At 34.2% G+C, this 56559-nt stretch overlaps 3 protein-coding genes across 4 annotated transcripts; 2 read left to right on the top strand and 1 right to left on the bottom strand.

Moving 5' to 3' along the window:
• Positions 1-16291: 16291 nt before the first annotated feature.
• LOC113003992 (probable cytochrome P450 6a17) lies at positions 16292-37120 on the bottom strand. 2 transcript variants are annotated; one of them, XM_039454967.1, is made up of 8 exons: positions 36345-37120; positions 33804-34173; positions 33275-33612; positions 32597-32824; positions 32057-32308; positions 17485-17706; positions 16945-17196; positions 16292-16580 (listed from the first exon to the last, which is right to left on the bottom strand). In XM_039454967.1, the coding sequence occupies exons 1-8, from the start codon at positions 36508-36510 to the stop codon at positions 16414-16416; spliced, it is 1995 nt and encodes a 664-aa protein (XP_039310901.1). In that variant the 5' UTR covers positions 36511-37120; the 3' UTR covers positions 16292-16413. The 2 variants fall into 2 exon arrangements, with proteins under 2 accessions (XP_039310901.1, XP_039310900.1); XM_039454966.1 differs by having other exon boundaries at positions 32597-32827; positions 36345-37119.
• LOC120358961 lies at positions 28523-29899 on the top strand. The gene is made up of 2 exons (XM_039454968.1): positions 28523-29449; positions 29823-29899. Exon 1 carries the CDS (start codon positions 28551-28553, stop codon positions 29445-29447), a length of 897 nt encoding a protein of 298 aa, XP_039310902.1. The 5' UTR covers positions 28523-28550; the 3' UTR covers positions 29448-29449; positions 29823-29899.
• Positions 37121-48195: 11075 nt separating the features above from the next.
• On the top strand, positions 48196-49611 carry LOC105205561 (cytochrome P450 6k1). Its single transcript, XM_026139195.2, is given in 5 exon segments — positions 48196-48724; positions 48832-48989; positions 48991-49093; positions 49096-49197; positions 49394-49611. Coding segments are annotated over 5 exon segments (1065 nt in total). The 5' UTR covers positions 48196-48204; the 3' UTR covers positions 49576-49611.
• The last annotated feature ends 6948 nt before the right edge of the window (positions 49612-56559 follow it).

Below are 56559 nucleotides of genomic sequence, written 5' to 3'. Positions count from 1 at the left end.
TATAATGAATTTTATTAAATTTTAAATACGCGGAAAAATGGCTGGAAAATGTTTATGCCAGTACATTATTTCAGCATTCCGCCGAGGACGTGTAATTTTAGCTCGTACAATAAAAGCTTTTTAATATTTCAAGTTTTTGCATGAAAAATACATAAAGCACGCAATCAATATCGCGAACCCCGTCGATATTGGAATAATGTTAGCGAGAACGGAATATTCAGCGAAAACAGATTACCGTTCAAACAGGAAAATGCAAGGGCTTCATAGTCGCGCTAGTATGATCATGAAATTCAATTATTCGCAATTGGCGCCTTCGCGGGTCATCGAGCATGACAATTACTGCCGCGGTCGGACCTTTAAATTTCCAGCTTTAGGGCACCGAAAAATGTTTGTGATACGCGCTCGACAATTGAAAGCGCGCGCGCGGGATTTGAAACCAATTTACTGTGTGTTCCCGGCGTGCAATATTTACCCGGACCTTTCATCAACTTTTTCCGCCCGCTTATAGTTACGAGCAACGTTATTAGGACCAGTTTTACCGCGATTCTATTCGATTTTGGCGTTACGCTGGTCTGTTACGCTGCATCCGTCTCCTTGCTCCAAGGCTCTATTTTGCGAAATGTAAAGCGACAAAGTGAATTAAAAGCGTCACGTCGATATATATTTCTCGAAGTAACAAAGCTAGAAAATAAAATGATAGCGATGTAAGTATCGAATACCTTCAAAATGCAAGAAATTTTTAATATTATTAATAGATGGATGCAAGGTGTTCCTCGCCGGCCGGTGACGTTACGATTAAACCGGAAGAAAATTGCGGGCGAGACATTATTCGAGTGTCGAATGGGTTGCCCCAGCATCATCGAGTTACGAGACAGAGGCTCGTCGTTGCGGAATCGCGCGCGCCGTATTGCACCGCTCCTCGCTCATTTTCCTTCGGTCGTGTACCTAACGGGAGCACTTAAGCCGTTCATATTTCTCTTTAACGTCCGCGACATAAAGCTCGGGTAACGAGGAAATTTCGACGGGAACGCGGCGCGCCGCCGCCCCGGGTGCTGTTCAAGGTGCAGTAACGAGAAGCGGTTAAAAATACGATTCTTTGTCCGCGAGCCTCCGGAAAGCGGCGCGTGCGCTTTTAGCTGGGAAGTACGTAGAAGAGGCCGCGGGGAATTTCGTGTTCATTCCAAAATTGGAACTGGGGGAGCCCCGCCGCCGTGCTCCAGCAGGGGCAAAACTTGTCGCTCTTGGAATGCGCCCGATGAAGCGAAATTTGCGAGGTTGTTTCCAAAGCGGCGCGTTCATTGTTTTAGAATGAAAAAAAAAAGAGGCCAGGGAATATAGTCCATTATTATAATTTTTAGTGAATAAAAACATGTTTACGCGTAAAATCGTGGAAAGTGGAAAAAGTATTACGGACCACGAGAGAATCATTTTCGCTTTGCAAATTTGCATTATTATTCCACTGTACAGACAAAACATTGATATCAAATTAAAATTAGTATATTCTATTTAACAATATTGTTTCATACACATATAAGCAAGAAATTACATTCTGCTAATATATTTATTAATTGTTAAATATTTAATCGCTTTTTCGATAAATTATTAATAAAATAAATATGTTAATGGATCCTTCTATTTTTAATTACTTTAATTCGTAAATTCAATGTTTTCAAAGACGATACCATTAAAAAGACCACGCACAGATGCGCTTTAGACGACTAGCTTTCTAAATCACACCTTTCACAGCATTTCGCAGAAAAGCTTATAAATTAATTTGTTATTATTAATAGGTTTAACATGTAATAACAGGTGATTGAAACATCTAACTACAATTTCAAATCTATTTATATCTACAACACTAAACACAAAATAAAATAAAAAATAGCTTACGCGGTACGCATTTCGCAATTCTCCCCTATAATTTAATTTTCTTTAAAGAATTTAATAATCTCAAATTTCAGCAAAATATTACATTTTTATTTCAACAATAGCCATCTAAAGAGCACAATATATTTTGATAAGAATTCTATTATAAAATTGAAATTCTTGCTTTAAAGATATTGTTATTTTATTCGATGTATCTTTCTATCTACTCCACCGAAATTATTATTAAATAATGAGAATACATTGTTTTTACAAAACTATAGAAAATGTCTTCATGTAAGCAAGTCACGTTTGTTCAATGTTATGTAATTTCATTTCAGTATTTCAACATTTCGAAAATAAACACATTTTCATAACAAGAATGTTCCTCTTGTTTGCATATTAATCATTGTATTATTGTTAAATCGCTGAGAAAAGTTAATTTAAATCGACACCGATATTTACATTGACAAAATATTATCGACGACAACGGCAATTTCCGCGCTTTACTGTCGTTACGGTGACAGTGATATTGACGAAGTTTGCACCCACTATGCCTAGACGCCGTCGCACTTTCGGCGTCACTGTCTGCTGTACTGCCCGCTTTTAGGCTCTCTCGGCGCATAACGCAATTTGGAAATGAAAGCAATTAGTGCGAAAACAGCCTCGTATAGAGGTGTATTCCCTTCGTGCCAGACAAAGAGAGAGAGGCCATCTCCGTCCGGTGGGTGGATAAATCGATTATTGTCCCGATAACAACGACGAGACAGGTGCAGCAGCCTGTCGAGCCGCGCCTGTTACGCGACGATCGCTTACGCGACGAAAGTTTGCAAAGTAGACTGCATAATTAACTTCGACAATTTTCTAAGTGCGTCCTCCTTTATCGACTAACAACGAATGCTCCTGATTATGTTTCACGTCAAATTGGTTTTACGTAAGAAACAACGCACAAAGTTCATCGCTTAAAAAAGATTTTGATGATGAAATTCTTTACGCACGAGATACAGTTATTTTATCACTTTTAAGAGAGGCGATATACATCTGCCTGTTTTAATTGCTTAAACAATTTGATGTAAATTCACAAAGACTCTTTCAGGGCATCGAAACATTACGTTCGATACGTTGGAGCTTCAATTTTAAATTAGCAAAAGCGATTGCTCAAAACAAACACGCGCGGAATGAACCGCGCATTAACGGTGGGTCGTGAGCACAGCGACGTGATTTACGAGCTTTAATCCGAGATGAAACGGGGGTTTCTAGCTGCTGCTCATTTAGCGGACGATTTGAGAGAGTAAATCATCGTTGCCTCGGGAGGAGGAAATTGATTTTTCCCCGGGCTGCGTTAATAAGCGGTTTGCATTCGTGCGCGACACATGCCGTTAGGCAGCGGCAAAAAGATTCCACCCCGCCGTTTCGACGGAGGTCGTTTACGCGGTAACGACTCCGCCTTAAGCGCGTCGGATCCACGGTCCCCCTTTTTGCCGCCGTCAAAAACCCGTAGCCCGGGTATCTTTTGATCCTGCGACGTGTACGCCCGGTACCCTTTCGTTCGGCGCGGTCATCCCCCATAAATTTCGGTATTACACCGTTGCCGCTCCGGGGGGTAGTAGGGGGGAGAGAAAGGGGTACGCCCTCGCGTAGAAATGGCACAAATATTTACCGTCGATCCTGCCGCGACTGTAATTCTGAAATACGGGTCGCTCGCGCTACTTCCGGCGAACCGATCGACGAACGATCAGTAGCGGACGCGCGTGGTCTCGACGAACGGAAAACGTACGACTTTTTCCGCGACGAGATCGGATAAGACGCGTTGTTACGTCGCGTGCGTGCGAAAATTGCGGAGATGGTTATCTAAATTAACCTTCGTTCGCATCCGGTTCTCGATCGGAGATCTTAGCGGTTCTTTTCATTTCCGCGACAATGAAAAGCGATCGGAAGGAACCGACGGTATGTGAGAGCGCTCTCTATTTAATAAAATGTATACTTCGTAGCAAGTGTTATTTTTCGGTTTTATTGTCATGCTAATGTTAATAAAAATAGTATGTGTAATTAAATTGACAATTTTGTTTTATTCGTCGAACTTTGGTTTCATCTAGCAAAAAGGAGTGAAACCGGTTAATTTTTCGAATAAACGAGCATATTATTCTGGTCAGTGATAACAATGCTTTCCACGTGGACGGCTCTAATCTAAATGGCCTTCCCCCCTTCCCCCACAGAAGCACCTTTCTGATAATTAGAGTCAATACGGTCTCGCTGCTTTTATCTGCCCACGGTTATATTTCTGTACTGTCTCTTAATCGGAGCTCGCTCTCATGAACCCTTCTCCCTGTTTTTCTTCTTCCGTCGCGCGTTTGCCTCGCGTACCGAAGTATCCTATCTCAACGGCGATAATTGCACGATTTATCGCTGTCATAAATTGCATCCGAGCCAAAGATAGTAAGCCGCGACTGCCGTTTACCTATGTATCGCGTATTATATTTCGAAGTAACATTTCAAAAGTTATTTAAAACTTTTGAGATAAAAAAAGTGTTATTTTCAACGCAGGGTTTAATTTTATTAATGTTTACGCACAAGTTTTTATTAAGCAAAAATTATTATTGCAATAATTGTGAGTGATGTATATTATAGGCTGTTTTCCAAAATTCACTGTCCCTGAAAATTTATGATATACGTAAATTATAGATTTTTAATACTGGCTGTGTACATCGTAACGCAGCCTTAGTAAGAGAAAGTCATTTGTATTTCTGATTGTTTAAAATAAACTTAATCTCTTTAATAAAGAAAATTGTCATAGAATCTATTTTCTTACATATTTTTTAACTATTATTAATTATTGAATATTTAACTATCAAAAAAGATTGCAGGAAATTCGTGACGAATACTGGGAGAAACCACGTAAAATAGAACGCTATCGCCGTACACAAGTTTGTCCCAGCAAGATAGCTCGGCATGTACAATATTTTCGCGACGTGAAACTGGCGGAAGCTTCGGAGTTTCAGAGAAGGTCCAGGATATCTCTAGTATATAATATCGTGTATATGATATATCTTCTGGCACCCGGAGCGGCGCCTTGTCGCAGAGCAGCGGCGACGTTGTATTTACCCGGCTGCAAGAAAGCCAGTCGAGGCGGGTAATTGCCACCCTTGTCGCCGTAATATCGTTATTTTTATTAAGTTTTTCTACGAAGAATGAGAAGGAGAGAGAAAGAGAAGCGACTTATACAGCTGGCCGACCGAAGCGCAACGTCTGTTCCCGAGGGAAGGAAACGATAAACTGTCCCGATGCGGGGGACAAAAAAGAAGCGGGGCCCTCCGCAGGGCGGCTGCCGAGGAAAAGGAGTCCGAACTTAGCGCATAACGAGCCCCATCTCCATCAGAACTTCGGCAGTCGGCCGTTGTGTTTCTTGATGAAGTTGTCCAGGACGCAGCGTGCGAATCTCCCACGCGATTTACGACCGGCCAGATAATAATCGAGACGCGCGCCGTTCGCCTAAGTTGTTTTCTTTCGTTGCTTTATATTGCGAAATGGTAATCATCTCGCGCACAATAGTTGCGTGGAACGTCTATAAATTCTTCCGTTAAAAGGATTCCGTAATATCAATTAGTTATAAACGAAAGTGGTCATGTTAAAATCAATAACACATATTGTGAATTACCTGAGTTAAATAAGTATTATTTGTTTTATATAAATATGTCGTAAGTTCATTACAAACATCAAATTTATTCAAAATATATTTTAAATCTTATATGGAAAAAACGATTTTGCTGAAATGTCTAAAAGTTTAACTAGACACGAGTCTGAAAATAATTTTGCTGCAGCCTCAAAATAATTATGTAGGACGCTCAAACTAGTTGCTAGAATGTCAAAACTTTTTGCAACATTGTTCACTATTCTTGATCGTCCTACATAATTATTTTGACGATCTAACAAAATTACTTTTAGATCTCTGTAAGGTAAAATGATCCGAGGTAAAAAAAACGAAATTAAAGTAAAAAGAATTAAATTACCTTAATTATAATCTTTTTTCCCTTCTTTTCTAATCAGATTTCCGCGTTCTTTCCGCATTTCTTTTCTCTCGCGCCCTCAGCAAATTTACCTGTGTATCGCTGAGAGAGCTTGTGTGTTTTAAGCAATGCATAATTAACTTATTGTAATGCTCCACAGATTTATTAAGCTGTTTTAAAAACATGGAACACAAACGCGCTTCTTTATGAATACGAACGTATGCTTCGTCTTTGAACTTACGTGTAATCTATTCGTGCAGCGCGAGCTGTTTATTTTGTAGACAATGGAGTCCTTTGTCTGGGTGAAAAGTAACTGAAATGGAGAGCCTGGTTGCGAAGCATAACGGATAAGTTAGAGCGCAGAAACAGGATGCGATAAAAAAAAAGAGAGAGAAGCGAAGCTAAACGAGCAAATCCATTATTATGAGCACGCCGCGCGGATTTGAAATGCTCACCGCCGTTTGCCACGATCGTTCTCGCAGTTACTTACAAATTATCCGGCGTTCATCGCGGGTTACCGCAACTTTCAGATTACCCCTGCGTTTTTACAAGATAAACAGCCGCGTAAATCCACAGAAGTTCCGCGCTTGTTTGGTGAATTTTTGCATTCTCCGCGTCGGTTTAAGCGTCCTAAATCAGCCTCCCTTAATCGCAACTGATATCGCTCGCGACTCCGACCGCGCCGCGCCGCGTCGCTGGAAGAACAACCTCCGCCTTCTCGGTAATTAGGCGTACTTCGTAGCGTCTTTATGTAATTAAAACAAAACTTTACGGAAATTAGCCGCGAGAGCGGGGGAAGAGAAAGGGGAGATAACCTCGATTTGTGAGGAGCCTTCTTTCCTCAGTAGTTCGGAAGCCAAACACGGACGGGCCGTGACTCTCCTCGGACGTACTGCGAACCTGCAGCGGCGGCAGCCGTATTAATTAAGGGAAAACTTTTTTAATTCGACCGTCGTATTTATAAAAAAAAACGAGCGGGTCGCCGAGACGACAAGGCGCGCGCACCCCCATCCGCCCATGAATAATAAATAGAGAGCCAGCCGAACTTTGTCATAAATGTTATACACAGACGTGCTGAATATTTACTCGTTTCAGGGGACAAAAGGGAAAGCACGGGGCCACCGCCCGCCCCGTTTGGCGCGGTGATTTATCTCGCGCGAGTACAGAGAAAGAGAGACGGGGATGCGTCGCGACCCCGACCCTGTCCTCGAATAAGCGATTCTCGACGGCGTCGCGTCGCCAAGGCCGACGCTTCTACAGGTGTGGCCATTAATTTCGAGAAATTGCAAAAGGTCCAAGACAAATCATACCGTGACGCGAGTGGTCCGGCGAGTTTATCAGGATCTTATTGCGAGCTTCTATATTAAACGTCTAGAGAATTGGATCTGTGAAGTTGGCACGACATTCTGTTAATATAAAAGAGTACATAGAGTTCTAGTGGCTCTAGTAGTCTCTTCATAGCTCCGAAGTTCCTTATAAAAATAACGAAGAGTTCTGCACTTTTTACCCCACCGTCCCCTCCAAAAAATAAAAAAAAATATTAACAAAATGTAATTAAATATTTATTTAGTACAAGAACCACTTAATTTAATTTAAGTATCATTTATTTTTATTCAGTAAATATGTGTGTTGTAAGTAAATATTTTATTGCGACTATTTAAATAAATATTTATTAAAATTTTTTTAGTAATTTTTTCTCATAGTACACTTTCTTTGTGTGAAAATATTTAAAAGGGAGCGACACTTGCTTACATACTCCATAGGGATGCTCAACTTTTTTACATATGTGAGCTACTTTTTTTGGAAGAGTAACTTTGCGATCTATCTATGTATAAGGTGTAAGAGAAAAAGAACAAAATTTTATATATATATATATAGTATGATTTAACCGTTTATTAAACATATTAATAGGGATAAGTGTTAAAATTATGAACAAATTAATAAGAAAAAAATTAATATAAAAATTATAAATTTTATAATAGAATTCAAAATAAAATAAAAATCAAAACCTGAATGTATAATAAAATTTAAGAAAAGTACAAAATAATGTAAATATTAATGAGATCTTTTACATTGCGTTGACTTAGCAATTTTTTTAAAAATTAGAATTATAAGAGGATAATCTTAAACATTGATCAAGTTCATTAATTAAAGAATTTCTAATTTTTTATTTTATAATATTCATATCTGAAATATATGCTGATTCTGTCAAATATGACCAAAGCAAAACATTTTATGTACTGTATTTGTTAAAATTGGATATTTATCTTTGGTGTACTTCCAAATGCATTCTTTTGATTTCACAATCAGATATAAATCATTTTAAATTTGAATTATTTTCATTTCTAGATTTGCCTGATTCACGTCAAATATTGTCAAGATCTTATTTGAAATTTCTAAAGAAGAAAGAAAGATCTACCATGTAGATCTAAAAAATGTTGCAATCGACCGGTAGATCGCGATTGACTGGTTGGGCATCCCTGCTCTATATTATTTGTGTAATAGTTTATAAACGGCAAGTTTCGATTTAACATCGTTTTAAAGATATTGTCCTAGTAGTTCGTTGGATAACATAGAAAGTTGTGATCAAGAGGGCCTGTTTTCGACACGCGAGATGCTTGGCTTTCTCAAAAAGCCGTTAACCTCCCGTATGATCCAGCCGGTGAATTAATCAGAGAGACGACGACGCGACGATGTCTCTCAAAAAGCTTACGAGCCGGCCTGTATAATGAAATAGTCCCGGCGCACAATGGGCCGGGTTCGTTCCGGATCCGCTTCATTGTCTCACGGCGGATTCATTAGGCAATCTTCCCGCGGATGACGACGCAGCGGAATTGTCAGTCTAGCATCATGCTTTTGAGGCTAAAGAGGCGTGCTCGTAGTCTACGCGCCCGCGGCGAGAGATTCCAGTTTCTAATTGCGGAAAATTCGTCGAGAATACATTTCCGGTCTTGTACTGATTTGCAAGCGCATTTCGCAGATGTAAATTTACTATGCGCGCCCCAAATTTCATTTCCCACATTATTCTCAAAAAAAAAAATTAATAAATTAAAGTAAATTTGCAAAATTTGATACGTGAAATGTATGGTTAAATTAAGCATTATTTCATATCAAAGTACACAGTATTCAAGAAATGTTAATAATAAGAACAGTATTTGTCAATGGAAAATTTTTAATTTTTCGTGCCCCTCTTTTAAAATTAATTCGTTAAGAATACGCAAATTTCGAGTTAGATCAATCTTTTGCGGACGGAGACTGGCAGAAATTACCGAGAAAAAAAGGAAAAGCAAAGTCTGTTATCCCTCGAGTGCACTCGCTTCCAATAACGATGTCTCTTTCCCGTAGCGATAGAGGCTTCAATAGGGGGAGTGGAGGAAATATTTAAAAAGGGCATGGTCTGCATATTCATGATGTCGCTGCGCCACGCCTAAAGACATATTGGCTACGAACGAAAGCTTAATTATCCACGTCGCAGGAATCAATTTGGGGAGGGGGAAACGAGTGATTGTAATCTCCGTCTTCGTTAAATGAGGAAAGTCGTTGTTCGTTAACGCAGTCGCCCGAGTCCTAACCGAACGAAGAAAGAATTTTGCCGCGGTAACAAAGCTTCGTCGTTAACTGCTGCAACATTTAAAAATAACGTCACCTATTAATAAATATTAACGAGAAAAAAGTAATTAATATTTATTGATAGGCGCAAGTATTGGACATAATATGACAAATTTTATTCTTATTTTTATAATTTTACATTTTCTTAATTTGTATTTCTGATTAAATAAGAATTATAACTGCGATAAAACATGAAAATGTTTTTTTTCCTCTAAAAAATTTATTTGTATCATTAATACATATTATTATATTTTAATACTTTGTAAATGTCCTGCGTAGGATAGCATATCATTAATACCTACTATTGAATTTAATAATTGTGTAACTATTTAATAATATTACAAAGATTCTATTTTCTTATTTATTAAGTTGTTCGTAAAATTCAAATAAAGACTCTGCAATTATCGATAAAATAAAATAGGCATGCGGCCGAGATTAAGGACGGTATTCATAGTCGATTCTTATTTCAAGATCGTCTTAAGTAACGTCTTAAGATGCTAATACGGCTCTCTGATTGGTTGATAGCATCTTAAGGTAATACTTAAGATAATTATCTTAAGATAAGAATCGACTATGAATACCGGCCTAAGAAACAGCGCACACTTAAAACAAATGTAACGACTTAAGATTTAATTTTTAAATCTCGGGGTTCATAAATTATTCAAAAGTTATGAGCATTAAACAGTACGTTCAAACTCGTTACGAATGAATTTACGACTGTAAACGTGTCTCTATCTGCCTCAACTACGATCTGCCATTGCTTTCACGTGATCGTCACGATGAAAGGAGCATCTCGAACCGAGAAAGGAAAGCGCTCGTAAAACGAAATCAATTCGAGGAGGGAAGTCTCATCGGCGTTAGTGTAGAGGCAGTTATCAAGTGAGTTTCGCCATTTGCGAAATAAGATTCCTGAGATACATTGGCGTCTTAATGAAACTCCTGAGTTTAAAATTTCCGTCATTTATAAAATAACGCTTTTTTGCGCGTCGTAATTAGTACTAATATTTTTTTCCGTGTAACCGATAAACGTCTTCCATCTCAATCAAGAGATTAAATAAAAGAGCGTTGCGATTTATTTTTAGTAATCAAGAAACAATCTTTTATCTATAAACATAAGTACTGAAACTCAACTTTCTTTCAAGATTTTTATGTATAGAAAAAAGGAGATATCGAAAACTATCGACTGTTTTGTTGCTTCTGATACTAAAACGTTCAAAAATAAGGTCGTGATAAATTGACTCGTGATTCGGGAGAGGAAAAAAAACGATTATAATATTACAAACTGTCCTTATCATTGTCCCGCGACCGCGCGTCCAACTTCGGTGTCGCGTAAAATTGAATTCAGAAGCGGGTTCTGTCGTGGGGCGAAGGTCGGAAGTTGATTTTCCGAGTTAACCGCCGAGAGTGACAGGACGTCGGAAACCGAATCCGTCAGATGCAAGGAATCTTTCGGGCGTACCGCCCTACCGGCGCCACGAGCGAATCGGGAAATGACAAAGGGAGACACGAAAAGAAACTATGTCAGATAATCAGGGTGAGAGACGGCGATCTCGGAGAGAGAGAGCATGCTGGTACCAATTTGTTCCGCGATTTGTCATCTCTACAGAAGGTATAAAAAATTGATTTAATCGAAGGCGAATCATGTATTCCGGTCGCAAAAATTTAACGTTGCGCATCAATGAAAAGTGCCGCGTCGTCGCAAATTAGATTTAAATGATTCTTGAATGTGAGACACGTAATCAAAAGGTCAGTGCACGGAGTTCGTCATTTAAATTTCGTCGACGTTCGTTCCCTTGCTAGCGAGGAATAACGAAGGTCGGAGAAACTACACGCACACTAGCTCTTCTCTTCATCGATGAGACGAAAGGGGAGACATTAGAAGAAGCCGTTCTTTCCCGAAGGGATTCAGGGATTCTCCGGCGATTCGTCGATGGATGCGCGTCGGTCGAATTCAAATCATCCATCGTCGAGCAAATGACGGCGTAAACAAGGCGCGAGTCTCCTAATGCGAGCGTGACGAGCATCCGCGAGCGCGAGCGGCATTGGCAGACCCTCGACCTCTCGCGTGAGGGTTCGAAGGGTCTTCGTTTTGATGATAAACGAGGTCGAGAGTTAGGAGCGAGCGTGAGAAGATTTGCGACAGTGCAAGTAGACGGCTCTCTCGTGCTGTCTGAAAGCTCTTCGGGGCTTATCCCTCCTCTCCTAGACTATCCTGTAAGATGCATCTCTTCCTGCAAGAAAAGGCAGAAAAGATTTTCCCCGCATATGTCATAGCTATAATTTCATCTGACGTCTTAAGGGATGGCCGGGCGCATTCTCCAAATCTACCGGAGAGCATTCGTGATCCTTTCGCGTTTCTCTCGATCGCGACAGAAATTTCAGATTGAAAATTATCCGTTATCGATCATTGGCCGCGACCGAGATACGCCCGATAAGGAACGTCCGTATGGAAACAAATTCTTTGGGACAGGAGGATTGCGAGAGAGTCTTCTCCATCAATAGCCCAAAAGGAACGACGAGAAGTTCGTCCGCGCTTTATCAAAACGTCACTGATGTAAAGTTAGCGCCCAATTTTATAAAAAACAAAAATGCTTAATACATATCGATTGTACTTCGTTTGTATCCGTTTGTACCTCTTTCGTTTTCGTTTGTACCTCAAGTACCGCCAATCTGTTGGGCGCTGGCCATTTTTTTCACCCCCTTATAACTTTTTACCTCTTGAGGTACAAACAAAAACGCAAGTGGTATAAATTACAAACAAAGTACATTCGATATGTATTAAGCATTTTTGTTTTTTATAAAGTTGAGCGCTAACTTCACACCGGTCAACACGTCGTCGATCTTCTCGTCTGGATCGATACCGTTTTATCCGCTACGTTCCTTTCCGTCTCCCTTCCGTCCTTTAAATGCACGCTTACATTTCCCGTGTCCCGCCTTTCTTTCTTCATTCCTGTTTATGCAGGCTACGACACGCACGCGAATTCAATTCCGTTTTGGAACCGAGCGATACGACCCACTCGTGTCGAAAGTGAAGTCGCTCCTTCCTTAGACTTCCTACATTTTCTTCTCTTCTTTATTTCATTTATCAGAAAATATACGAGAGCCCCCTTCTTCTTCTACGTTATGGTTTCAATATCTTTTCGTTTTAAAGGAGCAAGTAGTAATTTTATATAACGTAAGCTGACGGTCCCAATTATGAGTCAGCATAACTAAATGTACGTGTTCAATGTATGTTATCGTATGTTTAATGTACTAAATATGATTTACTAAAAGTATTAATTTCACAGAATTGTTAAAAAAGTGTTTAAAGAGATTATTAATACAAACTTTTTGCTTTTATTCTTTTAAATATCAACAATTTTTGAGAAAGCAATTTTATGTTATAATAATCACAAGAACATTAAAAAATGTAAAAATTATTGCGAAGATTGTATATAAAAAATATATTTTAACAGATATATTCCAAAAAAATGTAAATAAAAACATTTTCTGTAATTTTATTAACACGTGTATGGTTATAAAAACATATAATAGAGCTATTACTTGTACTTAATTTTCAAAGTAATTACATAAGATGATGTTAGGTATCATCTAACATCGCAAAAAATAAGTAGAAGAAATTTTGAAATAATATCTGGATTCTATTTTCTTTTTTTATGTAAAATCTGGATTCTCTATATTCCAAGATTTATGAATAAATAAGATCAATTTATTTACGAGCCAGATCATATCGGATCAGATTCGATCAGCTTCAAACAAGAGGCGCCTTCCGACACGGGGATATAACATCCGGGCTCTTTGTTCGCGCGCAACTTCCGAGCGACTGCCTGTACGCCGCGTTACGAGGAGAGAACACTTGGGGCGCTCCTTTCCCTCCTTGGATTAATTTATGACCCCGTAAAAGAGGAGGAGATTGTCTTTGCTCGTGCTCTCCGTGGTTTGGCAGCGACGTTTTTACGATTCGCGCCCATTGTCTGCCCTCGCGGAATGAACGCTGCCAATTTTCGTCCGCACCTGAAAGCACGCTCGAGGGAAGAAGACAATCTCCGCCTTCTTTATCCTTTTCTTTCGTAGAACGCGCTCGATCGCGCGGAATGGTGCACTCACGGAAAAATTGCATCGTTAAAAGATACCTAAGCGCGTATTTTTCTCTTTATCTTGCACCATCGTTCGGCACGCGTCAATTACATCTAACGATAAGTATAATCTCGATCTTACAATCAGTGTGTACCAAATTATTGATATATACATACTTTTCAACAACATCAAAGGATTACTTCAAGCCGCTGGCAAAAATGACGTAATACATATTTATGCAGAAAAGGACGATTATAGAATGATGTTCAAAGGAGCATCTTATAAAACCTGAACTCTTAGCTTTTAAACTCCGTAAAGTTCTTTTCTCGGCGACGCCATTGCTCCAAATGGGGTTTGAGAGTCGACCGTGAAAAATTGATAAAGAAGCTTCAACCTTGAAATTATGCACAGGGTTCAATCTTTTTCCTTGAAACTCTTTGAGACATTAAAGTCTTTTCGATAAAATACGTTCTTCAGAAATTAAACAAGGATTTTTTTTTCTAAGGGACCGTGATTTGGTATGACCAGTTGCGCTTTCAATTCTTTTCAGAAACATAAAGGCATTAGCAATAATAGCAATGAATGTTTGATTAACAATAAATGAAAATATATTATGAAGAAATGGCACAGTTTAATTCATTTTATAATTTAAGTCGTCACTTTTACACAGAGCTATTTAAAGCAAAAAATTCCAGAGAGAAAAGTTTAAAAAGGATTTCAAAGCTGAGAACTCGAGCTTTAAAATGCTTCTTTTGAACATCACTGCTATTTTATGTAATTAAAATTTATGTAGAGTTTCATAAATTTTAATTTTATCGAATCACATGTACATTTCAGTCATAAATTATATGAAACATTCAAAGAAACGGACACAAAATGTTGATAATTAAGTTAAAAAAAGAGACTAACGAAGATAATCATATTTCCTGCATCTTTTAGTTATTCGAACATGTGTGCAAAATAATATTTCGTTTAAATTGATAAATGTAAAATAGAAAATATTTCTTTGTAAATTTAATTAAAATTGTGTTAAAGGTCTATGAACAGAAATAATGCGTTAAAAATTATACAATTAAATCGAGCGGCACGTCGGTTATCAAAATTGGAAAAACAGTCGTATTTCCTTTGTTTTGATACAAAGAGCCACCAGGAACGTGATAACTGCAAATCGATATCATACATGGCGCCAAGATCGACATATATCTATCGTGCGGCGACGAAGACGGGGGATAAAGCATAGCGCGGTTGGGTTCTTTGTCCCGGCGACTACATCCAGCGGAAACCTTTCCCGGCGATCTCCCGGCCTGAAGGGCACTGAGAGGTAGGAGCGAGCAGGGCTCATCCCGTGGGTAGCGGGCGGTGTTTCCCTCCGCTGGCCGAGTGGGAGGGCGGCTTGTTTGAATTATAGCTTCGTAAATTCAAAGACGCAACTATGGAACTACGGTGCTGTAGCCGGTCCTGGCGCCTCGTGTCCTTAGTAGACCGTTTTATCGAAATAACGCGCGCGGGGGACCATCGTCAAGCTACCCCTGGCTACCCGGTAATATAATAATAACGACGCGCCGTAATCCCGGGGTGGTTTTGTCTCTCCCGGCTGGAGCTTACCGTATGGCCAGTAATTTCGGTCAACCGTCCGTCGCAGGTCCTACTGTCCACCGAAACGTATAACTAACTGTAGCGTCTGATAATAACAATAATTAGACATTCAAATTATTTTGTGCCTCGTTTCCTACTCGTGTGCGACATACATTACTTTATCATTTATATATATATATATATATATATATATATATATGTATATGGTCTACACTTTTGATAAATATATTATTATAATTTTACTTTATAATTTTTTCTTTTGTTATGTATTTATATAAATGTGCAACACTTTATACGAAATAAAAAAAATTTGTCACACAATTATATTTCAATGTATAAGAGTTAGTACAAAATTACCTTATCAAAAAAAAGGTAAAAAAAAGGCGCCTGTTTTTGTGCGCGCGCGCCTAAAAGTCTTTATTTGTTTAATCCAAATGATATGTATTAATATTTTCTACAAAATCTCTTATTTAAACCTAAGTGGTATTTACTTAAAATAAATATCTTGAAATTGTGTAATCTAATAAAAATGATATGCGTTTGTTCAAAAAATGTATGAAATCTTTAAAATGCGCCTGTTATAAAGAGAATATACTTTTTACATATTAAAAAAATTATCTAATTTAAATTTTTATAAATATTTGTACGTTACTTTTGAAAGGATATTTCTAATTTTATAATTCGTTCTCTGGATATTTTTCGCGGTGTGTGTATGTGTATTAATTGTCCATTATGTTATTTTTAGGTGTTATCTTCTTCATATTTATAAACACATTATCTTCTGCATACGACTGAGAATTTGTGTTAAAATTAATTTTGTTACTTTTACAAGCATAAACAAATTCTTCAACAATTCATGGATATACTTTAACATTTCTAGAAAATATTTGCATAGTTAGAGCACTTGGCCGCCTACTGAAACCGGCATACTTCAGGCCATTACTTCAGAAGAATATAAAAATGACTTAAAGAATAATACTTTTCTATCTTAAAGATGATATTTCAAAATTAAAAAAAAAAAACTTCAACTGTCGGCTGTTCAAACAGTTTAAAGGTATTTAGTAATCTAAAATCTTGTCATTATTTATTTACATATAATAGGTTTAAAATAAATTGGAAGTAAATTGCATTTACATATTAACGAAACATTTTATTATATGGTACAAAGTAGTATTATAATACTTAAAACTAATTACAAGAAAGATTTTGAAATATTATTTATAACAATATCTCGAACCTTTTTAGGAAAAATGAACAAAGACCGTTATCGTTGCTCAATGGTTAGATGTATTCCACCTTTTGGGACAATTATTAAAACTGACGTTTTATCTAACGTTAACGGGATTGAAGTCTTTGGATGTGGTTTGAATTTATATTTCAACAACAGTTTTGCAAGTCCCATCTTTATTTGCAAGAAGGCTAATTTCATACCTGAAAACAGAAAATAACGATATAACTTACAGACACATTCCAGATTTTATACGTATGCTTAGCGTACATGTGTAAACGTCTTAGATACAAAATACCTTAGACGATTATTAATTAAATACAGGATGTTTATTAATGATTGTATACATCTTTTACCATAAGAGGTGACTTACGACTTCACTTCATATAAATTATATGGAGTGCAGTCGGTAAGTCATAGTTAAGACGCGCTTTTATGGTAAAAGGTTATACAATCATTAATGAACACCTTGTATGTCTGTAAAAAAAATTTCTGTGAGAATTAAGTTGTATGCTTAAAGAAAGCTTTCATAGAAAATATGTACAAGTTAAATAAGATTATTCTCACCCATGCACATCCGTGGTCCTTGACCAAATGGTAAATATGCAAACGAGTGCCTTGTTGCTTTATTGGCTTTGGTGAATCGTTCCGGATCAAATTTATCCGGATCCGGATATATAGTTGGATCGCGGTGCAATCCAAGCACCGGTATAATGACTATAGTTTCTTTTGAAATGTGGATATCTGTATCTGAGAGATCTATATCTCTAGTGCACTTCCGAAATAAAATGGATAGTGGGGGATATTTTCTTAAAGTTTCTGCAATAAGTAAAAACATATAAAGGTATCATACGTGTGCATGTGTATGCATACGAGTATACATTATATGTGCTTTATGCATATGTTACACTCTTTCTAATATATTTATTATTTTGATTGTATCGAACACATAGATACCTGTTCGATACAATCAAAATAATAAATATAGTAGAAAGAGTATAATATATAAAGCACGAATAATGTGTATGCATAGACATGCACAGATATAATATTTTTTGTATGAAAATTCACATAAACAAGTAATTGTTTTCAGATTAATATAATTACCATTTATTACGTTTTGAAAATATTTCATTTCATTTGCAGCCTCGTACGATATCTCACCATGTTTTTTTAATAATTCATTAATTTCTGTGCGAACTTTATCAGGATTGCAAGCTAATTCGTATAAACAATACGAAGCTGTTGTGGCTGATGTTTTGTAGCCAGCCAAAAAGAAATCGAAAGCTTGTGCAGCCGCTTCAGTTGTGGTTAGCTTATTTACGTCTGCTGTAGACAAATAAAACGGTTTTTCAATAATTTTTTTATTTTAATGTTACATGAACACGTTAAAAGCAGTTAATTACACGATTATTACACATATTCTCAATTTTTCAGATTAGAACATTCGCGGGCATTCGCGGTCCGAAATGACACATAAATTGAATATTCATTTCCAAATAGATTTCCACTTGAGGGTTAACATTCAATTTATCGTTTTGATTCGTCAAGACCTATATAATTGAGTGTATTTTGTCGTAATGGTATTTTTTTTGTGCATTAACCCTCAATGTTGAATGTAACCATCAATTGATGGTGTCCAAAATCACACCCAAATTTGGGCGTTTTTTTTAAGAGTTTAACACTCAAAATTCTTTGTGAGTGTTTAATACACAAACTTGAGAGTTTTTTTCTTAAGGCAAAAAAGCGATTCATTTTAAAGTAACATTACATGATTGAAATACTTACATAAATCGCAGATAACGTCTTTTTTGTTGTTAACATATCCCTTCTCCATCAATTGTATAAGAACATTCATAAAATCTTGATAATATTATTATTTTGTCGGTAATTCACATTTTCTTGAAATAATTCCATAAAAAATTTACTCGTCTTTTTGTCCGTAAAGGGTATGGAAGAAAATTTCATTACATTAGGTGAAAACATGAAGAGAACTTTCCAAATGCTTGCCTCTCCGAAGACTTGTTTTCCCCAATACTTAAATTCATGATTTGGCTGTTTTATAGAATTTGATTGTATGCCGAATGCTGTGGCCATTATAAAATCCATTGTGTACCTAATTTTTCACATTATTTTAATTAACGTTCGTATATAAATTATGTAGTTTAAAATTATGTAGTTTAAGATAAGTTCAACCTAAAAATAGGTTAAAGTTAAATTCACTTAAAATTAAATAAAAAAAAGATGATTTTATTATTTAAGAATAAATAATCTTAAGAATAAAAAAAAGTACCTTTCAAACATATCTTTTATATCGATATAAAAGATGGCGTAATTTTCGAAACAAATTAACCCCATATTTTAATTTAGGAAAAATAAAACAATCTTTTATGATTATAAAGGAATGCAGCGAAGAACTTAAAAAAAATTTAGAGGGCAAAGCTCAAACAAAACATTATATAAATCGATATTATATAATGGCCACAGCATTCGGCATACAATCAAATTGTATAAAACAGCAAAATCATGAATTTAAGAATTGGGGAAAACAAGTCTTCGGAGAGGCAAGCATTTGGAAAGTTCTCTTCATGTTTTCACCTAATGTAATGAAATTTTTTTCCATACCCTTTACGGACAAAAAGACGAGTAAATTTTTTATGGAATTATTTCAAGAAAATGTGAATTACCGACAAAATAATAATATTATCAGGATTTTAAGAATATACAATTAAAATATGGGGTTAATTTGTTTTGTAAATTACGCCATTTTTGGCCACTCATTGAAAATAAGTGCGTCGACAAAGAATCGACTTTTTCATCGCAGAATTCTCCGCGATCTTGAAAACACTTAAACTCTGTTGTTAACACTGTTTGAATAATATGTGGCTCAGTGATGATCATAGTTGGTTTAAAAAAGGCGTATATTCCAAAAATTCCACAAGCTGTATATTTTAAATGTGCATTCTGGAAGACGTCACCTGTTAACAAATCTTTTATTAATGCGCATCTTTTTAAATAGAGGAGAAAAATTTAAGGTAATATGGCACACCCATTTACATTTTATTGAATCACATTGTTTATAATTAATATTTTCTATTGAAACTTGAACGTTCGTCAGAGTGTTGTTTGACATATTCTAGACTCAAAGTGAAATATTTATTATTTAGAACGTGATTCATCAAAATCTAATGCACTGTATAATCGATGAAAGAAAAAACGTGGTTGTAATACGGTTAATTATAAAAATAATTTAAAAAAATTAGTTTAGTTTATAAGAAACACAATATCTTGTTACAAAATTATATATTTTTAATTTTCTATTGTTTAGAATTTTCCTGATTTTGAATTTTTCTACGTTCAGAAATTTCAGAAATACCATTAGAAAATTCATTCGAAATATCATTTTATCTCTGTTTATCATTAAACAATAAGCATAAAATGAAGTCTCTAATGTTTCTGAATAGTGCTTTTTACAATGACAATCGATTTATCAAAGAAATATTTCGATATAAAAATTTTGCTTAAAAAAATCATATTAACAAAATTCCATGTTATTGCTTTAACTTTGTATAACTCAAAATATGTACAGCCAAATAAACAGTTACATATTTAAAAAAATATTCGAGCGTATATACGTTCGTGTAATAATACCCTCGAGTTTAAAAATAACGAAGAAATATGTGTAATTAAAGTTTAAAAGTATACCTTGAAAAAGTTTAGAAGTACTCAAATGTAAAAATGCCTTATAACAATTGTCAGTTATTATGTATTGGCATATTAGCATCACTAAAAAAAGGTGAGCTACTAAACGAACAACTCCATAAGCAATTGTTAGAATACGTCACTTGATAATCTGAGATAATAGGGATAGCCATATTGTGGCCATAATATCCTTTTCTCCTCTATTAAAGATGTAATAATGTAGCGATAACTATTAAATCATCGATCTGATAAAAATCGATGTATATTTTGTATACCCATGAAATGTAAAGGTAATTAATGTAAAAAATTTCATGTATGCATAATTCTTGGTTATTTTTATACATCTTTATACAAAAAATTTATGGATTTTATCTAGACTTCAATCAATTTTCAAAAAATGTTAATCTAAATTAATTGAAACAATTGAAATATATTCTTCAATTTATATACTTATAAGAAACATTTTAATAGCTGCGTGGTGACTTTATTCTATCGTAAAACTAATCATAGATAAGAAAAATAAAACTAATATAGATAACAAGAGGTCAATCAAAGATTGTAGTTATTATCTAATGTCATTGACTAGAGATACGATAATAGAGATACGACGAATATCTATATACAGCACTTAAACAAATACCGTACATTTGGCAAAGTCATGAACCAAATAGCTGAATTTTCGACGAATTCGGCACGGTTAAAAACTATGAGAGAAAAAGAAGTACATTGCTCTCTTCCAATTCAGAGAAATTCGTTTTTTTATACATCATAATTATACATTGCTTTTTAATTTTAATTACAATACATGATTAATTTTATAATCAAAAATAAAAATTAATTAATATTTAATTTGAATGACTATTGTTTCTATTTAAAAAGAAAATTTTATTCTTAAACATTAATTGTTAAAGAAATTTTAACTTTTTTATTTCTAGATGAAAAAATATATTTCAATAAATAGCAATTATTTCGCTGTATAAAAAATTTGTTAGAATCTTGCAATTTGCAATTTTACTTGATTGATGTAATAAGTTTAATTTTTTTTTTAATTAATACTATTGTTTTTAAATTGTACTAAATAAATACGTACATTATATAACAAACTGTGCTTTACATAATTTAATTTTATTAGATGTAAAAATACATAAAGATTTCTAGCATAAAATAAAGTTATGGTTGAGGTAATAAGTCTATTATTTTCTAAATTTCTTTCAATTTTTTTACTTTTAAAATTATTTGGTTTATGGTCGAATAATAGCTTTAATATTTGGTGCTTGATTGAATAGTAAAAATATTGCTGAATAGACACCATATCGAATATTTGTCGCATCTCTATTGTGTAATAATTGATAACTAGGAACATTGAGAGAGATAAAAAGAACGGGGGAGGAAAGATGAAGAAAGAGAGGGGTAAAACAAATTGCAAGTACAACCATTTATTATTATAAAGATACTCACCGATTGATAAATTTCCTTTCAAAAGAGATATTAAATCATTTACAGGTGCAACGGGTTTTTTATCAGAAGTTTCCCCTTTTGTCCATAAGTTAAAGCGCACATACTTGTAAAGAATGTACAAAACATATAAAACGGTAACTAAAGTCCCAATCAATTTACTTAACATGTTGGATGGATATCTTTATCTAAAACATATCAATTAATCGTTGTTTTTGTAAAATTTTATGATTAAGGACAAAATGTAATATTATCTTATAATATAACCCATAGAAACATAAAAATACATTATTTCATAACAATATATTTTATTTTTTAAACAAAGCTATCTTTTAAATTTGTTTTTGTGGATTACTACTCCTCTTCTTCTTCGATTTATTATTCAATGTCATCAAATTTTTATAAATTACATCTTAAGTAATAAATATTTTATAACTGTTACTGCTAGTAAGCTTTATATAAAAGAAACATACCAAGCGTGCAACATTTGTAATACAAATAGCTCACATTTATCTCCCTTACATAACTTTATACACTGAATTTATACACATACGTTACATATTAAATTCAATTACATTATTTAAAAGCTACATTGCAGGCTTTCACAAGGTAGATTGAAATTAAAAAGAAATTAATATCTATCATATTTTTCAAAATTACATATACATCTGTAAAATAGAATCACCGACAAATAGAATTATTACTATGTAAATAATATATCGAAAATGTTTTTAATTTAAAATATATTTTAAAATTAAATATACTTTAATTTATTTTGGATTTAAAATATTTCAAAAATAATATTTTTAATTATATTTAGAGCATTAACCCTTAAACACACCGATCCTGTAAAATACGGAAACACATTTTTGGATCTGGGAGACTTTTTCAATTTTGAGAAGCTATATCTTTGATTAAAATCAATAGTCTTCTACGATTTTTTTTTTAAACAAAAGTTCGAAATCTCAGGAGTGTTACTGCACCATCGGCATTGGCGAAAAATAATTCATTGTGAAGTTATAAAAGAAAAACCATTAAGCAAAAATGAGGAATTGGTCAAAAATCCACTTTTCCTTCAAAAAATCATATCTTCGCAACAAAAAACATTTAAGGACTTTCAAATACGGCGTTTTAAAGCTAAAGAGTCACACTTTCAAAATAAAATTTGGCAAAGTCATTCTTTTTAAAAAGTATAATTATGTAACATGGAGAATATGAGGTACTTTGGGCATCTAAAAATCTATTTAAAAAAAAAAATCATATCTTTGCAACAAAAAACTTTGAAAAACTTTACAATACGGCGTTTTAAAACTAAAGATTCGTACTTAAAAAAAAAATTATATCATTGTCATTTCTATTAAAAAATATACTTATGTAACAAGGCAAATATGAGGTATTTTTGATTAAATCGTGTCTAAAATTGAAATTTGATGTGTTTCGTGATATATTTCGGAAAAACTCCTTTTTCTATAGCATTTTATAGTATTCCAACTTTAAACAATGTATATGCGAGTAACATTCGCAAACCGACCTGTTCGAACGTATTTTGTCCAGTTTTTTTATGTAAAATACTCACAAAAAAAGTTTCACTTACACACTATATGGGTCGCATTGACCCTAACAAAACTTTGCTGCCGTGCCGTTCGAATTCTAGTTGACCAAAAAAGTTGATCAACCATATCAATCGAAAGAAGAGATTTCAAACTTTTTTTACGTCTTGGTCCGAACCTCCTATCTCATTCCGTCTTCACATAGCAAGCGTTCAAAACTTCATATGGGGTCTCTCAGACCCACTTACGTGTTTAAGGGTTAAATTTAAAGTACTTACTTTAAATTCACAATATACAAAATTGCGCCCGTGCCTCTAAACGTTGTGGACCAGTGTCACTCCAAAATAATAACGCGTAATAATAACGCCCGCGATCACACCGTGCAACGTGCGGCTTCATTGAGACTGCGTTTTCGGCTTCACTATTTATATGCTGAATACAAGGAAAAAACGTTAAATTGAGTTTTTTATTATTTTTCTGATTTCGTTCGTTATCATATCAAGAGATACTTCATTCAAAAGTATCTCTTGATATGATAAACAGTGTATGCAATTAATAAATATCTTGTTTGTCGGTTAGATGATAATAACATCCGACGCGTTAATAACAGGTGCAAGCTGCTTACGCAACAGCTCGTAAAATTATTTTTGATCTTCTAGCGTAACAAATTAATAAATCTGTGACACCGTTTTATCGATTTATTCCTTTGAGACGTGTACGCTGAATCACATGTATGTACCTGATATATCGATTCATATGTATGTACCTGATATATCGTATCAATTGCAAACGAAAATAAGACATGTGATGCTTGAAAGTTATCCCCTGCTAATCAAAATCATTCGATTTATGTTACGTTGCATTATACGACGTTTTGTCGCATAAATGTTCGGTAAACAACCAGAAATGTCCCGATTCAATTATACATTATATATATACATATATACGACGTCATACCATTTCCAACATTCTTGCGGTGTTTGCAAAACTTGCATACAACGTTAGCGAAACGTTGTATGCATAGATGTAATTCCAGAAACATTTCTGTAAGGTCACGGGAACCAGAAATGATCCGTTTAATTTATAGTTAATTTACGACGTTTTGTAACGTTTTATTTGTAACGTCAATTTAGGCATTAGTGACGCGGCCAGTATAAATAATACGATGCGAGCGAAGAACATATAATATTTATTCACCTTAATTGAGATTTAATTGTAATATTATTACACAAATACAATTTTGTGATATTTATTACAGTAAATATCAATTTAGGATAAATAAATATTACATGTTATTCTTTGATCGTATTATTACATGCAGTCTACGTCATTAACGTCTTATATTTCTACCTTTGATAAGGTATTATATGCGAAATGTACGAATTTACTTAATAAAAACATTATAAATTCAATTTTGTAACCACACACATGTTACGAATTAAAAATACTTGTAATTTTAATAATTTAGTTGTAAATAAATATATATCAATTTTATTACAGAGGCGAGTACAATATTACACCTTCGCTGAGATGTTCGGTATATATGTATACACAATTATGTGAATAACATACATGTAATGACATATGAAAGGAACATATTAAGAATTAAATAAAATAACGTCTCATTAATTGCAAATATTTCTACTTTAGATTTATATTTTTTTCTTCTTATGAATATATTTTATCTTAAGGTACGTATCATAATGTATACATTAATTCTGAGTTTATTAGAATTCCATAAACATTTAAGTGCGATTAATTATATCATTTTACGAATTAATATATAACTATAGAAGGTGGTTTATCTTTATTGTATCAAATTTCGATAACAGATTAAACTAATTTTAAATGAATTTCTCATTAATAAAGATCATATGTGAAAGGTAATTATTAAAATACCTAATCTTAAAAATCAAAATCTACAAAATGATTTTTTTTTTTTCAACAAAATCTGAGAGGAAAGATCTTTTTTTTTCAGATTTATCAAAGAATCTATAAAGAAATTAATCTGCGGACACTCAATGCTTAGACTTAAAAGGTTTTCAAATTGTCACGTTCAATATAAATGAAAAGACATTTCAGTATCGATTGTCAACAGGTGAGCGTATATACGAGTACACGCGCTTTAAAATACTCTCTAAGTACCATTCTCTCTCGCAGATTGTTTTTTAACAGCTCGTATGCGTCACATACGAAAAAGGAAATTGAAAAGCAACATACAACGTTTTGACCCCATCGATCCTCTTACTAGTCGTTAATTTGAATTAACATTCTTAGATTAATTAAAGCCTCTTAATTATCACATCGAGCATTTGTTATTTAACTCTGTGTACACTATACGTAAACATTATTATCGACATTGTGGAACGCACGCCGTTTTGTGCCACGCGATATTAACATTAAATTGCATAAAGCGCGATTAAACTAATTGAGTAATTAAATGAATCGTTAACGGTATTTCATGTGCGATTGATTAATCAACGATATTATCGTTTTACGTGGCGCCACATAACACTACACAGAAACACGATAAGCTAGTGTAAAGAGATAAAACGTCTCCTTACAATTTACGCTTAATATTATATATTATTTGTTATGCTTTTAAAAAGCGAGGTACTAGTCAGTTGACTACAAGCGAAAAATAACTTTTTCTCTCTATCCATGAAAAATAATTTTTGTTTTTCATAACAATCTATAATCTGTAATATACTTTTTAGCATATTACTTAATCTCATTTGATCCTCTCTTACAGCACTGTACGTTTTGTACACATGTGCGAAAGGAGAGAGCACGCATGGTTACAGCACAGTATAACCGTTTTAGTTTCATTTTTTAATCTTTTTTCAAAATTAATATTATCTGCTGGATCATAATTTGTAATTTGTACTTCTAATTTATAAATTTCGTCAGTGATTGACCCATCATAAGTTCTGCATTTATTTGATAGAGCATTGAAAGCTGTTTTCATGAAACCGTAAATCACTAAGAAAATAATTTATTTTAATTAATATATTTTAATTACTTATTATAGTTAATATTAATATATTAACTTAATGTTAATATATTAACTTACTAGATAAAAACATTTTTAAATGACAAAATGTTGGTAATTTGTTTCACTTTAGAATCTCTTTAAGGGGGCATATACACCCAGGAAGGTAAAAAAAATTGATTTTTTGATCATTACATATTTATAATGTTTAATAATTCGGGAATGTTGGGAAAAATTTCAAATCAAAATTCCGAAAAATGATGAAGTTATAGCCCTGATAGTACATTGGCTCGCCGTACCGCGCGCGCGCGCCGCTGATATATCGTGATTGGACCACGACCCGTCCCTTCGGTTTCGTGTCTAATACCTCAGTAGAGACGCATTATTGAAGTGCTGTGTTGGTGGCTATACTCAGAATAGCAATAAAAGTTTTAACATTATAATTTGGAAAATAGTCTCAAAAACAATGCACAGCGGTGCTATTACAGGAGAATTACTGCAGACACAGCTGCTTGCATATTCAACGATGGTATAACTTCAATATTACTAATAATGAGCATTATGGGCATTTCTCTCAGACCGAATGCACACCAATATGCTACGCGCGAAGATAATCGCCGCATAGCGCAAGCCGAAGTACGCGCACAGGAACAGACGAAAGAAGCGCGAATACGTCGCTGACAACAAAATTTAGACGTTATGTGCATCGCATCTACTGCAGAGGACTTGTATTATGGCCCTGGAATTGACGACTCTGTGTAGTTTAAAAAAATTTCATGTTTTCTTAACAAAAACATATGTTGAATATGCAAACGCGTTTTTCTCAAAACATTTTTTAAACTGGTACCAAAAATATCTTAACGACCACTGAACCGATTTGCTTGAAATTTATACTGGTTATTCTACACATGATTGTCTATCGCGTATCAGGGGGTTTTTTTTAAACCTCTTAGTTTTTAGGGGGGAGCAAGAAAACGAACGAATTTTGTCTTGAAAATCGCAACTTTAAGTTTAAACGCCCGCCAGTTTGTCAAAAATTGATATTTTTGAAATCGGCCCCAATAGGCCAAAGATATTATTATATATTTTAAGATTCCATAAACAGTTTTTGTTTCAGTTGATTTTTGGCGAAGGTACACCTGGTACCGTTTAAGGCGATTTTTTCAGAGCTGCCTTTTCACGACACCATATCTCTATCATTTTACGCAATTTCTTAAGGGGTTACACTACCCAGAAAATTTTTTTTTTTCAAAATTTGTTTATTTGCTTAAATGATGTATAAACTATTTAAAAATGACATTCAAAAAGAATTTTGGTGGAAAGGCTGTTATAAATAATTTTTTCAGATTTTTTTCGGAAGCGCCTCTGAGCGTTCCGAAACGTTTGAAAAGGCCGCTCGACCGCGCACAGGATTATAAGGGTATTACAGCTCTGTCGGTAGTTTTAGCAGGTATAAGTGAATTATAGTTCTTCAAAATATATATAGATGGTGTAATAAATCTCGGAGATGTCGTAGGACGCCAGAAAAACCGTTAGAACTGGAGTAAACACGTTGCAACGAGCATCGCTTGCTAGTCCGACGTACGCGCTCATTTTATTTAGTTTGTGCGTTGTTTTTCAGTGCTTTATTTAACAAAATGAGTGAAAAAGTATATAACACAAAGAAAGGAAATAGAACAAGACCATCTCGGGCCAGTCGGAGCAGAATTTCTAACAGAAAACCGCCCAACCGCCACAGCTTCGAGAGCGACACCGAGGGAGTTTCGAGACTTGCAAAAAAATTAAAAACAACCCATGAACATGAATTCGAAATTGACGCAACGTTCGGATACCGGATATTGAACTTTGTTACTGTTTTTGGGATGCTGTCACAAATTTTAAAGTGTCAGTGCGGAGGCAGTGTTACTTTTTCGGAATCATGCGTGCGTGGTCTTGGATTCAAGCTCGTTGTGTTGTGTCAAAAATGCGGAAGTACTTCAATTGACAGCAGTCCATTAATTAATGGTCATGCTTACGATATTAATAGACGTGTTACTTTTGCTATGAGAATAATTGGTATCGGAAGGCAAGGAATAACTAAATTTTGTGCGTTTATGTGTTTCCCGAAACCAGTGTTTCAAAAATCGTACGATGCAATTGTAAAGAGCATTGTAACTGCTACGGACGCTGTCAAATCTAAATGTCTATAAAAAGCTGCTGAGGAGGAAAAACAGATTTGTACAGAAAAAGTACAGCTTGAGGGTTTGACAGTGTCAGGGGACGGCTCCTGGAGAAAACGTGGCTTCAGTTCACTGTACGGATTCGCAAGTTTAATCGGATGGTACTCCGGAAAAGTTATTGATATTTGCGTGAAGTCAAAATATTGCAAGGAGTGTGAGCACTGGGGAAAAAAGAAAGACACTACCGAGTATGAAGAATGGCACGCTTTACACGAAGAGTACTGTAATGCAAATCACAATAGGAGTGCAGGGAAAATGGAGCCCGACGCTATGGTGGAAATATTCTCTCGTTCCGAGTCTTTGTACAATGTTCGGTATGCGTACTACATCGGAGATGGCAAAACGCATAAGAGTATTCAAGATGCTAAGCCGTATGGCGATTTTCCCGTCATAAAAAAGGAATGTATAGGTCATGTACAAAAAAGGCTTGGAACAAGACTACGCAATTTGAAAAAAGAAGTGAAAAATCTTGAGGGCCGAGGGAAATTAATTGGAAAATTGATAGACGAATTGAGTGTGTACTACGGACTGGCTATACGTCGAAATACTGATTCAGTAGAGAATATGCGCAAGGAAATATACGCTACATTATATCACAAAATTTCAACAGACGAAAAACCTCAGCACGATAGATGCCTCGCAGGAGCCGATTCTTGGTGCTCTTGGCAAAGAGCGAAAGCCTCGCAAACTCTCGAGATGTACACTCACAAACCAGCTATGCCCCTCTTGGTTTTCAATGCTGTACAAAAAATCTACGAAGATTTAACAAGAGAAGAACTCCTCTCCCGTTGCCTAGGAGGATATACGCAAAATGCAAATGAAAGTTTGAACTCTGTCGTTTGGTCGATTGCACCGAAAGCGATATCTAGCGGCAAAGCAGTAGTTGATATTGCAACCAACGTAGCCGTCATAACATATAATGGCGGCTTTTCATCACTGTTAGATGTAGTATCAACCCTCGAATTGAAGATTAGTCCCGAGTTGCATAATTACGCAATGGAAATCGATCAACATCGTGTTCGAGCCGCCAACCGCTCATCGTCGATCAACCGAAAAAGCACTCGGAAGGATCTTACGGCACTCAGGAAGGAGACTGACGAGCTAAATTCGAATGTAGAAGGACAGCTATATGGAGCTGGGATAGCAGAGTAAAGGTGAAAAAAATCAGCAAGCCCATATTATGAAAATTTCATATCACAAATACGATTTCAAACTTTAAACGCGTTTTTCTCGAAACTATGTTTTACGAATCGGTGTACACCGTATCTCGCTCAATTTTTGTCCGATTGACTCGAAATTTTAACTGCAACTTCTTAAATAGATTTTCCGTGGAAGTACACACGATTTTTATGATTGATAAATTATTACGTTTGCAGTTAACAATTTAAGGTCGATTTTTTTGCTAAAAAATGAAAAAAAAATTTCAACTCATACAAATTTGTGAATTTTTAAACAAAATTAAAAATCCTCGGTACTTCTATGGAAAAACTATTGTAAATTAAAAAAAAATTTTTTTTTTTGTTCCAGATGGCACACCAGGACTGCAACGGTGCACACCGTTTTTCTCCTACAAAAAGAATTTTTTTTGTTTTTTATACTGCCACGACGCCATTTTGTTATACATATATAAATAAAAAATATTTTTGAGAACTTTAATATATGTGTAATAAAGCCCTAAATTTTTGTTTTGATCCACCACCTAGAATTCAAGAAAAAAATTCACGAAAAAGCTTATTTTTTTCGACGCGCTTGGGTAGTGTAACCCCTTAATAAAAAAAATCATGAAGTTGCTTTAAAATATATATTTTTAACTAAAAAAAAAACCCAATTTGGTAACTCCAACAGTTCCAAAAAAAAAAAAAAAAAAAAAAATTTAGAAAATTGCCATTTTTTTGGCTTTCTGGGTGTATATGCCTCTTTAAAGTTAACTTATATAAATTAATAACAATATGTCTAAGATAAAAAGAACATATAAAACATCTTGGGAATTACTTCCAGAATTTTCTGGTAAGTTTTTAATTATTACTCTTAATTATTAATATTTCTTCTTGGTGTTGGTTCTGCATATACGTGCTATGTATGTTTTTCTTTAAAAATGTACTGCACTGAAAAGCACTATTAAAATTAAACATTCCTTCTCTTCCTCCGCCCCGCTCCGCCAGGAAACTTTTGTTTGAAGAAATTTGGGGAAAAGTCATGAAAAATTTGGGGACATTCAGCATAAGCTATCTGACAACACTGTCCTCGAGTGCCAATTTAGTCCACAATGGCTTATAAAATATGTCACATGCAACGTAACCTTGTAACGTCTCCCAAGAGCATTAATCTGCCGTGTGCATGAGCGGACCGATCGAGCGGTCTGCAAGCGCGGGAAGATACATTCGTCGCGGGTCACCTATTTATGTGTGCCGGCGTTAGCAGTCTTTCCACAGCGATAAATCGGAAGACGGTACCAAGAGTCGAGTGATAGTCCTGTCGTGCAGTCAACGTCGCATTACGACTTTCCGCGAGTAGCACGTGAAACCGGGTGCCCGAAAGCTCTGAAGAAGAGTGCAGCCTTATATCTTCACATATTGAAAAAATTATCTAATTTAAATTTTTATAAATATTTGAACGTTACTTTTGAAAGGATAATTCTAATTTTATAATTCGTTCTTTAGATATTTTTCTCGGTGTGTTTATGTGTATTAATTGTCCATTATGTTATTTTTAAGTGTTACCTTCTTCATATTTATAAACACATTATCTTCTGCATACGACTGAGAATTTGTGTTAAAATTAATTTTGTTACTTTTACAAGCATAAACAAATTCTTCAACAATTCATGGATATACTTTAACATTTCTAGAAAATATTTGCATAGTTAGAGCACTTGGCCGCCCACCGAAACCGGCATACGTCATTACTTCAGAAGAATATAAAAATGACTTAAAGAATAATACTTTTCTATCTTAAAGATGATATTTCAAAATTAAAAAAAAAAAATAACTTCAACTGTCGGCTGTTCAAACAGTTTAAAGGTATTTAGTAATCTAAAATCTTGTCATTATTTATTTACATATAATAGGTTTAAAATAAATTGGAAGTAAATTGCATTTACATATTAACGAAACATTTTATTATATGGTACAAAGTAGTATTATAATACTTAAAACTAATTACAAGAAAGATTTTGAAATATTATTTATAACAATATCTCGAACCTTTTTAGGAAAAATGAACAAAGACCGTTATCGTTGCTCAATGGTTAGATGTATTCCACCTTTTGGGGCAACTATTAAAACTGACGTTTTATCTAACGTTAACGGGATTGAAGTCTTTGGATGTGGTTTGAATTTATATTTCAACAACAGTTTTGCAAGTCCCATCTTTATTTGCAAGAAGGCTAATTTCATACCTGAAAACAGAAAATAACGATATAACTTACAGACACATTCCAGATTTTATACGTATGCTTAGCGTACATGTGTAAACGTCTTAGGTACAAAATACCTTAGACGATTATTAATTAAATACAGGATGTTTATTAATGATTGTATACATCTTTTACCATAAGAGGTGACTTACGACTTCACTTCATATAAATTATATGGAGTGCAGTCGGTAAGTCATAGTTAAGACGCGCTTTTATGGTAAAAGGTTATACAATCATTAATGAACACCTTGTATGTCTGTAAAAAAAATTTCTGTGAGAATTAAGTTGTATGCTTAAAGAAAGCTTTCATAGAAAATATGTACAAGTTAAATAAGATTATTCTCACCCATGCACATCCGTGGTCCTTGACCAAATGGTAAATATGCAAACGAGTGCCTTGTTGCTTTATTGGCTTCGGTGAATCGTTCCGGATCAAATTTATCCGGATCCGGATATATAGTTGGATCGCGGTGCAATCCAAGCACCGGTATAATGACTATAGTTTCTTTTGAAATGTGGATATCTGTATCTGAGAGATCTATATCTCTAGTGCACTTCCGAAATAAAATGGATAGTGGGGGATATTTTCTTAAAGTTTCTGCAATAAGTAAAAACATATAAAGGTATCATACGTGTGCATGTGTATGCATACGAGTATACATTATATGTGCTTTATGCATATGTTACACTCTTTCTAATATATTTATTATTTTGATTGTATCGAACACATAGATACCTGTTCGATACAATCAAAATAATAAATATAGTAGAAAGAGTATAATATATAAAGCACGAATAATGTGTATGCATAGACATGCACAGATATAATATTTTTTGTATGAAAATTCACATAAACAAGTAATTGTTTTCAGATTAATATAATTACCATTTATTACGTTTTGAAAATATTTCATTTCATTTGCAGCCTCGTACGATATCTCACCATGTTTTTCTAATAATTCATCAATTTCTGTGCGAACTTTATCCTGTATATCAGGATTGCAAGCTAATTCGTATAAACAATACGAAGCTGTTGTGGCTGATGTTTCGTAGCCAGCCAAAAAGAAACCGAAAGCTTGTGCAGCCGCTTCAGCTATGGTTAGTTTGTTTACGTCTGCTGTAGACACATAAAACGGTTTTTCAACAATTTTTTTATTTTAATGTTATATGGACACGTTAAAAGAAGTTAATTTCACGATTATTACACATATTCATAATTTTTCAGATTAGAACTAGGCATTCGCGGTCCGAAATGATACATAAATTGAGTATTCATTTCCAAATCGATTTCCACTTGAGGGTTAACATTCAATTTATCGTTTTGATCCGTCAAGATTTATATAATTGGGTGTATTTTATCGTAAGGGTTTTTCTTTTTGTGCGTTACCCTCAAATGAGTGTAACCATCAATTGATGGTGTCCGAAATCACACCCAAATTTGGGCGCTTTTTCTTCAAATTTTAATATTCTTCGTGAGTGTTTAATACACAAACTTGAGGGTTTTTTTCTTAAAGCAAAAAAAGCGATTTATTTTAAAGTAATATTACATGATTGAAATACTTACATAAATCGCCGATAACGTCTTTTTTGTTGTCATATTTAATATATCCCTTCTCCATCAATTGTATAAGCGCATTCATGAAATCCTCGCTGATAATATTATTATTTTTTCGATAATTCATATTTTCTTGAAATAAGTCCATAAAAAATTTACTTGTCTCTTTGTCCGTAAAGGGAATGGAAAAAAATTTCATTACATTTGGTGAAAACATGAAGAGAAGTTTCCAAATGCTTGCCTCTCCGAAGACTTGTTTTCCCCAATACGTGAATTCATGATTTTGCTGTTTTATACAATTTGATTGTATGCCGAATGCTGTGGCCATTATAAAATCCATTGTGTACCTAATTTTTCACATTATTTTAATTAATATTCGCATATATAAATTATGTAATTTAAAATTATGTAGTTTAAAATTATGTTTAAAATTATGTTTAACCTAAAAATAGGTTAAAGTTAAGTTCACTTAAAATTAAATAAAAAGAACATGATTTTATAATTTAAGAATAAAAAATCTTAAGAATAAAAAGAGTACCTTTCGAACATATCTTTTACATCTATACAAGCTTTTGTTTTAGCTTTGCCCTCTAAATTTGTTTTAAGTTCTTCACTACATTCCTCTAGAATCGCATATGATTGTTTTATTTTGTTTAAATTAAAATATGGGGTTAATTTGTTTCGTAAATTATGCCATTTTTGGCCATTCATCGAAAAGAGATGTGTTGACATGGGGTCTACTGTTTCGTCACTGAACACTCCCCGATCTTGAAAACACTTGAACTCTTTTGATAGCACTGTTTGAACAATTTCTGGATCGGTAATTATCAGTACAGGTTTGAAAAATACACACATCCCAAAAATTCTACAAGCTTTATATTTTAAATATCCATTCTGGAAGACTTCACCTGTTAACAAATCTTTTATTAATGCGCGTCTTTTTAAATAGAGGAGAAAAAGATAATATGGCACTCATTTGCATTTTATTGAATAAGATTGTTTATAATTAATATTTTCTATTGAATATCTTGAACGATTACATTCGTCAGAGTGTTGTTGGACAGATTCTAGATTCAAAGTAAAATATTTATTATTTAGAACGTGATTTATAAAAATCTAATGCACTGCGTAATCGGTGAAAGAAAAAACGTGGTTGTAATATGGCTATCCATAAAAACAATTTAAAAAAATTAGTTTAAAGGAAACACAATACCTTGTTACAAAATTATATATTTTTAATTTCCTATTGTTTAAAATTTTCCTGATTTTGAATTTTCCTACGTTCAGAAACACCATTCAGAAATACCATTAGAAAATTCATTCGAAATATCATTTTATCTCTGTTTATCATTAAACAATAAGCATAAAATGATGTCTCTAATGTTTCTGAATAGTGCTTTTTACAATGACAATCGATTTATCAAAGAAATATTTCGATATAAAAATTTCGCTTAAAAAAATCATATTAACAAAATTCCATGTTATTGCTTTAACTTTGTATAACTCAAAATATGTACAGCCAAATAAACAGTTAATTATTTAAAAAATTATTCGAGCGTATATATGTTCCTGTAATAATACGCTCGAGTTTAAGAATAACAAGGAAATATGTGTAATTAAAGTTTAAAGGTATACCTTGAAAAAGTTTAGAAGTGCTCAAAAGTAAAAATGCCTTATAACAATTGTCAGTTATTATGTATATTAGCATCACTAAAAACAGGTGAGCTACTAAGAACTCCATAAGCAATTGTTAGAATACGTCACTTGATAACCTGAGATAATAGGGATAGCCATATTGTCGACAGTGGCAATAATATCCTTTTCTCCTCTATTAAAGATGTAGTAATGTAGCGATAACTATTAAATCATCGATCTGATAAAAATCGATGTATATTTTGTATACCCATGAAATGTAAAGGTAATTAATGTAAAAAATTTCATGTATGCACAATTCTTGGTTATTTTTATACATCTTTATACAAAAAATTTATGGATTTTATCTAGACTTCAATCAATTTTCAAAAAATGTTAATCTAAATTAATTGAAACAATTGAAATATATTCTTCAATTTATATACTTGTAAGAAACATTTTAATAGCTGCGTGGTGACTTTATTCTATCGTAAAACTAATCATAGATAAGAAAAATAAAACTAATATAGATAACAAGAGGTCAATCAAAGATTGTAGTTATTGTCTAATGTCATTGACTAGAGATACGATAATAGAGATACGACGAATATCTGTATACAGCACTTAAACAAATACCGTACATTTGGCAAAGTCATGAACCAAATAGCTGAATTTTCGACGAATTCGGCACGGTTAAAAACTATGAGAGAAAAAGAAGTACATTGCTCTCTTCCAATTCAGAGAAATTCGTTTTTTTATACATCATAATTTGCTTTTTAATTTTAATTACAATACATGATTAATTTTATAATCAAAAATAAAAATTAATTAATATTTAATTTGAATACTATTGTTTCTATTTAAAAAGAAAATTTTATTCTTAAACATTAATTGTTAAAGAAATTTTAACTTTTTTATTTCTAGATGAAAAAATATATTTCAATAAATAGCAATTATTTCGCTGTATAAAAAATTTGTTAGAATCTTGCAATTTGCAATTTTACTTGATTGATGTAATAAGTTTAATTTTTTTTTTAATTAATACTATTGTTTTAAAATTGTACTAAATAAATACGTACATTATATAACAAACTGTGCTTTACATAATTTAATTTTATTAGATGTAAAAATACATAAAGATTTCTAGCATAAAATAAAGTTATGGTTGAGGTAATAAGTCTATTATTTTCTAAATTTCTTTCAATTTTTTTACTTTTAAAATTATTTGGTTTATGGTCGAATAATAGCTTTAATATTTGGTGCTTGATTGAATAGTAAAAATATTGCTGAATAGACACAATATCGAATATTTGTCGCATCTCTATTGTGTAATAATTGATAACTAGGAACATTGACAGAGATAAAAAGAACGGGGGAGGAAAGATGAAGAAAGAGAGGGGTAAAACAAATTGCAAGTACAACCATTTATTATTATAAAGATACTCACCGATTGATAAATTTCCTTTCAAAAGAGATATTAAATCATTTACAGGTGCAACGGGTTTTTTATCAGAAGTTTCCCCTTTTGTCCATAAGTTAAAGCGCACATACTTGTAAAGAATGTACAAAACATATAAAACGGTAACTAAAGTCCCAATCAATTTACTTAACATGTTGGATGGATATCTTTATCTAAAACATATCAATTAATCGTTGTTTTTGTAAAATTTTATGATTAAGGACAAAATGTAATATTATCTTATAATATAACCCATAGAAACATAAAAATACATTATTTCATAACAATATATTTTATTTTTTAAACAAAACTATCTTTTAAATTTGTTTTTGTGGATTACTACTCCTCTTCTTCTTCGATTTATTATTCAATGTCATCAAATTTTTATAAATTACATCTTAAGTAATAAATATTTTATAACTGTTACTGCTAGTAAGCTTTATATAAAAGAAACATACCAAGCGTGCAACATTTGTAATACAAATAGCTCACATTTATCTCCCTTACATAACTTTATACACTGAATTTATACACATTACGTTACATATTAAATTCAATTACATTATTTAAAAGCTACATTGCAGGCTTTCACAAGGTAGATTGAAATTAAAAAGAAATTAATATCTATCATATTTTTCAAAATTACATATACTTACATCTGTAAAATAGAATCACCGACAAATAGAATTATTACTATGTAAATAATATATCGAAAATGTTTTTAATTTAAAATATATTTTAAAATTAAATATACTTTAATTTATTTTGGATTTAAAATATTTCAAAAATAATATTTTTAATTATATTTAGAGCATTAACCCTTAAACACACCGATCCTGTAAAATACGGAAACACATTTTTGGATCTGGGAGACTTTTTCAACTTTGAGAAGCTATATCTTTGATTAAAATCAATAGTCTTCTACGATTTTTTTTTTAAACAAAAGTTCGAAATCTCAGGAGTGTGACTGCACAATCGGCATTGGCAAAAAATAATTTATTGTCAAGTTATAAAAGAAAAACCATTAAGCAAAAATGAGAAATTGGTCAAAAATCCACTTTTCCTTCAAAAAATCATATCTTCGCAACAAAAAACATTTAAGGACTTTCAAATACGGCGATTTTTATTATAAAACAAATTTAAGTATTTTATAAACACAATTGGTTTCTATTAACACTCGGTTAATTTTATATATAAACAAGCGTATTAATTAACAAAAAATACAAACTCCTACGCGCATTTAAGAAACGGAACGATTTCGAAGCGTTACGCATCATCAGTATTACAGTCTGTACGCTTTACGTGTAACTTACCAGACACAGATCAATCGAATGGCGATCACCGTTTACTGACAGAGGTTTCGTCAGCTAGCGTCAACTGCGCGAAGATCGTTGATATTCACTCTCATCAGAGATGAAGTTATCGTCGAGCGATGATAATGCGTATTATTGTCGCGTGATACAATTGTTTGATCGCATGCACAATTCACAAGTCGATTTTTTAATTGTTATTCCCGGAGAATGTGATTCGGTAAGATGGACCACCGGATTCACCAAATGGTTCGTAAGAAATGACTATGAGCGTCGTTCGCAGTTCTTTTAATCAGAGCCAGTGGCATATTTCGAGCCGATTTCTCCTCTCGAGCTCCTCACTCCATTCGCGACCTTACAGCTATGCCCTAGGCTATTTTTTTTACAAGTGACGCTCTACGCTCTTCAGCCACAATATATGAGAACGGGCGGCAGCTAAGCTAAATTATTTGCCAAGACCACGGTTCGTTGACCGAGCAACGCTAAATTAATTCTGCACTCTTGAAAACGATATTATAATAATACTGTTACGTAAGTTATTTGTGAACGTTGTAGATCTTTTAAAATTATCTGCCAAAAATATTATTATATATTTTAAGATTCCATAAACATTTTTTGTTTCAGTTGATTTTTGGCCAAGGTACACCTAGTACCGTTTAGGGCGATTTTTTCGTGTGTGTGAAGCTGGCACATCATTTGGTGGAAAATCACTAAACATTGACAGTTCTGAGTTTATTTTCAATAGTTCTACAGTTCCTGATAGATAAAACAAATAGTTCTGGCCTTTAAAGCGAAAAAAACGCATAGGACAAAGTGAGGTGCCAGGTTCACGCAGCACCTCAGTTTGTCCTACAACATTTTCCAGACCGAATTCTTGTAGGATTTTAAAAGATCTATAGTTCTAGATGAGTTCTAGAAAGAGTTCCAGCGTTTAACATAGTTTTTTTATTTTTTTTATTTTTTTTTTTATAAAACATTTATGTTATAATATTATATAATAGAGTTCCGTGTACGAAAAAATATTTTTCCTACAGTTCTCAACATACTAAAGCGCGTTCCGAAGAGTTCCGGGCGATTCCGATATTAGTTAATTAACAAAAAATTAATAACTCCCGAAAAAGTCGATTTTCCGCACATATAGGTGAGGTGCTGGACTTTTTCGAAGAGTTCTGTGCACGAAAAAATAATTTTTCTACAGTTCTCAACATATTAAAGCGCGTTCCGAAGAGTTCCGGGCGATTCCGATATTAGTTAATTAACAAAAAATTAATAACTCCCGAAAAAGCCGATTTTTCGCACATAAAGGTGAGGTGCTGGACTTTTTCGAAGAGTTCTGTGTACGAAAAAATATTTTTCCTACAGTTCTCAACATATTAAAGCGCGTTCCGAAGAGTTCCGGGCGATTCCGATATTAGTTAATTAACAAAAAATTAATAACTCCCGAAAAAGTCGATTTTCCGCACATATAGGTGAGGTGCTGGACTTTTTCGAAGAGTTCTGTGCACGAAAAAATATTTTTCCTACAGTTCTCAACATATTAAAGCGCGTTCCGAAGAGTTCCGGGCGATTCCGATATTAGTTAATTAACAAAAAATTAATAACTCCCGAAAAAGTCGATTTTCCGCACATATAGGTGAGGTGCTGGACTTTTTCGAAGAGTTCTGTGCATGTAAAAATATTTTTCCTACAGTTCTCAACATATTAAAGCGCGTTCCGAAGAGTTCCGGGCGATCCCGATATTAGTTAATTAACAAAAAATTAATAACTCCCGAAAAAGCCGATTTTTCGCACATAAAGGTGAGGTGCTGGACTTTTTCGAAGAGTTCTGTGTACGGAAAAATATTTTTCCTACAGTTCTCAACATATTAAAGCGCGTTCCGAAGAGTTCCGGGCGATTCCGATATTAGTTAATTAACAAAAAATTAATAACTCCCGAAAAAGTCGATTTTCCGCACATATAGGTGAGGTGCTGGACTTTTTCGAAGAGTTCTGTGCACGAAAAAATATTTTTCCTACAGTTCTCAACATATTAAAGCGCGTTCCGAAGAGTTCCGGGCGATTCCGATATTAGTTAATTAACAAAAAATTAATAACTCCCGAAAAAGTCGATTTTCCGCACATATAGGTGAGGTGCTGGACTTTTTCGAAGAGTTCTGTGCATGTAAAAATATTTTTCCTACAGTTCTCAACATATTAAAGCGCGTTCCGAAGAGTTCCGGGCGATCCCGATATTAGTTAATTAACAAAAAATTAATAACTCCCGAAAAAGCCGATTTTTCGCACATAAAGGTGAGGTGCTGGACTTTTTCGAAGAGTTCTGTGTACGGAAAAATATTTTTCCTACAGTTCTCAACATATTAAAGCGCGTTCCGAAGAGTTCCGGGCGATTCCGATATTAGTTAATTAACAAAAAATTAATAACTCCCGAAAAAGTCGATTTTCCGCACATATAGGTGAGGTGCTGGACTTTTTCGAAGAGTTCTGTGCACGAAAAAATATTTTTCCTACAGTTCTCAACATATTAAAGCGCGTTCCGAAGAGTTCCGGGCGATTCCGATATTAGTTAATTAACAAAAAATTAATAACTCCCGAAAAAGTCGATTTTCCGCACATATAGGTGAGGTGCTGGACTTTTTCGAAGAGTTCTGTGCATGTAAAAATATTTTTCCTACAGTTCTCAACATATTAAAGCGCGTTCCGAAGAGTTTCGGGCGATTCCGATATTAGTTAATTAACAAAATTTAATAACTCCCGAAAAAGTCGATTTTCCGCACATATAGGTGAGGTGCTGGACTTTTTCGAAGAGTTCTGTGCACGAAAAAATATTTTTCCTACATTTCTCAACATATTAAAGCGCGTTCCGAAGAGTTCCGGGCGATCCCGATATTAGTTAATTAACAAAAAATTAATAACTCCCGAAAAAGCCGATTTTTCGCACATATAGGTGAGGTGCTGGTCTTTTTCGAAGAGTTCACCTCTATTAAGCTGGACCCCCCACCAGCGAAAATCGAGTTCGCACTAGGTCAAAAATTTAGTGCTTTTTAGGTGCTAATTTAGTACTCTAGTCCGAATTCTGGTGCTCAAACCGTTTAACAGTAATTAAAAAAAAAAAGGGTGGGGTGCAGCTTAATGGCAAGCTGGACCACCCCATAATAAAAAAAATATATACAGTGGTCACAAACACAAAACAAGTACACTAGAATTTAGTGCTAATTTAGTGCTCAAAGAAACCCCTAAAAAAAAATTAAAAATTAATAATTGTTTAAAAAAACATCACTATATACCCAGCGCAGCATTGCGATCTTGGAGAACAATACGTACAGACCACTAAATTTGTATGTTTTCGGTATTAAAATAACATGGAAAACGAAAATAATCATAATACAACAGGATTCAAAGTTATTAATAAAATAATAATTATTAATTCCTGTCCGATAGTGCAAAAAATCAGTCCTCTGATCGTCGAATTTGACGCTTGTAAAAATTATATACTAAAATGTTATTTAGACATCGAAGTATCAAAATATATCAATTTTAAATTAAGTGCTCACTGCAAATTGCTGAAAAATAAATTGTTTATGCGCGGAGAGCACGCGCCGCGCACTAACCTTACTCTCCAGATCGTCAGAAAATTTGGTGCTCGCAAAAATCTTATATCAAAATGTTCCTTAGACATCGTAGTATTATAATAAATTAATTGCGACTTTGGTGCTCGATGTCACTTGCTGAAAAATAAATTGTTTATGCGCGGAGAGCACGCGCCGCGCAATAACTTTACTCTCCAGACTTTACTCTCAGAGACTTTGGTGCTTGTAAAAATCTTATATATCAAAATGTTGTTAGACATCCTACTTTAGAAATAAATCAATTTCGAATTTAGTACCTGTTGCATGTTGTAAATGAATTTTTCACGTGCGGAGGGCACGCGCCGAGCACAAACAATTTATTTTTGAGCAAGTGACATCGAGCACCAAATTCGCAATTAATTTATTATAATACTACGATGTCTAAGGAACATTTTGATATAAGATTTTTGCGAGCACCAAATTTTCTGACGATCTGGAGAGTAAAGTTAGTACGCGGCGCGTGCTCTCCGCGCATAAACAATTTAGTTTTTAGCAGTTGGCATCGAGCACTAAAGTCGCAATTAATTTATTATAATACTACGATGTCTAAGGAACATTTTGATATAAGATTTTTATGAGCACCAAATTTTCTGACGATCTGAATAGTAAAATTAGAGCGTGGCACGTGCTCTCCGCGCAAAAACAATTTATTTTTCAGCAAGTGACATCGAGCACCAAAGTCGCAATTAATTTATTATAATACTACAATGTCTAAGGAACATTTTGATATAAGATTTTTTCGGGAGTTATTAATTTTTTGTTAATTAACTAATATCGGAATCGCCCGGAACTCTTCGGAACGCGCTTTAATATGTTGAGAACTGTAGGAAAAATATTTTTTCTTGCACAGAACTCTTCGAAAAAGTCCAGCACCTCACCTATATGTGCGAAAAATCGGCTTTTTCGGGAGTTATTAATTTTTTGTTAATTAACTAATATCGGAATCGCCCGGAACTCTTCGGAACGCCCTTCAATATGTTGAGAACTGTAGGAAAAATATTTTTTCGTGCACAGAACTCTTCGAAAAAGTCCAGCACCTCACCTATATATGCGGAAAATCGACTTTTTCGGGAGTTATTAATTTTTTGTTAATTAACTAATATCGGAATCGCCCGGAACTCTTCGGAACGCGCTTTAATATGTTGAGACCTGTAGAAAAAATATTTTTTCGTGCACAGAACTCTTCGAAAAAGTCCAGCACCTCACCTATATGTGCGGAAAATCGACTTTTTCGGGAGTTATTAATTTTTTGTTAATTAACTAATATCGGAATCGCCCGGAACTCTTCGGAACGCGCTTTAATATGTTGAGAACTGTAGGAAAAATATTTTTTCGTGCACAGAACTCTTCGAAAAAGTCCAGCACCTCACCTATATGTGCGAAAAATCGGCTTTTTCGGGAGTTATTAATTTTTTGTTAATTAACTAATATCGGAATCGCCCGGAACTCTTCGGAACGCCCTTCAATATGTTGAGAACTGTAGGAAAAATATTTTTTCGTGCACAGAACTCTTCGAAAAAGTCCAGCACCTCACCTATATGTGCGGAAAATCGACTTTTTCGGGAGTTATTAATTTTTTGTTAATTAACTAATATCGGAATCGCCCGGAACTCTTCGGAACGCGCTTTAGTATGTTGAGAACTGTAGGAAAAATATTTTTTCGTACACGGAACTCTATTATATAATATTATAACATAAATGTTTTATAAAAAAAAAAAAATAAAAAAAATAAAAAAACTATGTTAAACGCTGGAACTCTTTCTAGAACTCATCTAGAACTATAGATCTTTTAAAATCCTACAAGAATTCGGTCTGGAAAATGTCGTAGGACAAACTGAGGTGCTGCGTGAACCTGGCACCTCATTTTGTCCTATGCGTTTTTTTCGCTTTAAAGGCCAGAACTATTTGTTTTATCTATCAGGAACTGTAGAACTATTGAAAATAAACTCAGAACTGTCAATGTTTTGTGATTTTCCACCAAATGATGTGCCAGCTTCACACACACGATTTTTTCAGTGCTGCCTTTTCACGACACCATATCTCTGCCATTTTACGCAATTTCTTAATAAAAAAAATCATAAAGTTTCTTTAAAATATATATTTTTAACTAAAGAAAACCCAATTCGGTAACTCCAATAGTTTCCAAAAAAAAAAATTCCAGAAAATTGCCATTTTTTTGGCTTTTTGGGTGTATATGCCTCTTTAAAGTTAACTTATATAAATTAATAATAATGTCTAAAATAAAAAAAACATAAAAAATCCTGGGAATTACTTCCAGAATTTTCTGGTAAGTTTTTAATTATTACTTTTAATTATTAATATTTCTTCTTGGTGTTGGTTCTGCATATACGTGCTATGTATGTTTTCCTTTAAAAATGTACTGCACTGAAAATCACTATTAAAATTAAACTTTCCTTCTCTTCTTTTCCCCCCTTCTCGCCAAGAAACTTTTGTTTGAAGAAATTTGGGGAAAAGTTATGAAAAATTTGGGGACATTCAGCATGAGCTATCTGGCAACACTCGAGTGCCAGTTTAGTCCACAGGCCTATAAAATATGTCACATGCAACGTAACCTCGTAACGTCTCCCAAAAGCATTAATCTGTCGTGTGCATGAGCGGAACGATCGAGCGATCTGCAAGCGCGGGAAGATACATTCGTCGCGGGTCACCTATTTATGTGTGCCGGCGTTAGCAGTCTTCCCACAGCGATAAATCGGAAGATGGTACTGAGAGTCGAGTGATGGTCCTGTCGTGTAGTCAACGTCGCATTACGACTTTCCGCGAGTAGCACGTGAAACCGGGTGCCCCGAAAGCTTCGGAGAAGGGTACAGCCTTCTCCGATTGGCGGTAAAAGAGGGAGCGGAGAACGAGCCCCTGGAAATCACGAGGGTTGCTTCTGGGCTTTTCCCACGCGGATATCGCGGATATCTTCGAGAAACTGGCGTCACCCACTTTCACGGACTCCGACACTGTGGAAGTGGATGTTTCTTCCTGGAGGATCTTCCAAGTTCTTCCGCCCGTATCCTCACAAGGGATACGGGCGGGTTGACAACGGTTTCTCGTTAGCAAAACACGTATTCGTTGTTCGACTCTTCGTCACCCTTCGCACGTTTCGGCTTAGCAGTCGCGCATCACAATCAAAGACGTTGACCGTAAAAAGGAAATACTCGATATCGAGCGTGTCGTGATGAGTCAAGACAATGTAATGCGATAAATATAATGTATGAGGCAATATGTAAATGTAATTCCGCGCGCGGTCGCAAATTACAATTTTAATAATTCCGGTGACGCGCTTAGAGGAATAAAATAGCACCGAACCACGGCAAAATAAGTAACAGTTAATAGCATCGGTAATTATTGATAAAATTAATTATACTTAATAACTCTTGTAATTATTAATGAAATTAATATTTACTGTAATGCATTGATTTTCAATAGCTATCTGAACGCTTGTACCGACGATAGCGTGGCAAGAATATAATGTCCACGAAATTGGTCGTTATAACGAGATGACATTCGATGCTTCCGGCGCAATCGGGATTTATCAGCGGCGTGCGCGCGACAGTCCGCTCAATTCAGCGGGCGGCGGCAGGATAATTAATTAGGTGAACCCTTCGAGGGTGGTCCTTGTGTACGTGGATGGCGTTGGCACGGGGTCGAAAAGGCGGACAAAGGTCCGGAGTGAGTACAGTTCTGACACTCGCCAACGGCGCTATTACGAGTAAAGAGGGCAAAGCCAGAATGCGAAAAGGGGATGCTGATGTGCGTGAAAGACGAGAAAAAGAAAATAAGAGAGAGAGAGAGAGAGAGAGAGAGAGAGAGAGAGAGAGGGAGGGAATGCGATCGTCTCCGGTAGAACGAACGGAAGTCTGGAATAAGAGGGGCTTCGCTACGACTTCCGAGACTGGGCCACGCACTGGGGAACCCCGCGAGGGTGGTGTCAACGCGTTTTGGGCGGAATCCAAAATCTTTTAGGAATTGGGATAAAGAGATCCCTTCCATAAATCTGATCTCTCTTCTTCCGATTTATCGGCGCTCTCATCAAGTGGAAAAGTTACTCTATTTCCGTAATATCTGCGACCTACTTATACCGCATGCTATTTATTTTTATTTTTTGTCGTGTATAATGTATTTTATGCTCTCTATTTTTTTTTTCTTAACTTGCTTTCTGTCTGTTAACAAGAGAAGTAGAGTAAAATCAATCTTCCGTAATCAACGTTGTGGCATTTAACTCGAAATCTTATTTGCCGCGCGTATGCAAAAACGAATCTTTTGAGAAGCGCTGTAACGTCCCACGAGCATTCATTCTGCATCGAATATCCCGAATCTGATAAATCGGGAGTGAGGCCGCTGCACACGCCTATAAATCTCGCCCCGACATCCTTCCTTAAGAGTTTTCCTCGGTACGATTTATCGGCGCACGGGTCGCGAGAGTGAATTTTACATATCGATCAACCGACCCTTCGTTTTGAATACGTTTGGATGTAATGGGGTCTCCGGCCTTCGCGGTGAGTTAAAAATCGAACGACGAAGTCGGGGAGCGATAACGAGCGAGAGAAGAGCAAACGGGTCGGCTGTCATTTACAACGAATCCAAATGCGCTCGTGTTACATATGCGCGAGGCGCGAAATTACTTTCATTCGTCAAATCTGTCGCCGGCTCTGTCATCGCGGAGGGAGACAACGCAAAACATGCGTTATTCAATATTAATAACGTTTGCAGGGTATCTGTAGAATTCCGCAGAACAACGCAAAAAAAACAAGCATAAAATATTGCAAATATTCATCTAGATAATATCACAATAGAAAAAACAGTTTTGTTAAAGTAAAACTAAAAGTTTAATTAGATACATATTTAAAAATAATTCTATTGGATTATCAAAATAATTATGCATGGCGTTAAGGCACGATAAGCAAAGCTGCAAAAAATTTTGCTCTAGCAACCAATTTGAGTGTCCTACACAATTATTTTAATGACTCTACAAAATTATTTTTAGATCTGTATTCAGCTAAATTTTTTTACACATCAGCAACACCGTTCTTTTCACGTGATAAAAGAGCAGTACAAAATTATTTAAAAAAATAAATAAATAAAAAAAGGCGCCAAGTGTGTACACACACCTAAAAATTTTTATTTTTTTTGCAAAACCCAAGTAGTACCATCCTTGTATTTTGTATACAAAATAATACAAAAATACCACTTATAAGTATTTAAAGATTTTTAGGTGCGCGCACACACTTAGCGCCTTTTTTACCTTTTTTTGAAAAGGTAATTTTGTACTGATCGTATATTACGCAAAACTTAATTATGTTTATGCTATATTGTGAATAACATGCAATGGGTTTTTAAGGATTTGCCGTGCATAATACATTTTGCCGTTTCATAAATGTTTTATACGTATTATACGTTTTATACGTAGGAAATATAAAAAACCACTCAAAACGCTGAATTGCCCAACTCTGCTTGTAACGGCGCAATTTAAGAATGTTTACGCAATGAATGGACAATGAATGGAATAAATCTGTAATCTTTACTGTATCGTTATGATAAACTTTGTGTAAATACTACATGATACAAATAACTTGCGCAATGGTGCTATAACATCATTTAAAGATACAGAAATAGACACAACAATTTAACGTATCTAATCGGTCAATGAATTGTGACTTTGGCAGATAATTAAAAGACCTGCAACGTTTACAAACCACTTATGTAACAATGCTATTGTAACATCGTTTTCAAAAGCACAGAATTAATCTAGCGTTGCTCGGTCAATGAACCGTGGCCTTGACAGATAATTTAGCTTAGCTGCCGCCCGCTCTCAAATATTATGGCCATGAAGTAGGAGAATTCTCCTACTCCATGGTTGTAGCTCAGGAGCGTAGAGCGTCTCTTGTAAAAGAAATAGCCTACGCCGCCTAGGGCATAGCTGTAGGGCCGCGAGCGGAGTGAAGAGCTCGAGGGGAGACTGTAGGAGTCGCCTCGGAAATCGGCTCGAGATATGCCACTAGCGCTGATTAAAAGAACTGCGAACGACGCTCACAGTCATTCTTTACGAGCTCTTTGGTGAATCTTTCCGATTCACATTCTCCGGGAATAACAATCAAAAAATCGACTTGTGAATTGTGCATGCGATTAAACAATTGTATCACGCGACAATAATACGCATTATCATCGCTCGACGATAGCTTCATCTCTGGCGAGAGTGAATTTCAACGATCTTCGCGCAGTTGACGCTAGCTGACGAAACCTCTGTCCGTAAACGATGATCGCCGTTCAATCGATCTGTGTCCTGGTAAGTTACACGTAAAGCGTATAGACTATAAGACTGATGATGCGTAACGTTTCGAAATCGTTCCGTTTCTTAAATGCGCGCAGGAGTTTGTATTTTTTGTTAATTAATACGCTTTTTTATATATAAAATTAACCGAGTATTAATTGTGTTTATAAAATACTTAAATTTGTTTTATAATAAAAATTTGTTTTCTAAACAAATCTTATAAATTAATATCTGTATTAATGCCCAATACTTGTTGTCTGCTCGAATAGTGCTAGAATCATCATCGCGCGCGTATTCGTCGTTATCGGTTATATTTACTGGTTTTGACCTCGTCAGCGCGACGAGTCTTTTTAAAACATGTATTGAAATCAAACAGTTGTTAACCAGCGACAAGACAAGACGTACATATAAAGCAAGTCAATCACAAAAATTATTAAACAGTTGTTATATTTGGTGAAAAACGTAGTTCAGCTCCATTCCATCAATTCCGTATACTTGTATATAATTGATCGATTCTTCAGCTATTTATAATATAATTAATAAATAACTAAATTAGCGGCAGGTTGCTCATATAATCATCCATTTTTTTAGACTAATATAAAAATGTGTTTTTGCAGGCAAAGTGGCAAACAATGGCACTTATAACGGTTTACTGGAGTTTGGACGTCATAATAATTTTTCTAACTCTTATGGCAACTACTTACCTTTATATGACGCGCAATTTCAAATACCGGAAAAAACGGGGTATTTTGGAAATGAAACCGACGCCTTTCTTCGGCAATTTCAAGGAGTGTTTATTTCTGAAGAAAGCACCGGCGTATTTCCTAAAGGATATTTACGATGAAACAAAGGGCGTACCGTACGCGGGTTTCTACGTATTGGACAAACCCTTCCTGCTGGTTCGCGATCAAGAACTCATCAAGAAAATTTTAGTGAAAGATTTCAACTACTTCTCCGAGTGATACAATTCGGCGGATCCTGCGGATCGCATGGGATACGCGAATCTCCTTTTTATCAGAAATCCAGCCTGGAAGACGATAAGAACGAAACTAACGCCGTTCTTTACGTCTGGTAAAATGAAGAAGATGTTCGACTTGATGATAATATGCGTAAAGAATTTAGATGAATATCTCAATTCACTACAGTTAGAGGGTGAGTACTGAATAATTCATAAAATGCGAAGCATTGAGAGGGTATTCTAGTCTAGAGCGCGATAAAATTTGCCTATTTAAAAACAAAATTAATTTAATTGATGGCAGGTGAGGGAAAGACAATAGAAATGAAAGATTTAAGTGCCAGATTTACCACGGATATAATCGGCAGTACCGCTTACGGGCTCGACGTGAATCCATTCAAAAATCCAGACGCAGAGTTCCGCAAATATGGCAAGATGATGTTTCAGTTTAATACGATTCGCGGACTTGGAGATGCTCGCGATATTTTTCCTTCCAACTGTAACTCGTTTGGCACATTTAAAGATGTTCGGCAAACAGCCTACGGACTTCCTGCGAAAAGTCTTTTGGAGACGCTCACTCAGCGCATGAAATCTGGCATAAAGAGAAACGATCTTATCCACATCCTTATTGAACTTAAAAATAGCAATAATAAGGATCTACAAGATTTCAGTAAGCGAACTAAAATCTAATTCCAAGTTTATGTAAACATTTAAAAATTGTATTTAATAGAAACGAATACGTATGTAGAATTTAATAGAATTAACAAGAAGTTAAGACTAATTTGATTAATAATTATGCTAACAAAATTGTAGCGTAATGAAATTCTTTAAAAATTTATAATTAAATTAAAAAATATAAATTTCAGCGTTTGATGGCGATGATCTTCTGGCACAACCAGCTAGTTTCTTCGCAACTGATTTTGAAACCTCTTCAACAACTATGGCTTTCACATTATATGAACTCGCGGTGGAACCCAAAATTCAGAATACTCAAAAAGAAATTCTCGAGGCTCTTGATGAAACTAATGGAAAAATTACATACGACTAGCATCCGCTATATTTCCCATATTCATATTCTATAAATTTTTTTTAGACTTGCAAAGTATTATAAAATACTATAATACATTTTATATATATATAATGTATATATATATAATGTATATATATATATATATATATCCCATATTCATATTCTCCTCTCGGATCAATTGTCATTGGTACTATAGTTACTTCACACGGTGTGATCTCGTATTTGCTTAAGATCTGAAGCAATTGCTTGCAAAGTATTATAAAACAGTACTACATAATATATATTTTTCATATTCATATTCTACGAGATATTCTATAAATTTTTTTTAGACCTGTTTGTGTTGCTGGCACTTTTTGCATTCAGAATATTTGCTTGCTTTCTCTCTCTTTCTCTTTTTAACGCCTAAATATATATTTATTTTGTTTTAAATACAAAAATTTTTGGAGATTTATTATCTCAAATTAAATTAATTGTCAATTTAATAATGATATAATTTTTTTATTACTAGATATGATTGTTACCGTATCTCGATATGGTGGTCTTAGAAACTTTGAGAATGTATCCACCATTGGGTTATATAAATCGTATGACTAATTAGACTTATGAAGTGCCAGAATTCAATCTCGTAATTGAGAAAAGTACACCAATTTATATTTCGATGCTTGGCCTGCACTACAATCCGGAATATTTTTTCAATCCTAATAAATTCGATCTGGAGCGATTTAATGAAGAAAAAAAAAACGTAGCAGGCCAGCATGCGTTTATTTCCCATTTGGAGAAGGCCTACATGCGTGTATAGGTGCAAGAACTATTCTTAATATAATCTTTATTAAAATATTAAGATATTAAACATTATGTAGTACTATTTTATAATACTTTGCAGGCAACCGTTTCGGGCTTTTGCAAGCAAAGCTAACATTGCTTCAGATCTTAAGCAAATACAAGGTCACATCGTGTTAAGAAACTATAGTACCAATGACAATTGATCCAAGAGGAGTCTTGACAGTGCCCTTAAACGGTGTAATCTATCTTAATTTCCAAGAAATTAATGGGTATTAATTTCTCAAAAATTAAGATAGATTACACCGTTTAAGGGCACTGTCAAGACACCTCTCGGATCAATTGTCATTGGTACTATAGTTTCTTCACACGATGTGACCTTGTATTTGCTTAAGATCTGAAGCAATGTTAGCTTTGCTTGCAAAAGCCCGAAACGGTTGCCTGCAAAGTATTATAAAATAGTACTACATAATATTTAATATCTTAATATTTTAATAGAGATTATATTAAGAACAGTTCTTGCACCTATACACGCATGTGGGCCTTCTCCAAATGGGAAATAAACGCATGCCGGTTTGCTACGTTTATTTTCTTCATTAAATCGCTCCGGATCGAATTTATTCGGATTGGGAAAATATTCCGGATTGTAGTGCAGGCCATGCATCGAAATATAAATTGGTGTACCTTTCTCAATTACGAGATTGAATTCTGGCACTTCATAAGTCTAATTAGTCATACGATTTATATAACCCAATGGTGGATACATTTTCAAAGTTTCTGAGATCACCATATCGAGATACGGTAACGACCATGTCTAGTAATAAAAAAATTTATTAAGACAAAATATTTACTTTAAACCATAAAGAATGTCCAATTAAATTTAATTTTATCTAAGTACTGAATCAGTATTTTAATTTAAAAAATATATATACGACTAAACGTTTTAATTAAAAAAATTATATGATTGAATGTAAAAATTATTAACAATAAATATATTGTGCCAAATATTCTGTTTTATGCGTTTTAAATTGATTGTTTAAATAAACTGATATATGATATTAACATATTAAAGATTAATACATCAAATCGTATTTTAAGGCAAAAGAATGATGTTAGCTTCTCATTTAAATTGCAAATACAGCAAGCAAATGTATTTGATATTCATTAATGTCATAATTGCAATTTAGATTTAAATTTAACTTTTAGCTTATTTTGCAGCGTATTTAACCAATAAAAATAGCGTGATTATGTTTGACGCACTATAAATCAATAACATATTAACCAACGTTTAATTAAATGTACATTGATTTTACCGTAGCAATTCTTTATTTTTATTTATGGTATGAAAATTCGAATACTTTTTTTTTTATGGTAAATTTTTATGTGGTAAATGTTGCCTACATGATAAATGTTACGCTTCGAAAGAAAACCTTATAGATAAATGTCTTTTAAAAATTATTTATTCCGATTGTCAAGTGAGACACGATAAGCTTATATTCGAGAGTATGAGAAATGATCATGCACACACACTTTTAATACAACGTGATGATTGCGCAGTACAACTTTAGATTTCAAGAAAATCACATGTTTCGCGCGTGAACATAATAGTGCATAAATAATATTTTTTGTAAACTCGTCTTTAAGCTCCATGTTACTTTTTTGTTTATAAAAAACATCAGTAAATTCATAATGATTATTTGTTATAAAGTTAGTTATTAATTATAACAAAATATCTTTTGAGCAGGAATGCGAATTGATTTTACTGACTACGTTAAATTTTTTTTTAATGTTTCTGTTCTCAAATAATTGATCGATTAATTTAAGGGAAAAAGTCAAGTACTCATAACATACGTTATAATTAGAGTGAAAATGTCTGGAATGTTTTTAAAAAATCATTTGTGTTTTTGTCCAGTGTACATGTATATGCATTTCAATTAAACGTTTAGATTTATTTTATGAATCAGAATCTAATAATAAGTAATATTTATAATAGTATACAATCAAGTACATTAAATTAATTTTACAATTTCTATATAAAAAAAATAATTCATTAAGACTTGTTTATCTAATTTCTAATTTATCGAGTGCTTTCAAAGTCTAATGAATCAAATTAACTAATTTGATTTCAACACACATATTTTCGCACAGAAATAAATTAGAATAAAAAATTAGTTACATAAAAATTAATTATATAAAAATAAACTATAATAATACAAAATTTCAATCCGCATTCAATCTCTTCCTGTGCACTTCTCTTTCAATCTCTGAGTTCCTGGAAAGAGGCGGTAAACTTTCCTCCCCTTCTTGAAGAAAACAGTCCGTTAGGATGACGCTCAGCAACCGTGGTCATCCTTTATTTTCCTTGATTTCCCGCAAACTGGGATGGCATAAAAAAATAGTCTAGACGCATTCTGTATAGTTAGCATAAAACCACCGGTGGTGGACGAGCCGCGATCGATATCGGAGGAACAGCGTAGTCAGGGGTGTAGGTATTTACGGTACGAAATTGCTGGTGTCAACCCTTCCGGGACAGATCTCCGCCGAACTGTTTCGATAGGATAGGACGAGGGTATAAAAGGCATCGATCGAATTGCACGTGTATGCGAGGGTCGAGCGCTCTTCGAACCGCGCTCATCATCGCGCGAGAGAAGAACAGTTCCGCGTGCAAAAATATTCGGGGGGATCCCGCACTACCGTGCTCAACAGTCCGTGCGCTTTTCATCTCTCGTTGTACCGCTCGCGAGGATTGGCTAATTTCAATGGGGGAAAAAAGAAGAAGGGTGTGCGCGTTCGATAAAAAATTTTGCCCACTCCCGCGTCTCGCTCCTGTAATGTAGATCCGGCGAGTCATTTGAACGAAGACTCGAAGAGCCATTCGGTTTTTTTTTTCTTTTTTCCTTTCGCGACCTCCGAGAGGCGGTGCATCCGAGAGGTCGAGAACGAAGTGCGAGCAATTTGTCTTACGGGCGACCGTCCTGTCGACGCGCCCCGCGAGTGATTCTTCGAGCCAGGATTAATGATCCGTCGCACGTCGGTCAGTTTGCTAATCGAATTTCATCGTCAAACTCTTCCAAAGGTACGAGAAATGCGAGAAAGCAATCGACAAACGTTGATACGAGGGACGCTATTTTATATTTTCGACGTAGTCAAGCGTGATTTATCGGTGTGCCTACGGGGAAAGAGCAATTTTGCTGAAGTACAGGTCTAGAAATAATTATGTTGGATCATTAAAATAATTATATTGGACGTTTAAAGCGGTTGCTAAAACGTCAAAAATTTTGCAGCAATTATAATATTATGCTTGAATACATAATTATTTTGATAATCCAACATATAAAATCATTTTCAAATCTGTATCCACACTACGAAAAAGACTTGAAAATTTACTTGTAGAATATAAATTTATTTACATTGAAATAAATTTTTATTTAAATACTGTTAGAAATAAGATTTTATTTCTAGCAAATAGACCAACTAATAAGAAAAATGTAATATATTATAATTGTTGTTACAATTTCGTCATCACACGTTTGTATAACCAATAAATATCGAAGAACACAAGTAAAACATTTGCTTGCTAATATTTTGACTTTTTTCTGAGCGCAGCTAAATTTTTAGATATTGCAGTAAAATTGTTCTTTCCATGCGGCTCGGGAAAAATATGTATAATACAGGGCAAGAGAAACGAAATAAAATGATTACGTTTCATATCAGAGATGATTCTAAAAAATTTCAAAGAGTCCTTCCTACGTTTATTTAGTATTCCATTATGTTTAATTGGAAGATAGGCAATGCATTTTAATGGAGGTATTTTTTAAAAAGCAATTTTTTCTTCTTCTGCAATTCATCATAGCGATCTTATAGTATTTATGGACTTTCACAGTTCATGCACTTTCAGTCATAACCTTGAAACCTTGGCCTGGAAACAATGAAATTTCAGCGTTTTCAATCTCTCGCTACACCCTGCGAAACTTTTGACGAGAAGGATGAAACGGGCAGACAGGAGTTTGAATTTCAAATTGCGGCGCGGGTGGCGTTCCCTTTTTTCCGACTCTTTTTTTTTCTTTTTACACGGTCGCCGGACAGTACAGTGGGTGGTACATTTTGTTTGACCGCTCGAAATCCCTTCTCGTTATACCTCTGGCATGATATATACAGGAAACGTCATGGACAGCCATCAAATAACAGCGGTTTACAATCTACAATACTAACGTACGAGTATGCACGAGATATATCGTTTGACGATATTACGGCTACGCAATGCATGCCGTATCAATTCAGATGATTCTGTTAACTATGAAGAAGACGGACAGCTACAAAAATTAAATCCGAACGCGATACATATGTTTTCCCTTCGTGCAATAATTCGGTATTTACTTTCTGAGATTCGCTTCGTCTGGGTAAACACGGCTGAATTACCGTAAGGCAAACATGCGAAAGAGAGCTACGAGATAGAGGCCGCCTTACGATCTGCCTTGCTTGGCGATAATTCCTGAGCAAACAAATGAGAAAAAGGGCACGAAAATTCGCAGAACGATTGATCTAGTACAGAAGAGGCGGTTTTCTCGTTAAAGAGAAGATCCACTTTATGCTTGACTTACGATTTATACTCCAAAGAAAAAAAATTGCATTTTTTTATAGCGGCACAATTTAGAACTCTATAAAAGAAATGTATGTGCATATAAAATGCGATTTAATGGTACTTAACAGCAATAATGTGAAATCTTTATTCTATACATGTAATATATAAAAATAATAAAAGATAAAGGCAGATAATATGAAATACTTCAAGGACAGAAAATACGAAATATATTATAATGTTTATATGTATATTGTGTTTTTTTATTTTTTATTAAATTATAATTGTATATACCTCATAAATTTTCTTGTAAATTTATTTCTTACGTGCAACGTGGTTTTTATCTTATATAAACTGTAATTTTAAATTACTCAATTACAAAAATATAAACGTTTTGTTTTTGTTGTGAACAATAATATTTATTTTAAACGATAATATTTATTTTACATAATAATTTAATAATTGAAGATTTAATTTTGTTTTTTATTATCCACGTGCAACGTGGTATAATTCTATTTTAATTAATTTACGTAAATATACAAGTTTACAGTTTACTTTATTGAGATATTTATTATCATTCTTCAAATTAGACTCATGTTCCATATTATCCCATATTATTATATATTCTATTTTTTAAACCCTTTTATTTTCACACTTTTTACTTTTTTGTTAATATTGAAATTGGATTTAAATTTTAAACTTGTTATTAATTGGACGTTATAATTGACATGTTTCTTAAGAATTCTACATAAATTAAAAATCTTAATATACATTTATATCAGAATAATGTTCATTTAAAAACTGTTATTCCATATTGCCTGCCACTACCGTAGAGTTAAAAACTTCATTCGACCTTTCGTTATGTAAGAGATCACTTATTATTTTATACAGCCATCGCTATCTCGCCATCTGTGCCATACTTATTTTCATTTCATTGTACAAGAACTATAATCCCATTCTAATCTCCATTAACGTAGCTGTCCATCAAAGTGCATAACGTATCTCGCCATCTGCGATTAAATGCCTCGCCAAATGGACGAGCAAGTAAGAAGCAAGATCATGATGGGTTGGTTCGGGTAAACGGACATTAAAACATCAAGTAACCAGACGGATTGCATCACGTCGACCCGTTGCAAACCGCACTCTCGCTCCTTATTCTGCGCTACGAGCAATCCCTACAACCGCCGTAGAATTAATTGCGCTCGCTAATTACTTCGCGTCGCCGAAACAACAGAATCCGTTATTAGCTTCGAGTATTTAGACCCTCTCACCTCGTCGTGAATAGCGATTTAATGGAAATTTGCTGACAAATGCAGTGAATATAATAGCTCACTCATTATTGAAACAATGAGTTTTGACTGGTAAAAGTAAAAGACAAACAAATTTTTTTTGCTCTAATAATACAATCTATTTTTAAAATATTATAATTTCATGCAAAGTGCTGGAGATAGAAACTAATAAAATTTTAAATCTCAAGTTATCTCATTAATAACTGATGATAAAAATAGTATCGTCCGTAAATTAAAAAAAATTACGTGTGTAAAAGTTTCTCGAAGGCTCCAACTCGTCGTCAAATTGTAATAAATGTTGCACCTGGAATTACTATCCGGTTTCAATTTGCGCTTTCGCGACGTCATCCTGAA

This window comes from Solenopsis invicta, chromosome 11, assembly GCF_016802725.1.
Source record: "Solenopsis invicta isolate M01_SB chromosome 11, UNIL_Sinv_3.0, whole genome shotgun sequence".
Classification (NCBI taxonomy): domain Eukaryota; kingdom Metazoa; phylum Arthropoda; class Insecta; order Hymenoptera; family Formicidae; genus Solenopsis; species Solenopsis invicta.
This window is presented reverse-complemented; position numbering and strand designations above follow the sequence as displayed.

What these genes read in the sequence shown, in the direction of transcription:
- LOC120358961 (XM_039454968.1), top strand. Translation starts at nt 28,551, where the DNA reads ATGGAGCCCGACGCTATGGTGGAAATATTCTCTCGTTCCGAGTCTTTG.
- LOC113003992 (XM_039454966.1), bottom strand. Translation starts at nt 36,510, where the DNA reads ATGTTAAGTAAATTGATTGGGACTTTAGTTACCGTTTTATATGTTTTG. An exon ending in GTAAAAGATATGTTCGAAAG is followed by an intron (nt 33,613 to 33,803) that starts GTACTCTTTTTA and finishes GTGAAAAATTAG; the next exon opens with GTACACAATGGATTTTATAA. An exon ending in TTTTCAAAACGTAATAAATG is followed by an intron (nt 32,309 to 32,596) that starts GTAATTATATTA and finishes TACTTATTGCAG; the next exon opens with AAACTTTAAGAAAATATCCC.